This window comes from Procambarus clarkii, chromosome 67 (genome assembly GCF_040958095.1).
Source record: "Procambarus clarkii isolate CNS0578487 chromosome 67, FALCON_Pclarkii_2.0, whole genome shotgun sequence".
Classification (NCBI taxonomy): domain Eukaryota; kingdom Metazoa; phylum Arthropoda; class Malacostraca; order Decapoda; family Cambaridae; genus Procambarus; species Procambarus clarkii.
In genome coordinates, this window is record NC_091216.1 from 25,052,287 (window position 1) to 25,124,375 (window position 72,089).

The 72,089-nt window shown below is 43.8% G+C and overlaps 1 protein-coding gene across 1 annotated transcript; it reads right to left on the minus strand.

Moving 5' to 3' along the window:
• Window positions 1-7,947: 7,947 nt before the first annotated feature.
• LOC123767611 (retinoid-inducible serine carboxypeptidase) lies at window positions 7,948-59,886 on the minus strand. The gene is made up of 10 exons (XM_045757414.2): window positions 59,430-59,886; window positions 17,636-17,865; window positions 16,846-16,986; window positions 14,770-14,859; window positions 14,374-14,484; window positions 12,500-12,737; window positions 10,187-10,360; window positions 9,677-9,754; window positions 9,233-9,390; window positions 7,948-8,403 (listed from the first exon to the last, which is right to left on the minus strand). The coding sequence occupies exons 1-10, from the start codon at window positions 59,491-59,493 to the stop codon at window positions 8,341-8,343; spliced, it is 1,347 nt and encodes a 448-aa protein (XP_045613370.2). The 5' UTR covers window positions 59,494-59,886; the 3' UTR covers window positions 7,948-8,340.
• Between the last annotated feature and the right edge of the window lie 12,203 nt (window positions 59,887-72,089).

Below are 72,089 nucleotides of genomic sequence, written 5' to 3' on the forward strand. Positions count from 1 at the left end.
TTTCTAGGCCAAAATTGGGCTACTTTTTAGGCCAAAATTGGGCTACTTTCGCTACTTTTTAGCCAAAAATTGGGCCACTTTCACTACTTTTAGCCCAAAATTTAGCTACTTTCGCTACTTTTTAGCCCTAAATTTCGCTACCTTTGCTACTTTTTATCCCAAAATTTCGCTACTTTTGCTACTTTTATCCCAAAATTTCACTACTTTTGCTATTTTATCCCAAAATTTCGCTACTTTTTAGCCCAAAATTTCGCTACTTTTTAACCCAAAATTTCGCTACTTTCGCTACTTTTTAACCCAAAATTTCGCTACTTTCGCTAGCGGCGAAATTCGCACGATTTTTGGCCGCTAGCGGCGAAATTTTCATGATTTTTGGCCGCTAGCGGCGAAAATCACGCTATTTTTGGCCGGTAGCGGCGAAAATCGCGATTTTTGCTCGGCAGCTGCGAAAATCGCGCAGTTTTTGGCCGGTAGCGGCGAAAATTGCGCTATTTTTGCCCGCCAGCTGCAAAAATCGCATAGTTTCTAGCCGCTAGCGGCGAAAATCGCGCGATTTTTGCCCGCCAGCTGTGAAAATCGCACGGTTTTTGGCCGCTAGCGGCGACAATCACGCGGTTTTTGGCCGGTAGCGCCGAAAATCACGCGCTTTTTGCCCGCCAGCTGCGAAAATTGCATGGTTTTTGGCCGCTAGCGGCGAAAATCGCGCGGTTTTTGGCAGGTAGCGGCGAAATTCGCGCGATTTTTGCCCGCCAGCGTCAAAAATCGCATGGTTTCTGGCCGCTAGTGTCGAAAATAGTGCGGTTTTTGGCCGTTAGTGGCAAAAATCGCCCGATTTTTGGCCGCTAGCGGCGAAAATCGCACGGTTTTTGACCGCTAGCGGCGAAAATCGCGCTATTTTTGGCCGGTAGCGGCGAAAATCGCGATTTTTGCCCGCCAGCTGCAAAAATCGCATAGTTTTTGGCTGCTAGCGGCGAAAATCGCGCGTTTTTTTGGCCGCTAGCGGCGAAATTCGCACGATTTTTGGCCACTAGCGGGGACATTTGCACGATTTTTGGCCGCTAGCGGCGAAAATGGCCCCTTTTTTGACCGCTAGCGGCGAAAATCGGTCGATTTTTGGCAGATAGCGGCGAAATTTGCGCGATTTTTGCCCGCCAGCTGCAAAAATCGCATTGTTTCTGGCCGCTAGCGTCGAAAATAGCGCGGTTTTCGGCCGTCAGCGGCAAAAATCGCCCGATTTTTCGCCGCTAGTAGCGAAAATCGCACGGTTTTTGGCCGCTAGCGGCGAAAATCGCGGTAATTTTGGCCGGTAGCGGCGAAATCCGCGATTTTTGCCCGCCAACTGCGAAAATCGCATGGTTTTTGGCCACTAGCGGCGAAAATCGCGCGGTTTTTGGCCGGTAGCGGCGAAAATCGCGCTATTTTTGCCCGCCAGCTGCAAAAATCGCATAGTTTCTGGCCGCTAGCGGCGAAAATCGCGCGATTTTTGGCCGCTAGCGGCGAAATTCGCACGGTTTTTGGCCGGTAGCGGCGAAAATCGCGCTATTTTTGGCCGGTAGCGGCGAAAATCGCGATTTTTGCCCGCCAGTTGCGAAAATCGCATGGTTTTTGGCCGCTAGCGGCGAAAATCGCGCTATTTTTGCCCGCCAGCTGCAAAAATCGCATAGTATCTGGCCGCTAGCGGCGAAAATCGCGCGATTTTTGGCCGCTAGCGGCGAAATTCGCATGATTTTTGGCCGCTAGCGGCGAAATTTGCACGATTTTTGGCCGCTATCGGCGAAAATAGCCCCATTTTTGACCGCTAGCGGCGAAAATAGCCCCTTTTTTGGCCGCTAGCGGCGAAATTTTCACGATTTTTGGCCGCTAGCGGCGAAAATCGGTCGATTTTTGGCAGGTAGCGGAGAAATTTGCGCGATTTTTGCCCGCCAGCTGCAAAAATCGCATGGTTTCTGGCCGCTAGCGTCGAAAATAACGCGGTTTTCGGCCGTTAGCGGCGAAAATCGCGCTATTTTTGGTCGCTAGCGGCGAAATTTGCACGATTTTTGGCCGCTAGCGGCTTAAATCGCGCGATTTTTGGCCAGTAGCGGCTTAAATCGCGCGATTTTTGCCCGAAAGCTGTGAAAATCGCACGGTTTTTGGCCGCTAGCGGCGACAATCACGCGGTTTTTGGCCGGTAGTGGCGAAAATCACGCGATTTTTGCCCTTCCAGTTGCGAAAATCGCATGGTTTTTGGCCGCTAGCGGCGAAAATCGCGCGGTTTTTGGCAGGTAGCGGCGAAATTCGCGCGGTTTTTGGCCGCTAGCGGCGAAAAGGCGAGTATATGAACGAATGCACATGTACACTTTCAAATGAATTAAGATACCTTGAGATACACAATGACTTAGTTTAAATAGTTTAAACACATTATGGTACTGATTTTGACATGCTGATGTCTGGAAGGGAGAGGGGGTGTGGGGGGTTATTGTCTGAGGTGGAGGACCAGAGGAGGGGGTCAGTGGAAGGATGGTGGCTGGAGGGATGCCATTGTTCTAATGGTTATGAAAACAATTATTGATGGCAGGAATTCAGTGGGTGTGTACTTTACCTGCACCATCACCATACTGTGCCCTGCTACAACACCCCCCCCCCACTTCACCCATGCTGTGCGGGGCGTATTACACATTATGGGATAACCGACTGTCTGTCCATTCCTGTCTGCTCGTTATACTGCCCTTCCTTTTGAAAATTGTCTGCTTTATCGACTTCCTTAAAGACCACACGTTAGCCTCTTATCACGCCCTCTTACCACTCTCAGGGAGCCGGCTCTTCTATACAATAGTTTTTTTTTTTTTTTTTTTTTGAGATATATACAAGAGTTGTTACATTCTTGTACAGCCACTAGTACGCGTAGCGTTTCGGGCAAGTCCTTAATCCTATGGTCCCTGGAATACGATCCCCTGCCGCGAAGAATCGTTTTTTCATCCAAGTACACATTTTACTGTTGCGTTAAACAGAGGCTACAGTTAAGGAATTGCGCCCAGTAAATCCTCCCCGGCCAGGATACGAACCCATGACATAGCGCTCGCGGAACGCCAGGCGAGTGTCTTACCACTACACCACGGAGACTGCATAAAGTAAACTGAGTTACCACTCAGTCCCCAAGGTGAAAGAGTGTCCGGGCATATGACTTGTTACGTGTACTTATTTGCGATTCGTTTGGGCTGTCACGTGTGGTGATTAGTGTTGGGTAAGGCTAGGCCAGGTCAGGTCAGACTAGGCCAGGTCAGACTAGGCTAGGTAAGGTTAGGCCAGGTCAGGTCTGGTCAGGTCTGGCTAGGCCAGGTCAGGCCAGGCCAGGCAGGGTGAGAGAAGTAAAGCGGCAGGTACTTACGTTTCCGAGAAAGTAGCGGCGGTAGTATATTGTTGATTTAGATTCGACGACATCCTGAAGCTAGTAGGTGCATGGCGGTCTCATCGCTCTCGAACTTCTTGTTGTTGTAGGGGATACGAGGCACACCCAATATCCCCCTTACATTGATCACATCGCACACTAATATTTTTACTATTTCGGACACCAGATTTGTCTGTTTCGTATATGTATAATTGTTCAATATTAAAACCACAATAGAATGCTCTAAGTACTTTCGTATATTAATACATCTTCAGAAGGAATGGTTCGCTCTGAAGATGTATTAATATAAGAAAGTACTAAAGGAAATTCCTGTTTCAATTCTTCCTCCGTGGTCTGACACTCTTATTATATATTGTATATACTGAATTATATATACTATGCTTATATAATATATACTGAAATATTGTTACATTTAACGTATGAAACAAAGTATATATCTGTATTTTTAATAAAATATAAAACATTAATATTTATCAACGTATCTCTGTGAATTACATAATTTATCAGTATTGTACAGCCTGTGATCTCCACCTGGCTGGCCACTGATACCTAAGTAGCTTTCATGTGTCCGGACACCGGCGATAGGATTGTATTATTTAACTTTAAAGAGAGAGATATTTCTTGAAATGTTGTCACATTAACGTCTACATCTTCCTTCTGACATATAGATTTTAAGGTTTATTAGCATATATAGAAATAAATTACACAATTTATAGGCTGGTGTGAAGGGCTTCACACTCTTAGAGCAAGCCATCAAGAAACTGTACAGTATCAAATGCATATATCTTCGCTTTCACTTCAGTTATATTTATGACAAGTATTTAAAGTGTAGCTTATATTTCTGCCTTTCTGTTGACATAGAAAACTTTCGTTTATTACATTATCTAGATAAAATTAGCATTGATCTTCAAAAGGTTGTAGTTGTAACTTCCATTATAAACAACATTATTATTGCAAACAGTAGGAGTTTCAAAGTCTCATTTGTATGGATTCCTTCTCATATAGGTGTTGTCCAGCATGATGACACAAACAAGGCAGCTAAAACTGAATGTGATAAGCCTGAAGTTGAGTGGGATATGGGCATTCCAATCTCTTCTGTCAACGCCGCAATATTTTAGGAAATTAGGGAAGACAGAAGAGCAGTCACTGACACACAAAAGCCAGAAAGCAAGAGTATAAAGAGCTATGACATGTTTATGTGCCTCTGTAACCTTTTCCACTACCGCCCACAAGATGATATATGGGGTGCATAATTAATGAACTAAACTAAGTAAACATGTTTAGAATCGAGAATTATATGAACGGACAGCATAAAACTTCCACTAGTGTCACAATGACAGTGTGACATTGTAATTGCCAGAATTAGGCTAGGATATCGATATGTATCGCAGGTGGCTGCAGGTAATGAATAGCCCCCAATGGTAAATATTCCAATTGTAAACTATGTGAACAAGAGCTGGGACATACTCACCAACACTATATCTGTGATTGCCCTGTTATAAGTGACTTCAGACCAAATGGTATAAGGTACTTTGAACTCTGTAATTACTTCATACACTTAGGAATATTGGAAGATATTCATATGCTGTACCCGGATTTTGCTAACGGAGGCTAATAGATCAGCCTTATATTTTGTTCTCACCTGATTGTTACCTTGAGGTAGGCCCGTAAGTGGTAGTCCTCTTGAACCATTAACAGTATCAATAGATGATACTGGAGATCTGTGGAGGTGCGACTGGACCCTGCGTGACAGGAGATGTATCCCTTGTTTCTTGTGATTGATTGATGAGGATTAAGCCACCCAAAAGGTAGCACGGGCATGAATAGCCCGTAAGGGGTGTTCTTGTTAGTCACAGTTGATTTTTTTTATTGAGGCTGGTATTTTATCCCCTGATTCCATGTATAACTAACCATCCTGTGAGATGGGAATATTTAATGAACTTATAGCTAGTTTTTGATATACACTGTGTAATCTTTCATATAGAATAGGGTAGCAGCACATTACTGTGTATACCTAAGCTTGTTAATAATAACAAAAAAAAAAAGTTAGTTTCTATCGATAGGGAGAGCGATGGTTCAAAAATCCTTCTTTAAAATATAAATATCTTTCCTATCTCACTAAGATCTAATCTCTGTGATTAAAATGCAAAATTGATTTGTCACTGCCTTTTTGATAACGTATACAATCATAAGCTTATTTGTGAATCTCTATTAAACAGTAAATCAGAGAGCGTGTAAGGTTCCGTGTTCCATGTCCGAAGAAACAGGGAGATTTTACATAAATACAGTACATGATAGTTTAAGTAGCGAACGCATACCAACAAATAACGATTAGTATCTATAACAAAAATATTGTTCTATGGAGTTGATTTAACTTCCAACCATGTATTTTTAAATAATCTTTAACGTTTTCTGGCTAGTTATGTTTGATTTGATTAAAAATACGCATTCTACTTGTTAACATCATAAATTAAATTTGCGATAATTTGAGCAGAGAAGTTCGACGACTGGATCACTGTGTACAGAAGGTTGATATGCCAGCAAACACTTTCCAGAGAGCAATATATCTTTGATAAGTCGCTCCACGATATTGTTGTGTAACGGTTCTATTGTTACGTAAAGTATGGTGACAAATAAACACAGACACTAAGATACTATATATATATTTGGTCGAATATACAGAAGTACACAGGTGATACGTTGGTGTGAGTTGAGCGCACTGAGCGTTGGTACAGTATCTCGCAAGTGTCTGCTCTAGACCACACTTGAAAGTAGACTCTGGTTTATGTTTGCTATCCTGCTGCTTATATGCCCGGGCAACTCCTCACCGTATTGCCCGGGCAACGCCTCACCTCATTCATCTCCAAAGGTTGACAGGAATATTAACACTATATTTGGAGCGAGTATATTATTGGGATAATCTACTCGCTACAAGACGGACCCTTTGTCGGAAGGAAGGATAAGAATAGTTGTTAGATTTCAGGGAGGCAAGGGCAAGCTGGAAGCGACGAGGAAGGTGGTGATTTTTAGAAAACAAGCTGTCAAGAACTGCAGACACTAACAATGCTCTCTTCTGCCATGTGAGGGATTCAACTCATCCCATTGATTGATCTTCCTCCAAAATAATCTTTCCTGCCTCTACTCTACACAGACGCCGTCTTGTGGAATCGGCTCTAATACACAATGTACCCAACATGAACTCGAGTCCTGGCTTTGTTGCTGTGGACTCTTCCCTTTCACAGTATATACTCAAATGCTCTAATCTTTCTAACAAACGTGACCTAACATTAGCCTACCCCTTCCATTTATCTCTCTCTTTCCTCCCTTTTTCTGTTCATTGTCTTCTCCTACGCTCCCTTGCTATCCTCCTCTCATTCCTATCTCCTTCTCATTCGGTGGTTATAATAGGAGCTGCCTCGTATGGGCCAATAGACCCTCTGCAGCTCTTATTATTATTACTATCCCCCTCTAATACACCTTACTTTGCTCCTCAGCTCTCTCTTGCCTGTCTACTTCTTCATCACAATCGACTTGAGAATGGTCCAGGACGGACCGAAACGTCGTCGTCCCTTCACCTTCTAGTGTGTGGTCTGGTCAACATACTTTAGCCACGTTATTGTGACTCATCGCCTGCATAGTGTCACTAGGTTACCATTAACTCGTGTAGTTGTGGCCCTCTGCCTTGCTGCTTTGTCCTCCCTTGGTGTGACACCAGTTTGGATATCCAAAAATACCCTGTTGAATGATGCAAGTGTTGACATTTGTGACTGATATTTGGAACCTCGGACTGCCATGAGGATATTCAGTATATCTTCAAGACCCAGGGCTCTCCCATCCTCCAGATTGATTCCTTCACTTGTCCCACTCATGGTTGCCATGTTTGTTCTCTATTGTTCACATGATGGCAGGACCCTCCCATCTTCTGTCAAGTCATTCTTGCCGATGCTCCATTCAGGACTACATTCCCTCCATGCCTGTGCAATAGGTGTTTGGCCGTGGTTCTTGGAGCTGCGAGGTGACCCTGGGAGTTCTCACTGCATTAACTGCGGGGAGGCTGACCCTGCCTTTTCTGGCATGCTCATAAGTTTGAAGAGGCCATCCTCGCCTTGAAGCATCACGATTGTATTTCTTTTCCCTCGAGGCTCGGTGTTGGATCCTGCGTCTTGAATTTGTTTCTTTCTATACTTGTACTCGTGCATTTCATCACACTTCTTCACCACCCTTCCTTTCCTTCATTCTCCAATGATTTCAAACCCTTGGACCCCAATACCTCCTCCAGCTCCCCTTCTTCTGCAGCCACCAGTGTTCCTTTAGCATCTGTCAGTTCCACTCCATCCTATTTGCATAGTTAACTCCACTACTCTACTTCCTCCTCGTTCATCTGTGCTCTCCTTTTCACAGTCTTCTGTCCCTTCTCCCAATCGTCCTTGTGTTTCCCACTTTTGTTCTCCCTCAGACTATGGAAGCTATTGCATCATCACTGGCACTGTTGCTATACTACTGTATAGCAGCAATACAGTAGTATTAACAGCAATAATTTGGATATTACATACTAAGTGTTTTATTCACTTTTTATTATTACAGTAATTACATTATATAAATAATTGGCCACTAATATAGTTCATAAAGATTCATATGTAATAACTTCGGCATATTAGTATTTGTTGGGGGGGGGGTGGGGCATTGCTGATTTACAGTATACAAATTATATCACAGTAGCAAACATTAATATTTATGCTGTCCTAACATTCAATAGTCAATGCCATCCTGTAGCACCAATAATACTTCATGTATCCTCCCCATTGCTTGACTTTTCACACTATACTGTACCTATATATCTAAAATATACATTTTTTTTTGTTTTTTTCTTTTGTTTAACTAAAATCTTTCTAACATTAACTTTATTTAATACTTTGCCACTCTTCTGTTTCACATTTTATATTACCAGTATTTTACTTCACGCCTACAACCGCTTTCATCATCCTTAGAGCCACGTCGCTCGCATCAATAGGAATCTGCAAATTATACAAAATCTTGGTTTTTAAATGTCATCTTTTCATATCCTTATATTAATCACCATTTTCCAATTTGTGTATGGTCAGCAGGCACTCACGAAGATAAATACTATAGGGAAAACAAAAATTTTCCAAATGCCCAATAAATTCACAAGATACTGTAATAGTATACCACACCAGACACAATTTCGTAATATTTAACTAGTTCATATCAAAGGCAGTTCACTCAAGGTGGCTATCTTGATAATGGAAAACTACTATTTATTTATTTATTTATTCAATTACACTTAAAGCTCGACGTACCATAATTTAGCACAGACCAGGGCATGCTTTTTCACTCTTGGGATAATAAACCCAAGAGATTGCTTATCCACAAAAGGTATAAATATTAAGTCTGCTGCATAACTAGCTGGAAAAAAAAATCCTCGGGAGTAATGCAGCTACACGAACTGCCAACTGTTAACTCCTGTTGGCAGGCTGATGGGTTTAAAATCCCATCGCTCACTAAGCCTTACCCACTAGTTTCCTCTGGAATACAACCAACCAATTTTAACAACCACTTCTGGGTAAACAAAACATGTACAGGTATGTATTGGCACCTCATCAATCCTTCCCAGCCAGGATACAAACCTAGGAAAAGTACCTTGTGAACCACAGTGTGCATTACCACTGAGCCATCACTGACTTTGCAAAGCCATGACCTTTCTGTCTTTATTAAACCCATGAAAAAATAGTGACCTTTTGTTTATTTCAAGTTTAAATTATTCTGTTGCAAGAAAGACCTACTGAACTTGCTTGCACTGCATATACCGTGTGAAAATGATCTTACCATATGTCCTGCATTTAAAATCCAGTAAAAGGTGAAGTTCTTGAATGATTTTGTAAATGCAACAGTGCCACCACTCTCATCTTCCATGGGAATTCTAGCAGCATTCACCCACTGCTTGGTGCCTACCCAATGCAGATTTTCAACCCATTTCTGTACACCTGCAAAAGAATATTAAAAGAAGCATTTGCTTTCAAAATTGTGTATCAACTACTGTCCTATCTATTTACACCTCTCCCTCTCTCATTCATTAATATATTATAATAATAATTTACTGTGTCGGGGACAGGAAGCCAGAGTGTATTCACACACGTTTGCCTTTTATTTCTATTGCTGTTTCAAAATAATTTATATTATGCACCGTATGTATCGTTTTAGACCACCGTTGAAACCATGATTTATACCATTTGAACACCTTACTCTCACAAAATAATGAGAGATACTTACCTAAAATATTAACAATCAGGTCTAGCTGACCATTGTAGACGATGACCTTTATTGCCGATGTATTCAAAAGAAGCTCCACTGTTGAAAATAGAACATTTAGTGTATCATTACAAAGTTTACTTTAGTTATACATTACTGTATACACAACTATGATTATATAGCAAAAAGTTACCAAAAGTCTGCAATCCAGCAGTGCTTTCAATCATTACGCTTTACTTTTATTATTGTCTCTTTTGGGGTATTAAAGTTTTATAGACACAACATAATGGTACAGGCAAAAATACTAAGCCATTACAGATATATAATACTTGGAAGGGTTGAAGATAAGGTTTGGGGACAGGACAGAGGGAAGAAATGGTGCCGAACCACTTGACAGTTGGGATTGAATGCTGACCTGCAAGAAGCAATACCGTCCCTCTTCTGTCCATTCCAAGTACAGTACAGTACAATACAGTACTTGGTTTATTGACAAGTCAATTTTCAAGGATTTAAAAGTTACTATCAACTTACCATCTTTCACAGCTGAATTCATGAAGTCTGCAGCAAGGGCCCTGAACACGAGCTGGCTCTGTCCACCCCAAGTCACGTTGTGTGGGATAACCTTCAGTTTGTCACGTATAGGCCCATTCATTAATGCATCCAATACGGCAGAAAACTGACCCACATAGCGATGATAGAGGCATTCTGTTAAAAAAAAATCATATTAATATGTATATGCAGTATTCTGAGGCCTGTAATGGTCTATAAGATAAGGTCTCCTGACATGATTACTCCTAAATCTTTTACATTACTGTACTTTTTCTTTCAGTAATGTGGGATCTGACTGTTTTATATGGGGTTTCTGTCTTGATATTTTTGTTTTTCCCCCATAGCATTCCCCATAACTAGAACTTATCCTCATTATCCATGTTATTTTCATTTAAAGACTTTACTAACATCCGATTGGAAGTTTACTGCATCCTCTATATTGTCTATTCTCATGAAAATCTTAGTGTCAAATACAAAGGACAATACAGTACTGCAGATTGCATCCTTGTCTGTCTAATATGAGGATAAGGCAAAGTACCGAAGCAAGCACCGTACCCTAGGAAACTGAACTTTTCACGGTGGACGATTCAGATTTTACTTTGTTGTTGATTACACTCTGGGTTCTGTTCTTTAGCAAGTTAAAGATCCATCTTCCTACTTTGGCAGTAATTCCTGTATACACATAATGCAAATTATGTGTATACAGTATTACATCAGCATTCTGATTGTCTTCCATGGCATCTAAGGCCATGTCATAGTGGTCTAGCAACTGTCACACGAAGGAGCACCCTTCCCTGAACCATGTTGCCCAGGATTATGTAGACACTGCGATTCCGTGTGTTTTATGATCTTGCCATTTGGGACTCTTTCAAAGAATTTTATGATGTATGCTGTTAGAGCTATTCATCTAAAATTTTTTGCATCTGCTTTAACTACCTCCCATGTGAAGTGGCGTGATCTTCACTGTTTTAAGTATGTTAGGGATAACACCAGTATCTAGGCTCCGTCTCCAAAAGATATTTAGGGCCTGTAATAAGTTTTTTGTTTTTCAATTCTTGATGACTATAGAATTCAAGGAGTCTGGGCCTGGTGCAGAATGCATGGATATGCTGTGTATGGCTACTTCAAAGTCAAGTGGCGTTAGGAACATATCTGATATAGTTCGATGGTGGTATCACATTTATAAAAAATTTGTTTGCATCACTGATCTTCAATATGTTCAGGGGTTCACTGAACACAACTTTCATACTGTAACCTTAGTATGTCACTCATTTCTTTGTTGTCATCTGTGAAGGTTCCATTGCCCTTGCATAAGGGCCCAATGCAGGATATAATTTTTGTTCTAAAATTTGCATAGAGAAAACATATTTTGGATTCCTCTCCATTTCGCTTATGACGTTTTGCACACTCTGGCTCTCCTGGATTTTATATGAATCTTGCAAACTTTGCTCGATCATTTCTATTTCTCTACATTGCCTTCTTTCTTTATTTTTCTTGGGATCGAGCGAAGCATTTGACATGTTCTGCAATTTGTTTTCATCGCACATAGCGGCAACACCATTCTCGTTCCAGTTTTCATCTTTTTCTCTTTCTCCTTAGTTGTATGTGATTCGTACGTATTTCTAGTGCTACTGTGCCAACCTTACAAACAATTCCACTACTAGCTACTAATACGATGAAAATTACAAGAGGAATAGTTTACGCGACTTAGTTAGCTTGGAAATCCAACTAGCAAAATAAACAAAAAATCTCAATATCAAATTGATACACAGTACAGTTTTCGACTTTAAAACCGCATAGTCTTCATCATAAAATAATAAAAGCTAATGGTGTTAACTGATATTGTTAGTACAGTATGGTAATAAAATACAGTACTTTAAATGAACTACTGTAACAATTCTCCCAATTTAATCTCAACACTGATTAACACTACAGAATCAGTTATGTAAGCTCATCATTCATAATCTAGCTGTAGTTCACAATCCATTGTACCTTCATGTACTATATGGACAGAATATGAATATGCTATTGATAATTTTTTAACTATTAAAAGAATATAATTAAATATATTAATATAAAGTACTGTATAGAATTTATATACACAATATAAATACTGCACACGTACTTATTTTAAGATGACAAATGGTTAGTTGTAAGATTTACCCAAAATGCTGTGCATGATAAGCGACCTCATAGAAGAATACTAGCAATAATATGCCATCTACCAATATAATGTTAATTAAACCAGTGCATATTTTTCTTCAAAGCATAATAATAATTATGACACTATCTTACCATGAATTCTTGAAGCAATCTCATTTGAGGGAAGAACTGTAACAGCATTAGAAGAATTATCTTTATGAGCCTGCTTGAGAATGTTGTAGAAATTGACACCGTTTGTTACATTCTCGATCAAATCTTCTGCCTGACCCCAGAGTTCTGTGGCTTGACCCATCTTTCCAGCCTGAACAGCATCCGATACTTCCTTGGTCTTCTTACTGATCTTGGCCAAGCCTGCAGAGTCGATCAGTGACTGGAAGGAGCATTTTAAATCAATTCAATAAATGTTTTATCTTCAAAAATGTACATAAACCTTATTTCCGAGAGCCAAGAGAAATGTGTAACAAAACAGTTTGCCTAACCAATTTGCCTACATGAAGTAATAAACCATATAATCTCAGTTAATTACATGATTCGAGCGGGAAAAAACTATTCCAAGCAATATGGGAACCTTTGACAATCTACTGGCTTCCTATCTCTGTTGAGGCCACTAAAGACAATGGCACTCAGATCAATTTAGTTAAACCTCTGGGTAAATAATACGCTATTCTCAACAACATAGTAATATACGTTCAGCTGGATATATGACATCTCTGCTTTTCCTCAATTTTCACACTGGCCAAACAGCATCAGCAATCAATCTTTGAATCTTGCATTCAATCGGTTGTTTTTCTTAGCCAACCTCTAGCACTCCAATTTCGCTTGCGTGAAAAAACTGCCCGAAACACTATGCATGTTAATGGCTTTACAAAAATGTACAAATATCAATGCTATGTGCTCTCAAACACAATGTACTGTACCTTCTTCTATATAAATAAATAAATTGTGCTTAATTCAGTACCTGTATGTTCATTCTCACTTTCAGATCCCAACTAATGTGCACTGCATATTTTCTGGGATAATAATGCTTCCAACCACAAGAGTAAAAATGCCTTCTAACGAATCATTGGCTTTATATGCCAATACAGTAATAGTAAAGTGCAGTATGCATTGGGAACAATCCAGGAATTTTATGGCACTGGAACTAACAGATCATTATCATAAATTCCAAACAAAGCACTTATAAGGAACAAGTAACAAAATCAGTATATTAGATGTTGTTAAAAATAAATATGCTCAAATGTCTCGTCCTGACTTGGACAACAACTTGGACCCAATCTGCTGTGTGTTGCCTATACTAACTGCAAGAATGTTATAGTACTGGGGGGGATATGAATATTTAGGCAGGGATAGAAAGAAGTCATATGAAAGTGGCCCGTTTAGGTGTAAATGGAAATGGGGCTCTTTTGGTGGGTGGGTGCAAGTTTGACAGAGTGCAAGTTTGTGTGGTGATAGAGCCACCTGGAGAAACCTCTTCTGTGGCCACTACCTGATGATGAGGTTGTAAGGTGTCAGGGGTATGCTGCGGAAATCATAAAACTTCCCTATTATACATATATAGTGCAAATAGATACTATTGTACCACACTATGAAGTCAGGGATAACATTTTATAAATTATAATTATTAAAAGAAGTGCTATGCAAGGATAACTACATAGCAGGTGGAAGATATACGGAAGTCGGGGACAATTTATCAATAAATATGCAGTACTGTACTGAAGAATCAAATATTTCTGCTCTCTTTGTATGTAAGCCTGAAATGTTGGGGAAAAAATACAGACCGATAACATTCAGAGTTGTGTTGATACCACTCAATTGTGTATTAATTTTTCATCACCTTCAACTTATTTTCAATTATAAAAGTTTAAAAATTGTTTGTCAAGTGCTACAACTACAGTACTATACAAAATGAATCCCAGGCAGTAATCTTGAGGTTATCTTGAGTTTTCTCAAGTAACTCAGTAACTCTTTCTATCAACATGCCAGAGTTCCGCTGCCCATAAACATACCGTGGCATAGAGGTACGGTCCCCACGAGAGCACAGCATCAACAGGGGACACCCATGAATCTCCCAAAGCTACACCAGCCAACTGACATTTTATCTTCTTCTGTTGCACTGCCTGTAAAAAAAGAATGTAGCAAACATTTTATTCAACACTTGCTATTCATAGTTATTGTGTCCAATATTCATGGCAAAGTGACCCAATTCAACTTTCCATACCCAAAAGTTACATTCTGTAACTAGATTATAAGTACTGTGCTCTGGCTTCATTGCTTGTATTTAAGAAATGTGAGTACAAAGCATGCATGATGTGCTTTAAAGGTTAAAATAATTTAGGCAGCTAATAAATAATCTATTGCATTTAGTAACTATGTCTTGGAGATTCAAGTAGTACAGTACTCACCTTGTTGAGTGATTGTGCAAACTTCACTGCCATTTTTCCCCCATAGGATTCTGCAAAGATGTAGAGTGGGATATTCTCAAACTCTGGAACCTGTGAGGAAGAAATTTACAAATAAGAATACAGTATAAGAATCCATAAGAACATAGCCTCGGCTGTATTCATAATTAAAATTCTAACATTTATCTCACAAAAACTGATCAAAATAAAAAATTTAACCCAGTTCCATGGCAAAATACTATAGTAACTTCTAGCTGCCTTATTATGTTACAAAATGTTCATATGAAACTATTAAAGATCATATAAAAAAAGCTGTACTTTACAATTTATATATACAGTATTACACGGTTATTTATATTCAGTAGTTACTGTCCATGTGTGCCATACAACTTTCAAATTTGGTAGAATTTTGCATAGCTGCAATATCGTCCTGAGCTGAGCCAACTATATATTTCTACAAAAGTCAATGCATTTAATTTTGTATTATGCATTTAATTTTGACTATGTAGCAAGGGGTATTGCAGCACAACAGTCTACATCCTCAGCTCACAACTTAAGGGAACAGGGTTCAGTCCCTGTTACAGGCAGGACAGAAATGGTTATACACATTTCCTCTCACCTGAAACCTCTATTCCCCTAGCTATTTAAATAAGTATCTGGGAGTTACAGAACTGTTGTGGGCTGCATCTTGGGGAAGGTCACTAGTTGACTGAAGGGGGGCCTCGATAAACCTAACACCATGCTTCTTGTCCCCCAACAACAAGAATTATCTGCTTGTTAGTCTTCAGCTTTATCTTGCCCTTCTTAGGCTACAATTAGATTATATATATTTCAGCTTTGGAATTGACTTACTGAATGTACACAGTTCTCTGATGTGGGTGTTCAAGATTACTATTATAAAATAATTATGGTAACAGTAAAAAATTACTGTTACCATAATTATTTTGATAATACTTTTAAGAAATCTTTATTTTTATTTTAATTTGCTACTTCAACATTTTCTGCTGACAGCACACATACACACACCAAAGAGCCAGAGCTCAACCCCAGCAAGCACAATAAGGTGAGTACACACACACACACCTCTCATTCCCCTCATTGTTTGCTGATGATGCAAAAATTATGAGGAGGATTAAGACGGAGGAAGACAGTATGAGACTACATGATGACCTAGACAGACTGCATGAATGGTCCAACAAATGGCTACTAAAGTTCAACCCAAGTAAATGTAAGGTAATGAAACTAGGCAGTGGAAACAGGAGGCCAGACACAGGATACAGAATGGGAGATGAAGTCCTTCATGAAACGGACAGAGAGAAAGATCTAGGAGTTGATATCTCACCAACCCTGTCTCCTGAAGCCCGCATCAAAATAACATCGGCGGCATATGCGAGACTGGCTAACATCAGAACTGCCTTCAGGAACCTATGTAAGGAATCATTCAGGACCTTGTATACCACATATGTAAGACCAATCCTGGAGTATGCGGCCCCAGCATGGAGCCCGTACCTTGTCAAGCACAAGGTGAAGCTTGAAAAAGTTTAGATATGCCACTAGACTAGTCCCAGAACTAAGAGGCATGAGTTACGAAGAAAGGTTGTGAGAAATGCACCTTACGACATTGGAAGACAGAAGAGTGAGGGGAAACATGATCACTACCTACAAAATTCTGAGAGGAATTGACAGGGTAGATAAACTATTCAACACTGGTGGTACGCGAACAAGGGGACACAAGTGGAAACTGAGTACCCAAATGAGCCACAGGGACGTTAGAAAGAACTTTTTCAGTGTCAGAGTAGTTAACAGATGGAATGCATTAGGCAGTGATGTGGTGGAGGCTGACTCCATACACAATTTCAAATGTAGATATGATAGAGCCCAGTAGGCTCAGGAATCTGTACATCAGTTGATTTGACAGTTGAGAGGCGTGATTAGAGGCGAATACAATCCTTGACAGATGAACCCCATACAGTATATATATATTTATGACAAACACCAAAATTCATTTTCTACCCCTAATCATGGCCTTTGGCCATTATTAATGGCCACATGCAGACATGGGTCACATCTCACACTCACTTTTATGAAAAATCCTTTCATAAAGGACACAAGGTCATCAGCAATAACAGTGTTGTTGGTGGCCAGAAGCTTCGGGTCTTCAACATAGCTGTAGCCTGTTCCTACTGGATTATCAACGAAGAGTACGTTCACCTGCTCCGTCTGAAAAAAAGGGAGTACTTTAGGAAATATTTATTTCTAAACCTGCATCAAACAAAGGAGGTTTGATGCTGATAACATCCAAGGACAAAACCAATGATGATCTTTTTCAAGACACTAGTCCTCTCTCTAGGGTGGAATATTGTTGCACACTAACAGCCTCATTACCAAAGTCACCAAACAGGAGGCCTGGTCAGAGACCGGGCCATGGGGACGTTGATCTTGATACAACCATAACTTAGACTACTACTACTGCAGTGGAATTGATTAGCTGAAAACGTTTTTTTCGGATTTGTCGGATTCTTTCATTAGTCCAAACTATGGAGTTGAGTTTAGGTGCAGATAATCATTCTGGCAAGAGGCTAAGCAATGGGAACTTCAACAATTAATTGTCTTGTCATTCAGCGCTTTCCAACGGTGTTTAAGAAACGACGCATGTCACTTGAGCTCAAAACCAAATGCGTGAAAAGTAGTTAGACAGGTATACAAAAAAATCAAATAGTTGGGGAAGGGGGGGAGGGGGGAAGGCTATTGTATATTTGTGAGTACATTCCATCTCTCCATACATATATATATAAACTTAACACATGGCAAAATTGCACCCGAAATCATCTTGTACAGCTGAAATATTAACCACTGTCGGTATACATACCCAAGCATTGGTCCTATTTTGCTGAGACGCGTCCTGTGGGCCTATCTCGAGGAAATTGCCAATACCCGTAGAAGAGGCACCTGGGCCACCCTGAAGCCACAGAACCAGTGGCCGAAGCTTGTAGTCGACATCAGCGGTGGTGTAGTACAGCCAGAAGAACATGTGCGCCTTGTCGCGCACTCTCACATATCCCCAGGTTTCCTTGCCCCGCTTGATTCTTTGTGAGAACCCTGAAACAAGATAACTTTGTTAGACACGTTTAACTCAGAATTCTGATTTGTAAGACCAATCAATAATGGAGGGGGGGGGGGGGGGGAAGAGACCTTTGACAAGCCACCGTCTTTTTGCCCCCCCCCCCATTAAGGCTACTGCCCAGTAAGCACAGTATGACGTTGGTTCGTCGTTGAATCAACGGTAAAGGTAAATAGGTAGCCTCGTGTTGGGTAACTGTTGTGGGTTACATTCTTGGCAGCATCAATGGTTGGCCTCGTTAAACCAACGAGATTACAACAATGAGATAATATATATGGCTAAATAGGGCTGTATTCACCTATTTGTGCTTGCGGGGCTTGAGCTCTGGCTCTTTCGCTCCGCCTCTCAACTGTCAATCAACTGATTTTTTTTACACACCCCCTCCCCTCAGGAAGCATCCCGTAACAGCTGTCTAACTCCCAGGTACCTATTTACTGATAGGTGAATAGCAGCATCAGGGTAAAAAAACTGTCGTGGCGACATACAGCTGGCAGGGAGTTAGCGCTAGATCCTGCAAACTCACTTAGGTAAGAATATCTAGGTGAGTACATTCCATCCCTCCATCTCTCTCTCTCCCCTTGAGTGGAAGGGAGAGCAAGGCCTGTAACTTAGCCCACACACTAATGTAAATACGGTCGGACCCAGCGACCAATCTTTATACCCAAAGGAATTTTCCGTTAAAGCTGAGATAGTTGTTAGAGGCAATAAGCGTGCACAGTAGGACATCTTTCCACAAGATCTTACTGCCACCTAGATTATCCGGGAGCACTAATTAACGTGCCAATCTTGCATACCATACCATATATACCTTCTACTTTGATGACCAATCCACACACTAGAAAATGAAGGGACGACGACGTTTCGGTCTGCCCAGGACCATTCTCAAGATCAATCGACTTGAAATTGGTCCAGGACGGACCGAAACGTCGTCGTCCCTTCATTTTCTAGTGTGTGGATTGGTCAACATACTTCAGCCACGTTATTGTGACTCATCGCCTGCATACCTTCTACTTTCCTATTATATTCTCTATCCAGATAGAAGTTTGTGAAGGCAAATGCAGCACCCTTATTTTCTACCATAACTTAGTCGTGGACCAATACGTCTTCCGCTATGTCTTTCAATTGTATCCCAGAAAACCGGTCAGGTGACGTTCAATATGTGATGAATTACCTAGAAGTATGTCCTGATTAACGAAATCCAGTACAAGGTCCTGAGGTTAGATTCCCGGGAAGAACGAGCCGTTTAGGCACGCTTCCATACACCTAATGTGTGTGTACACCTTGCAGTAAATACGTACCTGGGAGTAAGTCAACTATTTTGTGTTACATCTCAAGATCACACTTTCTCCTGCAGGTCTCCACGCATACTTCTCTATCAATTATATTCTTCTCAGCAAAGATTGGCTTGTAGAGCATTAGTGCCTTTATTTTCCAGAAGTCATCATGCCTACAGACCAAGCACTCTGCTTTGCATTCTTCTCCACAACTTAGAAAACACGGTAATTTCGTCTTTAGTTCTGCAGAACATTACCGAGTTTACACTTTCGTTTAGGCAGTGTGTCTAAGGGTAGTAAAACAACATTTCAAACAAAAGAGCTCTCGAAGAAACCCTACAGAGCACAGTAAGGGGGGTTCGGAAAATACACTAGAATTTTCAGCGATGCGCACACTCTGTATCGCTGTGTAATGTAGTTTTAACACTTGACACTAACATCCAGTGTAGTTTTGACTATATGTGGGGCACCATTCCTAACACTATACTAGTTTGGAAGGGCACACTAACACAATTTATATATAGATACCGTCTACACCATTATTTGTTAGTACCAACCATAAAAAGAAGCCAAAGCAAAAACTTAGAAAATAACAGAAATGAAATTTAAGGATATTGACAAAGGAATATGATAATATAAACGCCTTGAAGGAGAAGAGAGCCGAAGACGAGAGAAAAAACAGGAAAACTGAAGGCGGGAGAGTAAACAAAATGACTTAAAAGGTTGTGAAAGTGGAACCAGGAGAGACGTACAAGGAGAGGGTGAAAATAAAATAAAGGTTAACCAATAGGTGAACATATGGTGATTATGATATACTGATTGATCCCATAAATTAGAAACTTATGGAGAGGTTAAAAAAAACTTAATTTACATTCTGTCAAAACGGTGAAGAGTAAGGAGCGACATGATAGAAGTATAGAAAAGATAAGAGATATTACGTACTCAATATACACAAAATAGAACACCAAACAACAGATACAAACTGGACAGATTCGAAAGACCTGCGTAAGAATTATTTAGGAAACAGAGGAATAAACTATCTAGAAAGATAATACACTAGAGGCTGTTTCAGTACAGGTAGCAAGAGGGACAAGAAGGCAAATATTTGGGGGGACGAAGTATTTCCTCTGTTCGAGTAGCCTAGCAAGTTAGGCGCCGTTCGAGTAGCCTAGCAAGTTAGGCGCCGTTCGAGTAGCCTAGCAAGTAAGGCGCCGTTCGAGTAGCCTAGCAAGTAAGGCGCCGTTCGAGTAGCCTAGCAAGTAAGGCGCCGTTCGAGTAGCCTAGCAAGTAAGGCGCCGTTCGAGTAGCCTAGCAAGTAAGGCGCCGCAGACTATTTACCATTTCAAATGTGGGCATGCCACTCCCAGAGTTGGGAGTCAGTACTAAAGCTTTAAGATGGAGATGAAAATCAAAGTTAAGAACACAGAAGTTAACTAAAAATGCACGGGAGCCTGTTAACTCTCACTTTAGGCACTTATCTTTGTGACGTGATAACGATAACAAAGGTGTTATGATCTAGAACGCATTAAAACGCACTTTAGACGTCGAGCCAACCAATTATTTTGTTTGGGGTTTGCACTCGCATGAGTGCACATGAATGTGAACTTGTGTAAGCGATTGTATGTTGGTAAAATACACACAAAGGGATGAGGTAGCTCAAGCTATTCTCACCCCGTTCAGTACATCGTGTTAATACATACATAGACACACATCACAAACAATAAACATATTACCAAACATTCTGAGATAAACATATACATTTCCTAATGTGCGCATTAGTTCCTATCTATCTTCGCTTATTGGAACTCTGGCTTACTATTTCTGGTTAGTACTTCATTCATCATTACAAATGAAGTACTTACACATTTCTTGAGCGCCACTGGTGGTGTTATCTCCGAATTCTGCTATTTTATCAGATTCAATTATATAATGATTATGGGAATAATTCTGTGTTACGGGCTATTCATGCCCGTGCCACCTCTTGAGTGGCTTAATCTTCATCAATCAGCTCCGCTGACAGTTTACAGGGGCTTACAGTCCACGTCAGCAGGTGCTGTAAACTCCCAAAGGTTCTACTTGTAGCTGAGTCTAAGCCTAGCAGTGGTAATATCTAGAAGTCTGCTAACCTTATTGGATGACCCATAGACGTGTGGTTCTTCCTGCATAAAAGAATGATGATAGATGGAGGAATTGGTGTGAATTTCACTTTGCCTCAAGTCTACAAGATTTTGTTGCTGTCCGCGGAATATTACTACTCTCAGGCTGCTCAAAGGCAGTCCAAGATGATGGGTAATCAACTTCCTCGTTACAAGCAAATGTTTTTGCTAACTCATCAGTTCTATCATGCATTCGGAGGCCTGTAAGATGCCAGTTAAATATGAGTGCGTGCGTGCGTGCGCGCGGTCGGCTGGAGCGTGTCCGTGCCTCTGAATACATGTCGAGTTTGCCTCCACCACTTAATCCAAGGATTTATGCCACTGGAGTACTGTACTTTTCTAATTAATCCCAGGCTCACCAGCCGTATTTAAATACCCCCCGACTTGCGTGTCTCTTTTTAATGTCATTGCATTACATGTCATTGCGTATCTGGTTACTGAGTATTATATATGTTGAGAGCATGTCTCTACCTAGTTAACTTATTACACAGGTGGGTTCAGGAGTAGACGCCTTCTGACTGCCTTCCCTTCCCATAAGAAGCGTATCTACAAGTCTTTTTCCTGAACACGTCCCTCCAATCGGTTTTACTCCCAGGTCCCCAATTACTGCTGGGTGAACAGCGGCGAGGAATTTAGAACTGGCGCCCAGTCAATCCTCCCTGGCCAGGAGTCGAACTCTCACCAATTTGTTCGCCGGGAGAGTGGTTACCCCTACGCCACCGTGGACTGTTGGGGGCCGCGTGTGTGCGTACTCGGATTCTTTATTTGGGCGAGTACATCAATCAACTGGTGCGTGTGTACACAAGTTGACGCGTTTGTAGGTGCGCACGAGGGAATGCGTCCATACCTAACCCACTACCACCATGCACACGGCACTATAAAAGAATGCGCGCGCACCAATACCCCACTCCTGTGTCAGGTAAGTTACGGGCTCACCATAGCCCGTGCTACTTGGAACTTGTTCCGAGTAGCTGAATCTATAACAACAACCATCCAATACCCCTGCCACCCGCACCCCCCCCCCCCAACCCCCCACACAAACAGAAGCCACTAACCTCCCTCCCCCCCCCCATTCAATCCCTTCACCCCCCTTCCTACACAACTTCATTTCCCTGTTATCTACCCCCCCACCCCCACCCCGACCCCCACACTACACCGCACCACGTGGTACCCAAGAGATAAGAGGTTCGCGTGGCGTAAAAACAACTTTCTCCACTCTTTCAGAGCACTGACAACAACGCTTATCAAATCCCCCCTAGTTTTTATGATGCGTATCAGAGGAAGTTACCCAAGTGTTGTTGAACTGCCGCCTCTTATCTCTGAAAGCAGGAGCCACCAAGACGTACCACTAAGATTTGACTAATGTGTTAATCTCCCAATAAAATATAAATGGTACACACACAAGCCCCCAGGAACGTAACCAATGATATACGCACACAGTATATCATTGTATATCACAGTACTCCATACACAGTTTCAAATGTAGACATGATAGAGCCCAGTAGGCTCAGGAACCTATACACTAGTTGATTGACAGTTGAGAGGCGGGACCAAAGAGCCAGAGTTCAACCCCTCGCAAGCACAACTAGGTGAGTACAGTTCCTTGGTGTAGAGGTTTAATGTCAACATCCGCGTCGTAAATAACGACCTAGGTTCGAACCCTGGACATCGTTTGGGGCCTGACAGCTGAGTGGACAGCGCTTCGGATTCGTAGTCCTGAGGTACCGGGTTCGATCCCCGGTGGAGGCGGAAACAAATAGGCATAGTTTCATTCATCCTGATAGTCCCTGTTCACCTAGCAGTAAATAGGTACCTGAGAGACAGTTGCTACGGGCTGCTTCCTGGGGATGTGTAACAAAAAGGAGGCCTGGTCGAGGACCGGGCCGCGAGGACGCTAAGCCCCGAATCATCTCAAGATAACCGTTACTTCACTGTCTGCCCCCCCCCCCCCCGCAGCAGGTCACTGGTCACTCTGCTGTAACACCACAACCAGATAGCACGTCATGTAACTCTCACAGCCTAGTAACCACGTCATGTAACTCTCACAGCCTAGTAACCGTAACCTATTTCAGTAGCTTAAACCCTACATCCCAACATTTAAAAAAGATTTACAAACCTCTATTGACTCCTGCACAAAACTATCAGGGCAAAGACAGCCTTAACAGTTAAAAAAATACACTAATATCCACCTCAGTCTTCAAAAAAGAAGGCGAAGTGCAGCGGAAATTATTGACCAAATCACATTGATCTCCGCCACACGCGGGGTCACGGGGAGAAGTGATGCCCGAAGTGATTGATTGATTGATGAAGATTAAGCCACCCAAAAGGTGGCACGGGCATGAATAGCCCGTAAGTAGTGGCCCTTTTGAACCATTACCAGTATCAATAGATGATACTGGAGATCTGTGGAGGCGCGACTGCACCCTGCGTGACAGGAGATGTCTCCCGTCCAATGCCCGAAGTGCTGCTGCTGCTGCTGTTTTAGAGTCAGCTTCTTAGAACAAAAGTTCCAAAGTAGCACGGGCTACGGTGAGCCCGTAGTGGACTTACCAGGCACAGGAGCGGGTCTGTAACTCGCCCCCGCACCCCGAAGTGCTCTTACAGCAAGAGTTTTAAGGTTCGTGTCCCCTCCCCCCCCACACACACACACAAACGCTGTAAAGCATAAATATTTTACGTCCAAGCACTCAACCTTTTCTTTATGTGAGAGCCGAGCACCACAGCATGAGAGGTTGAGGGCAGCGACCTTTCAACCTATATATCATTAATTCTATATTATATATATTATAATAATAATAATAAACACACCCACCCAGAGTTCTTACATTCTTGTACAGCCACTAGCACGCATGGCGTTTCGGACAAGTCCTTAATCCTAATTTTCATACACACACGCACACACACATCCCCAGGAAGCAGCCCGTAGCAGCTGTCTAACTCTCAGGTACCTATTTACTGCTAGGTAAACATGGGGGATCAGGGTAAAAGAAACTCTGCCCATTTGTTTCCGCCTCCGCCGGGGATCGAACCCGGAACCTTGGGATTACGAACCCCGAGCGCTGTCCAGTCAGCCGCCAGGCCACCAAATTATTGCTTTTTATGTACTTGTGAAGAGGGAGAGACACGTTAGTGTGTGTCATTAAATAATTAAATACCTATTTCACTACTAATGCAAGAGGCATCAGGTGAAGGGAAAACGTGCCTAGTCTGTTGTTGTTTTAGATTCAGCTACTGCGAACAAAAAGTTGCAAGTAGCACGGTCTATGGCGAACCCGTCGTGGACTTAAAAACCTGGCACAGGAGCGGGGCTGTAACTGTGTGCTCAGGCGTTCCTGTCCTGCCAGGGAAGTGAGCCTCGGCTGGCAGCAGAGACCAGAGAGCACTGCGCATTGTACCGTGAACTTCGCTCTTGTAATGAATGGCCTGAAACTTGTTTTGCGAGTGCAAGTGTTGGAGCGTGATAACGGGCCCCACGCTCACGGCCCCCGAGGGCCATTCACACACTGATATAATCTCATGGCCACTTGAATTCCACTTGTCTCGGTAAACACACATCAATGAAACTTACATGTTTCTTCCTTAAACATCATAGTCTTCTCCGGCGCTCGGTGAACGACTAGGGGTCATCTTATCTTGAGGTTATCTTGAGATGATTTCGGGGCTTTAGTGTCCCCGCGGCCCGGTCCTCGACCAGGCCTCCACCCCCAGGAAGCAGCCCGTGACAGCTGACTAACTCCCAGGTACCTATTTACTGCTAGGTAACAGGGGTATTCAGTGTGAAAGAAACTTTGCCCATTTTGTTTCTGCCTCGTGCGGGAATCGAACCCGCGCCACAGAATTACGAGTCCTGCGCGCTATCCACCAGGCTACGAGGCCCCCTGGACCTCGCCTGTGGTGGTATTAACATGTCAGTTTTTGTAGAAGTGATTATTGTTGTTATAGATTCACCTACACGGAACAAGTTCCAAGTAGCACGGGCTACGATGAGCCCGTAACTTACCTGGCACAGGAGAGGGGCAAATAGCACGGGCTATGGTGAGCCCGTAGTGGGCTTACCTGGCACAGGAGCGGTGCCGTCTGGTGAGTGTGTGTGTAGAAGTGATTTCAGAGTGCGTTAAGCAGGACCCAGCTAGGTGCTGTGACCTTGAGGGTACCGGTACAGACATGGGTCAAGTTCCCACTATTGTGCGGCGCTGAACTTTTCAAGGCGGAGTTGGCTTCGCTAGTAGTGACACAGAGTTGATTTTATTGTTGGCAGCTTTGGCAGGGTCTCAATCCACTCTGACTGGTCGGTAGAGCGACGGGCCGGGGCCGTTGCTGGGTCGGCGATCCGTCACCAATGGTCTAAGTTGATAGACACCGTTCCTTCGCCCTGTCCTCGTATCCCAGCTCAGTGTTCTCGTATTCGTATAAATCAACTTTTGACATTTAAATATCTACACAAATCAGCATTTGACTCAGCATCTGGTAAAATGAGTTCTTAAGCTACGGCAACGCGCTTTGTTCACATCCAGCTAATGTAAACACACTTTAAATCACCGCAATCAAAACACTTTACCTAACCTTCCCTATGTCTATCAGCAGTAGTAGGCATCCATCAGTCTCAGGAGACTATGGAGTTGCGCTCTGGTTATCGGTCTGGAGTGGCCTCTCCAGGGCGCAAAGCCAGTGTAGGTTGATACGGAGGAGAAGCTGTTACCCATGCAGCAGGTCCTCCCTCTCCACGGCGCCAAAAGTCTCCGATGGAAAGGCAAACGCCAATATGATTGGTTCCAGCGCCGTCGCAGGAACGGGTCAGAACGAGGTTGAAGGCACCAACGAACTGCCCCCAGGGGCTCCAGTTCCGGAGTTGACCTCGAAGTTGGTAAAAAAAAGGCACAGGGACTCCAAACCCGGAGACCGCCGTGATCGGGGCCGGAGAACCACCACCCCAGCAAGAGCAAGAACGACCCCAGCCTCCTGAAGCAGAGCCTGGGGGGCCGCACGAGCCCCAGGAGGTGGACGGCCCGGTCACGCACCTACGGGTTCCTGACAGAGATCGTCACGGCCCTCTGTCACCCGAGGCCCGCTTCCTTCACGACCCAGCAGAAGAGTAATAATTATTAGTTACAACAATGTTGACCAGACCACACACTAGAAAGTGAAGGGACGACGACGTTTCGGTCCGTCTTGGACCATTCTCAAGCCGATTGTGAGAATGGTCCAGGACGGACCGAAACGTCGTCGTCCCTTCACCTTTTAGTGTGTGGTCTGGTCAACATACTTTAGCCACGTTATTGTGACTCATCGCCTGCAAATTACAACAATTATAATTACTATAACTATCAATAAACCTATAATATATAATATTAAATTATAAATATGATTTGTTTTATTATAGACAAGAAAGAAGACCACATACTGTGTCGTCTACTATACAAGCCAAATATGACTCGGAAAAGCCTACCCGAGAGAGAGAGAGAGAAGATTAAGCCACCCAAAAGGTGGCTTGGGCATGAATAACCCGTAAGTGGTGGCCCTTTTGAGCCTTTACCAGTATCAATAGATGATACTGGAGATCTGTGGAGGTGCGACTGCACCCTGCGTGACGGGGGATGTCTCCTGTGAAAAAAAAAAAGCCTACCCGAGTCAGTACTGAATTTATAGCTTGGGGCTGCAAGGTGAATAGTGAGTGTGACGCAGTTAGGCAAGCAAGAGCCCTCTACCCTAAACATGCTCAAATAACGTTGAATGAACGCAATCAACGTTACTCAAGCTTGTTTTGCCCACTGGTAAGCTTGACAAGGCACCAGAGAAAGACTTTAAAACACATGATAAGCTCACTAATATCAAATAAATCGCTAATTACATGTTGTTTATTTAGTCAACTTGCCCCCTCGATTATCCGAATCCACGGAGGGATCAAACACTGTCTAGTCCGATTAAGTGGACGGATAACAGAGACCAGATAAGTGGGTCAGGGTACACGAAAACATTCGGCTTATCTAGGTTTGGATTAGAGATAAACGCAAACGCATTCATATCAACACCGCGCACTTCGCCAGACAGATGGGACGTCGGCGGCGTGTGCGCAGACTACGGCTCTGATCGCCGTGTTACTGGGATACAAGGCTACGGAGAAGTGCGCAATTTGGCTAGCGGTCTGGGGACTGGGGACAGCGCTAGTTGGATAGATCCCTTTGGGACGCAGCGCTAATTGGATAGATCCCTTTGGGACGCAGCGCTAATTGGATAGATCCCTTTGGGGCGCAGCGCTAATTAGATAGATCCCTTTGGGGCGCAGCGCTATTTGGATAGATCCCTTTGGGGCGCAGCGCTAATTAGATAGATCCCTTTGGGGCGCAGCGCTAATTGGATAGATCCCTTTGGGGCGCAGCGCTAATTAGATAGATCCCTTTGGGGCGCAGCGCTAATTGGATAGATTCCTTTGGGGCGCAGCGCTAATTGGATAGATCCCTTTGGGGCGCAGCGCTAATTGGATAGATCCCTTTGGGGCGCAGCGCTAATTGGATAGATCCCTTTGGGGCGCAGCGCTAATTGGATAGATCCCTTTGGGGCGCAGCGCTAATTGGATAGATCCCTTTGGGGCGCAGCGCTAATTGGATAGATTCCTTTGGGACGCAGCGCTAATTGGATAGATCCCTTTGATGTGTTGGGCTAGTACGATAGAGGCTTCGAACTAGCACACAATTGAAAAAAAACATTGTTTCAAGTATACTAAGGTGTTTTTTTTATAATTTGTTTATTATGCACCCCATACCCATCTTGTGGGCGGTAGTGGACAGGGTTACAGAGGCACACAATGGGCTCAGGAACTGAACCCCACAATTCATGTAGCTAATCCGAGTTACAATCTTGATGAGTTAGTTACAAAATTCAATGCACATCGTCACATTTTTAGACTGAATACATGTATCTGTATACTGTCGTCTCTCTAGACTGACGACAGTCTGAATACAACAGGACCATACAGAGGCACCTCAAGGTTAAGGTATTTGAATCTATTTACGTAGTCAAGCTGCGGGCTATCAGACATTTGCATCTTGCGAACAGCTTCTCCCTGCTTGGGTTATCTTGAGATGATTCGGGGTTTAGCGTCCCCGCGGCCCGGTCCTCGACCAGGGCCTCCTTTTTGTTACACATCCCCAGGAAGCAGCCCATAGCAGATGTCTAACTCTCAGGTACCTATTTACTGCTAGGTAACAGGGGCATCGGGGTGAAAGAAACTATGCCTATTTGTTTCCGCCTCCACCGGGGATCGAACCCTGCTGAGATGACTACACCAAGGTCCTGATATGGGGCTAATACAGAGCTAAGAGTGGTCTGCGTGTTAGCATACCCAATGGTGTGTATCATTATATTATTTGATGATATAATGTATCATTATAACAGCATAGCTAATGATGTGGACGTTGCGTTTGCTCGGTACAGAGTTTAACAGCGTGTTTATTAAGATATTAAATAAAGTAGGGCTGAAGACACCTCCCTGTGGGGTGCCTAGCTCTAAGTCTCTTGTTACACTCCTATGCCCCCTGGAACAATACAGAAGTCTTCCTGTTGGATAAGTAACCCCTGATCCATCAGAGAAGCCGACCACCAACATTCAGTCTCGCAAGCTCCCTCAAGATAACATGTCGGTTTGCAGTATCTAAAGGGTGGAATCCATACTATTGGATCCTATGCTAATGGATCCCCCCCCCCCCAGAGGATTTTATGCCCGGGGTGGAACAGAGACGGTCGGCCGTGTTTCACCCGCATACCTCTGTTCACCAAGTAATAAATAGGTACCCCTGCCGGTCAGCCGAGCGGACAGCACACTGGACTTGTGATCCTGTGGTCCCTGGTTCGATCCCAGGCGCCGGCGAGAAACAATGGGCAGAGTTTCTTTCACCCTATGTCCCTGCTACCTAGCAGTAAAATAGGTACCTGGGTGTTAGTCAGCTGTCACGGGCTGCTTCCTGGGGGTGGAGGCCTGGTCGAGGACCGGGCCGCGGGGACACTAAAGCCCCGAAATCGTCTCAAGATAACCTCAAGATAAGATAACCCCAGGAGTTAGGCAACCGTTGCATCCTGCGGAAAGGTCAGTAGTTGATCTCTGGGACGTCATGAAACCTAAGTACAAGCTTCCTGTCTCCCCAACAATGGGAATTAAGGGCATATGGGCCTCCCTCGGCAACCCACCCCTCCCCCCCCCCTCGACATAAACAGTAAGTGATAGCCACTGAGATTAGTTGACCACCACCACCACGTGTCGACATCCTCCATACCACAACAGTTGCGGCAAACGCTGCACATTCCTTGTCATCACACTGACGAGGCAGTTTACAGTAATATCATGCATAGGAAATATACCTGAGGCGACTATTAATTGACAGCTCTAGGCATTAAAGCTGAATCAACCAATCAAATAAAACAATGTAAGTCAAGAACTAACGAACCTTTTTTTTTTAGTCAGAAAAAATGTAGTGTATTCAGCCTTCTTTATCTTGTCATATTTTGGTAACTTTCTCAAAAGAACTTAAGAACTGTCAAGTTTACTGTGAATGATGATAACGTGTCTTCAGGTTCTGCATTATTCTCGTGTAAAACTACTTCCTCCGCCACTATACAAGGAAGGTCGAGACTACTCTGTACATAGTTGACTATCCTGGATAGTCAGTCCCAAGGTGTCTGGTCCAGCCTCAATCACCACGTGTATGAGTGATAAAAATAAGATAAGGTTTGAATTGTATGGGGGAAACGCCTACTAACAGACAGACCACGTGTATGAGTGATAAAAATATGATAAGGTTTGAATTGTATGGGGGAAACGCCTACTAACAGACAGCCCGACTCCCCGTCTGTCTGTGTCTCCCAGACAGCCAGACTGACTCCTAGTCTGCCCGCCCGACCGTGTGAGCGCCCAGCAGACGCCTCGCTAAAAATAAAATATGAGTTACTCTCTGAATGCCACAGACGTCGTTTAAAAAACAAATCACTTACACGCCTGTCATGTCAGGGAAAACAAAATCTCATGCCAGAGATGGAAACATTAAGAACCAACCTATACGGATATCCCACCCCCCTCTTCCCCCATGCTTAGCTTATTATTTGCCAATACAAAATACAACACCCCATTTGACGAGTCAATTGCACTACCACTAGAATGACTATCTATGGAGACGGGAGACATCTCCCGTCAATTAATTAAGTGGAATTAAGTGGATTAAGACGGGAGACATCTCCCGTCCACGAGGCTAACCATAGCCCGTGCTTCTTGCCCCGCTCCTGTGCCAGGTAAGTTACGGGCTCGCCATAGCCCGTGCTACTTGGAACTTGTTCCGAGTAGCTGAATCTATAACAACAACAGACTATCTATGGGCGACAGACGTCACCGTCACATCCACGACAGGCGTCGGGTGCTGCAGACTCCGGCTCCTCCTCCAATATAATAGCATTATCAGGAGAAAATGCTAACCCAGTTTGACTATAAAACATGGCAGGGATACGAGGACAGGATAAATGCTGAGGATATCAGGAGTATGGGAAGGTTAGGTGCCCCTCCCACTTGAACCCTCGGAAATTGAACGCCGACCTGCAAGAAGCCGGCTGGCCCAGATTCACGAAGCAGTTACACAAGTACTTACGACCAATCCAAAGTGGTTGAACAGCTCCCGCTTCAAGATAACGACCAAGTGCTACTTGTAACCACTTCCTGAGCCACAGAGGACGTACGCCACGCGTGCTGTCCTCACAACTTCCTGAGCCACAGAGGACGTACGCCACGCGTGCTGTCCTCACAACTTCCTGAGCCACAGAGGACGTACGCCACGCGTGCTGTCCTCACAACTTCCTGAGCCACAGAGGACGTACGCCACGCGTGCTGTCCTCACAACTTCCTGAGCCACAGAGGACGTACGCCACGCGTGCTGTCCTCACAACTTCCTGAGCCACAGAGGACGTACGCCACGCGTGCTGTCCTCACAACTTCCTGAGCCACAGAGGACGTACGCCACGCGTGCTGTCCTCACAACTTCCTGAGCCACAGAGGACGTACGCCACGCGTGCTGTCCTCACAACTTCCTGAGCCACAGAGGACGTACGCCACGCGTGCTGTCCTCACAACTTCCTGAGCCACAGAGGACGTACGCCACGCGTGCTGTCCTCACAACTTCCTGAGCCACAGAGGACGTACGCCACGCGTGCTGTCCTCACAACTTCCTGAGCCACAGAGGACGTACGCCACGCGTGCTGTCCTCACAACTTCCTGAGCCACAGAGGACGTACGCCACGCGTGCTGTCCTCACAACTTCCTGAGCCACAGAGGACGTACGCCACGCGTGCTGTCCTCACAACTTCCTGAGCCACAGAGGACGTACGCCACGCGTGCTGTCCTCACAACTTCCTGAGCCACAGAGGACGTACGCCACGCGTGCTGTCCTCACAACTTCCCGTCACTGGTACACACTTTCTTAACAAATTCCACTCCACAGTAATTTGATTACACCTCGACCCACGAGCATAAAAATTGATCGGCCTGGGCCAAGGGAGCCGGTCGGCCGAGCGGACAGTACACTGGACTTGTGATCCTGTAGTCCCGGGTTAGATCCCGGGCGCCGGCGAGAAACAATGGGCAGAGTTTCTTTCACCCTATGCCCCGGTTACCTAGCAGTAAAATAGGTACCTGGGTGTTAGTCAGCTGTCACGGGCTGCTTCCTGGGGGTGGAGGCCTGGTCGAGGACCGGGCCGCGGGGACACTAAAGCCCCGAAATCATCTCAAGATAACCTCAAGATAACCACCAAAAAAAAATCTACCAATACTCACTTTTGAAAATGTGGTCTTATTAAAACCTCCGCTCCCACCTGCAAACGTTGAACACATTTTCACACCAGCCCGTGTGCTCGTGCCTGTGACGATTGATTGATTGATGAAGATTAAGCCACCCAAAATGTGGCACGGGCATGAATAGCCCGTAAGTGGTAGCCCTTTGGAGCCATTTCCAGTATCATTAGCTGATACTGGAGATCTGTGGAAGTGCGACTGCACCCTACGGAGAGGTCGTGACCTCTGGTGCCTGTGACACCGCTGGGATTATTAAATTTTCACTCTCCTGGAGACAGGGGCGCCAGGCTTGGCACTAAAAGAGGTGACTGAAATCATCCCTCAAGAGCAGATTGATTGATGAAGATTAAGCCACCCAGGAAGGTGGCACGGGCATGAATAGCCCGTAAAGAGCTCCCCGGGAGACATGTAAAATACTTGAACCTTCTTCAACTTACAGGCTTCACCTCGCCTCAGGTCTGTCTTCAAGGTTTGCAACGAGACTAGTGTCAGAATTAAGTGGATTAAGCTATCACTTGGGGTTATCTTGAGATGATTTAGGGGCTTAGCGTCCCCGGGGCCCGGTCCTCGACCCGTCCACTACCTCAGGGACCTAAAGATATAATCCAGGGTGGATATGATCAGTACATACAAAATACTGGAGGGAATAGGCCGATTCGGATTCACGAAGCAGTTACGCAGGTACTTGTGAACCTGTAGAGCTTTTCTCAGTCTCTGGCGGCTTTGTTTACATTTATTAAAACAGCTGATGAGCTCCAAAGCACCAGGACGTTGTTTTTTGGGCATTAATAACATTTGTTTGAGAAGTTTTGATGCTCGTAAACCGTTTAATAATTGTAAACAAAGCGGTCAAAGATTGAGAAAAGCTGTACAGGGGGCCAGATTCACGAAGCAGTTACGCAAGTACTTACGAACGTGTACATCTTTCCTCAATCTTTGACGGCTTTGGTTACATTTATTAAACAGTTTACAAGCATGAAAACTTGCCAATCAACTGTTGTTGTTGTTATAAACAGCCTCCTGGTGCTTCGGAGCTCATTAACTGTTCAATAATTGTAAACAAAGCCGCCAAAGATTAACAAAAGCTGTACAGGTTCGTAAGTGCTTGCGTAACTCCTTGATGAATCCGGCGCCAGGTGGGCCAAGACAGTCTCTTCAAAGAAAATGGGTCAAGAGGGCATAGGTGAAAACTGGAAACGCAAACGAGTCAGGAAATGTACAGAAATACTCCTTTTCCTGCGCCCGGATGGCCAACAAATGGGATGTCCAGAAGGAAGTGCACTCCCCCCCCCCCCCCTCTCTCTCTCTCTCTCTCTCTCTCTCTCTCTCTCTCTCTCTCTCTCTCTCAACAGCAGCTCGACCTCACTCTCCCCGATGCTAACGTTAGGCGTCGTTTAACGTTAAACTAACGTTTTCTACTCATAATGCAAAACAAAAATCTAATTCCAAATCCTAAACCTGTTCTTCAAAAGAATGCGTGTACAAAGAACACAAGAGTAATGTACAAATACACAAACTAATGACGCCACTGTTACGCGAAGCGTTTCAGGCAAACCTTAAAATAATTTGAAAAAAAAAGGTACATCCAGGTACAAAAAAAAAAAATATTATTATTTTCTACCACAGACGTGGCCAGACATTTTACAATGCTAACCAGCATATAATACATTTTCTTCTGTCCTCCATAGACAGGGTGAGAGATTTATCAAACATACAGTTCAGGGATTTATTGAACAATCAACCACAGAAGGGGATTGTATAGTGCCTTTAAAATGCTAGGCTAAGCTACATACGTAAAATACATAAGATACACAAATTTATGTATGCATATTGAGTGTAACCATTGTCCCCTTTACACAAGTTGTACCTAATAGCCAGAACCCACTACTTGGCCTACTTTGCAAGGCCCGAGTTGCCTAATAACCCGAGTTTTCCTGAGGAGATATATATGTTCACTTGAGACAGTTAAGCAAGTCCCAGCTGTGTCTGGGTACAAGTGACAGGATGAACAACCCAGCGGGTTTTCTTCCTATTGGGGAGTGTTGTACATGCTGCTATGGCGGTGTGTCCACTCACAAGATGAGTGGCGCTGCCCAATACTGTCACTATGGCGGTGTGTCCACTCACAAGATGAGTGGCGCTGCCCAATACTGTCACTATGGCGGTGTGTCCACTCACAAGATGAGTGGCGCTGCCCAATACTGTCACTATGGCGGTGTGTCCACTCACAAGATGAGTGGCGCTGCCCAATACTGTCACTATGGCGGTGTGTCCACTCACAAGATGAGTGGCGCTGCCCAATACTGTCACTATGGCGGTGTGTCCACTCACAAGATGAGTGGCGCTGCCCAATACTGTCACTATGGCGGTGTGTCCACTCACAAGATGAGTGGCGCTGCCCAATACTGTCACTATGGCGGTGTGTCCACTCACAAGATGAGTGGCGCTGCCCAATACTGTCACTATGGCGGTGTGTCCACTCACAAGATGAGTGGCGCTGCCCAATACTGTCACTATGGCGGTGTGTCCACTCACAAGATGAGTGGCGCTGCCCAATACTGTCACTATGGCGGTGTGTCCACTCACAAGATGAGTGGCGCTGCCCAATACTGTCACTATGGCGGTGTGTCCACTCACAAGATGAGTGGCGCTGCCCAATACTGTCACTATGGCGGTGTGTCCACTCACAGGATGAGTGGCGCTGCCCAATACTGTCACTATGGCGGTGTGTCCACTCACAGGATGAGTGGCGCTGCCCAATACTGTCACTATGGCGGTGTGTCCACTCACAGGATGAGTGGCGCTGCCCAATACTGTCACTATGGCGGTGTGTCCACTCACAGGATGAGTGGCGCTGCCCAATACTGTCACTATGGCGGTGTGTCCACTCACAGGATGAGTGGCGCTGCCCAATACTGTCACTATGGCGGTGTGTCCACTCACAGGATGAGTGACGCTGCCCAATACTGTCACTATGGCGGTGTGTCCACTCACAGGATGAGTGGCGCTGCCCAATACTGTCACTATGGCGGTGTGTCCACTCACAGGATGAGTGACGCTGCCCAATACTGTCACTATGGCGGTGTGTCCACTCACAGGATGAGTGGCGCTGCCCAATACTGTCACTATGGCGGTGTGTTCACTCACAAGATGAGTGGCGCTGCCCAATACTGTCACTATGGCGGTGTGTCCACTCACAAGATGAGTGGCGCTGCCCAATACTGTCACTATGGCGGTGTGTCCACTCACAAGATGAGTGGCGCTGCCCAATACTGTCACTATGGCGGTGTGTCCACTCACAAGATGAGTGGCGCTGCCCAATACTGTCACTATGGCGGTGTGTCCACTCACAAGATGAGTGGCGCTGCCCAATAAACTCGCCCCTCGGGGAAAAATTAAAAAAAAAATTAAATATATATATTTGTCTAAAAAATATATATATATATATATATATATAAATTTTATGAAATGATAAAGCTTTCCATTACATTATATATGATTTTATTTTTGTTCTAATTTGAGTTCAAACGTAGAAATACGACCGAACCTAAAATGTCACTAATTCATGTTCTTAATATAATATTATTATTTCAAACCAATTGGAAGCAATTTTTTTTAAGACAGCGTAAATCCCTCTGCCTATTAGGCACATTGCATACTAGGCCGAGTAGTGCGTTCTGGCTAATAGGTAATTATATCTAACCTATAACTACCTATAAAATATATCTGGCTATTATAATATTATATATATATATAATTATACTTTATCCCTATCATACTTGGTGGTTGATGAGTATGCTTGCGTCACAGCCTTGGTAACCCCAGAAGTTGATTGGCCTTAAGCCCAGCACATCGCTATACACACACACACACACACACACACACACACACACACACACACACACACACACACACACACACACAGTGGCGAGTACCCCTCTTATCGGTGTATCAGTTTACTTTAGTCCTGGGTAATGTTCAGGACTAAGGTATACTCGCTGGTTGGTCAGGAAACAATGCAAAACAATTGCTGTAAGTGTAAACCAATCATAGCTCTACAGTGGTTTACATCAGAGGGTGTGTGTGTGTGAGTGTGAGAGAGTGAGTGAGTGTGTGTGTGTGTGTACTCACCTAGTTGTGTTTGCGGGGGTTGAGCTCTGGCTCTTTGGTCCCGCCTCTCAACCGTCAATCAACAGGTGAGTATGTGTGTGTGTGTGTGTGTGTGTGTGTGTGTGTGTGTGTGTGTGTGTGTGTGTGTGTGTGTGTGTGTGTGTGCGCGCGTGCGAGTGAATAAGTGATCCAGTGTGCGTGCGTGCGCGCGCGTGAGTGAGCGAGTGTGTAGCCTCTCCATGGTAATCCAAATGCTCATTAGTATGAAGGTGTCGATTCTATCACATGGGCGGCGCGGTCCACGAGGAGCGTTCGTGCGAGTTAGTCACCTGCTGGGTGGCTCGCGTTACAGGAAGCTGTTGTGGTTCGCGCTTCTCTTTCACCCCCACATAAATACTGACGTAACGGATCTAATGACAAAATAATGCAACACAAGATATCATTTGATAGCTCAAAAGTTTGGCGTATTTCTACAAGCTGGGCACAGGTTGTAACGCCTTATTTATAACGTATTTCTACAAGCTGAAGCATTACGGGATATTCGTGCCCGTGCCACCGGGAGCAGGGCGCATGCGCTACGGAGCTCCGAGTGACCAATCAGGTGGGAGACACCCTAGCGTCATCATCCTCCCAGCCACAACAGCTTCCTGTAACATGAGTGGTCCAGCATGTGACTATGTTACACGAACGCTCCCCCCCCCTAGTGTACCTCAACCCCATGATCGATTCGAAACCTCCATACTAATGAGCATTTGGATTACTAGAAAATGTACAACACATCAATATACCTTGTCATACTCCCCGACGAGACCAGTTTACGGGGCTATTCATGCCCGTGCCGCCTTTACTCTTCATCAATCAACCAATCAGGAGACCAGTGTCACCCACGTAGACCTGAACACATCTCTAATCCTGTCCATGGAGGACAGAGGAAAATGTATATATGCTGATTAGCATTGTAAATGTGTGGCCACGTCTGTGGTAGAAAATAATAATAAAAAAAAAATAAACGTAGACCCATATGTGCAAGATATTGAGAAAGGAGTGTTGGGCGCACCCTTTGAAACCAACTAATTGTAAACAATTGTAAATTGTTTACAATTATAAACAATCATGTTTACACTCACGATTGTCACTCCGTAAAAAAAAATGCAACAGTATTCCTTCACCGGAAGCTCTCAAACACGAAACGAAACTGCCCGAAACGCTTTGCGTAATAGTGGCTTTAGGCATTGTATGTACTAGCTCTATCTATAAATCCATCAACTTTTGTATCTTACCTTGTATGTATGTACCTTACCTGAATAAACATTTATTTATTTTATTTATTTAATACGCCTAAACAATCCACCTAACGTATTGAGGCCGTTGCTCAGTAAAGTCAACATTACGGTGGATGAATTTATACTAATATGTCGCATTATTTTGGAACGGATTGGTTACATTCCGTCAAAACGTATACGATATAATACCACAAAATTCGGCATGATTCGACTCCGTGAAAGCTTTTCCAAGATAATATGCCTCGAGGACATACACTATCACTTGTAGGGTGTCGAGTGTCGGTTCTTAAGGTACAACTCTTTATTCAAAAAACGCGTGCAATAAAATCACATACGCCATGTTATACGTCAAGGTAACGAATGGTGTGTTGTTGGGCTGAAGGTCTATCAACCTCTGGAGGATAAGTAGTTACCACAGTAGTTTCTTTAGCCCCGAACACAGTCCAGGACTATCTAGAGATGATTCCAGGCCTTAGCGTCCCCGCGGCCCGGTCCTCGACGAGGCCTTCTTTTTGTTACACACCCCCAGGAAGCAGCCCGTAGCAGCTGTCTAACTCCCAGGTACCTATTTACTGCTATGACTAACGTAAATTCCGTGTATATACCCCGAGAAGTGGGGGGGGGGGGGTGGGGGGAGGGATACACTTGTTGATGCATACAAATATATTCCATTATTTATCATTTCTACATTACTGTCGCGCCTCGGCTCTCCAATACACTAGGGGTAGAGTAACAAAAATTAGCACAAGGATTTGGTGTGGAGGCGAGAGGGCACATCTCGGGCCGTCCCTGAGGCTCCCGACCCGACACTAGGCTACCAGAAAAAACATTGGATCATTTGCATCTCCATTACCCACATTGGCCCCCAAGTGGCCGCAGCGTGTTTACATTCCCCTTGTGTGTGGACAGCCACTACTGGTTGCTTGCCTCCACCCACCAAGTAATGTCAACCACCACACCTTGACCCCCCACCACCACCACCAGCTTCACTACACCCACAATGTTGTTGTTTTTATAGATTCAGCTACTCTTAACAAGTTCCAAGTAGCACGGGCTACGGTGAGCCCGTAGTGGACTCGCTTGGCACAGGAGCGGACACACCCACAACCGCCACCTTTCTTATATCCCATGTGTGAGCACCGCCGCCCCTCCTCCCCCCAACTTGCTCGCACACCTTTCGCTTAAAAGTGGCAGCGCATGAATTAAATAATTTGTCTTGTACGGAACAGGAAACGCGTGCGCATGTTACAAACACACACCTCATATGTCAGATCAATGCTAGAGTATGCGGCTCCAGCTCCATCTAGTCAAACACAAAACGAAGTTAGAAAAAGTCCAGATGTATGCCACCAGGCTAGTCCCCGAGCTAAGAGATATGAGCTACGAGGAAGCTTTCGAGGAAGCTAGCCCGAGCTTTTTCAGTGTTAGAAGTTAAATGGAATGCACTAGGAAGTGATGTGGTGGAGGCAGACTCCATACACAGTTTCATATGTAGATATGATAGAACCCAATAGCCTCAGGAACCTGTATACCTGTTGATTGACAGTTGAGAGGTGGGACCAGAGAGCCGAAGCTCAACCCCCGCAAGCACACTAGGTGAAGTACACACACTTCAACTAGGTGTGGAGTGTGTACTTTCTCGTGAAGGTCTCCTCACCAAACTCCAACGACAGCGCTGCCATGCCAACCCGAAGCAAGTTTCAAGAAAAAAACAGAAAACCCAAAATTGCGAGAAAACTAAGAACATGGACACAACCACCTGCAGCTGAAGAAAGAAGCCTGAAGACCCAAGACTGAGGCGTCCCCCAAATAGCACCTACACACCATGCTACTCTCCAACTCACCTCAAGCCCTGGCACACACCTATGAAGCGCACCCAAGCCGCCTCCCGCTGCCCAAAGACATGTATAACAAAACCAAGAACGAGGACAAACACACTACGCCAACCCATGGTGGATAGGCCACCGAACTTTTTATCCGTCTCGTTCCACATTTTAAGTATAATTGTTCAAGTTCCAATTCACATTTCAAGTTCCAAGTATTTCAACTCATCCTTCTTCATTCCCTCAAATTCTCCAAGCCCTTTGGACATCGAAGATGCCACCACAGCAGAGTGGCCAATATAAGTCATCTCCAGTAATCCCCATAAACCCGAGTTTACTGAGGACGCGAAACCCTTCACGATTCCACTGGCTCCCTTTACAGGAGGCCTGGGAAGCCCTGCGCTTGTATAGGTAATCTCACAAGGGGCCTTCACGAAGGAAGACTTCTTTTAAACAGCTCCCGATTAAGGACACTTTAGGGCATGCACCCGAGTCGCTCAGCGTCAAGATAATTGAAAAAGACAACTGCTCCAGAATCAGACTTAGAATCGGCAGAAGGCACAACTAAAAAAAATAATAGCTGCGTATTGACCAGACCACACACTAGAATGTGAAGGGACGACGACGTTTCGGTCCGTCCTGGACCCATTCTCAATCGACTTGAGAATGGTCCAGGACGGACCGAAACGTCGTCGTCCCTTCACATTCTAGTGTGTGGTCTGGTCAACATACTTTAGCCATGTTATTGTGACTCATCGCCTGCATAATAACTTCGTTTATTCGGAGGAAAACCATAAAGATCAGCTGATATCAAAATATTATAGAAACAAGGCACACAGTCCGCCTAATCCTCCCGTACATTAATGAAATAAATTAGCACGAATAAAACATTCACTTCATTCGCGCAGATTTAACTATATTAAAAGCCTATCGTAAATTGCCTTAACTTTTACTCAGTTACTCCTACATTTACAACTTCAAGATGCTTAATGTGCTGCAATAAAATTACTCTGCTTCTCTAGTATGCAAATTCATGTAAATGATCCTAGGCTATTTAAAATCACCATCAACAGCTTAGTTCAAAACAGTTGCCAATAAACTGTAAATTATAATTACCAAGATGGCCAAAACACCAAAGTTAAAGTACCTGGACATCTGTACAAAACCAAAATAGAATTTGTAGCCGAGGATAATAAGTACAAAGTGTTTAATACAAAACTCCCTAAACGCAAAGTGTTATAACACCATATGATAATGTGTAGACCCTTCATGACGGCCGCTGGGTTGAAACGTCTTGACAATATGTGATTTGTTTCAAGTACCACCCATACATATATAATGTAATCACTTACCCGTATCAAACACGCTATGGTGACTAAACGTTGATTACATAAACTTTTGTACTCTAAGAACAGTCATACACCTTTAAAAATTACACTACATTAAATTCATACACTTTATACATACACTACACACCTGTGTGTAGTGTAAGTCATACACCTCTCTCTCTTGCTCAGTCCGTCATAATCAACCAAGAACAAACGCTACTTAATCCAGCCATCAAACGCCCTGTTCTTAAATGAAAAACACCAAATAACGTACCAACTTCACTGGTACAGTATCTCACAGGTTCCTAGGTTCGATTCCCACACCTCCCTAAATGCATCACCCACGTTGAGCATAGAAATAATCGTCAACAAAACATAAAAACCTAGCCTAACCTAACGCCTACGTACACAACTACAAACTATTTATTTGCAAAAATGTAAAGAACACCATTGCTATTCACTCTCACAAACCCAATGTACTTTTTTATATAAGTATAAATAAATAAATAAAAACATTAAACAACCGAGACAAGCAGCACTTTTGGTACGATTATTAAACGTTATTTTAGGGAGCGGAATATTGAAAGTTGTTTTTAACGAAGTTAAATTCGCGAATGAGGCTTTGTAACTGGTCAAGTCTACTTTTCCACGCGTCATCCCAAATCCTTATCCTGATCCCTTCCCAGTGCTATATAGTCATAATGACTTGGCCCTTCTCCAAGTTTCAGCCCCGCTCCTGTGCTAGGTAAGTCCATCACGGGCTCACCATAGCCCGTGCTACTTGGAACTTTTAGTTCCCAGTAGCTGAATCTTAAACAACAACAACGGCCCTTCTCCTGAAAGGTCCCTTCCCTGGTCAAGTCAAAAGTCATAGGGCGTTCTGGCAACGCTACTCACGCGACTATTGGTCACTGGTTACCCGTTGGGATCAAATCTGCGACTACGTAAGCCTTTGTATCTCAATGGACCCTTGGATAATTTTTGACGGTACAGATTGCCAAATAATTTTGTAACATTACGGATGAATCATTGCTGTATAACGAACCCAAGTTTTTGAGACCTATTCTTGTATTATATTATAAAGGCAATTCATAATACTAAAAAAATATAGTTTACTATATTTACTAAATACATTATATATATATATATATATATATATATATATATATATATATATATATATATATATATATATATATATATATATATATATATATATATATATATATATATTAGGTATGGTGCCATGTTCAGTGTATACAGGCCAAAGGAAACTGTAAAAATGAACTTTGGAGAGTTAATTTTTCAACTTCCATCTCAAGACAATAAAAATGTAAGGAAAATATAAAATATTCGCGCTAGAATTAATGATTCAGAATCATTAAAAGTCGACTTAGTGTGCGCGCATTTCTCTTACCCTGTTTATGTTATACAGACGAAAATGTTTGATGGGTTGCACTGGCAAAGCACTACAATCGCCTTCTGTGGTTGAATGTTCAATAATTCTCAACACTTCATGTTGTCTAACATGAAGTGTACTAACTCTTAACTCTGCCCATGGAGCACGGAAGTAAATGTATTTGTACCTGGATTGTACCTGGATGGTGTTTTGGGAGTTGTTCTACTCCCCAAGTCCGGCCCGGGGCCAGGCTCTAGTTGTGAGAGCTTGGTCCAACAGGCTGTTGCTTGCTTGTTGCTTGGAGCAGCCCGCAGGCTCACATATCCACCACAACCCGGTTGATCCGGCACTTTTTGACATGCTGGTTACCATTGTAAATGGTAACATGTAAGAGTAAGTGGGGAAAGTAAGTGTGCCCAGCCCGTGAAGTGATCCTAGAAACCTACAATAGTAATTCTCTAGATCACTGAACATCGACCTCTCGTCAGTTTCGCGTTGGACCTTAAGGCCTATGAAACTCTTGGGGGAGAGGGGATATTATTTAGACCAACACCGTTGCTTACTGACGAACAACAAGTATACTTTAGTTCTAAACACAGACCATAACCAAGCTGTGTACATATATACCGAGAAGCGGGGTACACTCCAGTGTACATATATCCTTGACCTTTCACTGAAACCTTCTCCCAGTAAGACACTTCCTATTGATGACCGTGAAAAGCTTGACGAGAGGTTGAGTGAGTATGTTCAGGGCGTTGGTAAACAAACAGCACGGAACTCTTAGCGAGCACCAACATGACACATTCTCTCACCAGATAATAGACCGAGTGCTAATTATAGCGCAGCCCCTCCCCCCCTCCTTGTCCCCAACCCCCCCTCCCTCCCCCCTCTCTTTCTCTCCCCCCCCCCCCCCCTCTCTCTCTCTCTCTCTCTCTCTCTCTCTCTCTCTCTCTCTCTCTCTCTCTCTCTCTCTCTCTCTCACTCACTCACTCACTGGACCCCCTTTCTCTCACTGGCTTTTCTTGCCTCCCCCCCTCTCGCACCCTCCCTAATACATTATATACCTGCAAAGCATTTTGAAAATCTACACAGTAATGAAAATATATGATTCACAGCGAGTACGCAGAACCTGTGCCAATCCAATAAGCAGCAGCACATCTGTGCCAGGTGAGTACGATGGGATCACCATAGCCCGTGCTGCTTGGAACTTTTTGTTAAGTGAGTAGCTGAATCTTAAAAACAACAATAACAACTGTGGAAGCCTCAGTCTGTCTATCTCTCTCTTTCAATGAGAGAGAATGGCCACTGCTAGGCTTAGGCTCGGCTACAAGTACCTCTGGGAGTTTGACACATCTGCTGGCGTAGATTTTACTACTTCATTAATGATGATGTGCTGCCAGGAATCATAGCGAAGTATCGAAAATTTCCTCACTGTAAGTAATGCATGTACATGACTGTTAAAGCTGCCGCCCAGTTAGGTGAGTGTGGAGCAAGACTAGTAACTGTGTGACTCACCGTAGATGTAAAGTGCCTTGTATAGTGACTGTTGTGAGCCTCTTGTTGAATCACTTGTGATATGAAAAGATTACTGATATGTATATGTACTTGTATATATATATACAATCATTTACACATGTGTATGTAATATTAACAATTGTGTAACTAGCTCCGAAAGATTGTCACTTGCTTGGCTAAACGAACTCTGGGGTTCAGTTCCTGAACCCATTATGTACCTCTGTAACCCTTTCCACCACCGCCCACGGGATGGGTATGGGGTGCATAATAAAGAAAGAAATTGACTGAATCATGCGTGATTCATTACTGACGTAACATCGCTGCCAGAGGCTTAAACCCGAAGGCGACACCCTAAGAATGCTATTTTTTCTCTCTCCTCCGTATGTACATACATACATACATAGAGCGCACGTGTGATCTGATTAATCATCTATAACCCATCCCTTGGGCGGTGGTGGACCCCATACCCATCCCTTGGGCGGTGGTGGACCCTCATGCCCATCCCTTGGGCGGTGGTTGACCCCCATACCCATCCCGTGGGCGGTGGTGGACCCCATACCCATCCCTTGGGCGGTGGTGGACCCTCATACCCATCCCTTGGGCGGTGGTTGACCCCCATACCCATCCCGTGGGCGGTGGTGGACCCCATACCCATCCCGTGGGCGGTGGTGGACCCCATACCCATCCCGTGGGCGGTGATAAGGGTTACAGAGGGACATAATGGCTTCAGAAACTGAAACACAGTTCATTTACCTAGAAACAAGTAGCAATCTTGCGATGTTGTTATATTAGCAATGGTCTTCATATCACAAGTGATTCAAGAAGTGGCCCACAACAGTTAACTGTATACAAGTCAGTTTACAGCTGCAGGAAGTGGGTTACTAATCCTGCTCCCCCCCCACCACACACACATCCCAACTATGTGACAGCTTTACAGTCTTGCTTTACAGTCTTCAGCAAGCAAACTTTGGCTACCTGGCCAGGATTTATGGTGGTACATACTTTTTTAATGAAGTACCAGTACTTACACATGTCTTGAACACCATTGATAGTTTTCTTTGAATTGTGCAATTTTTTGTTTCATATTCGATTCCATAGTGACGCAATGTGAATATTTCTACTGACAGTGTACATTTAGTAAAGTCCACGAGCCAGATTCACGAAGCAGTTACGCAAGCACTTACGAACGTGTACATCTTTCCTCAATCTTTGACGGTTTTGGTTACGTTTATTAAACAGTTTACAAGCATGAAAACTTGCCAATCAACTGTTGTTATTGTTATAAACAGCCTCCTGGTGCTTCGGAGCTCATTAACCGTTTAATAATTGTAAACAACGCCACCAAAGATTGAGAAAAGATGTACAGGTTCGTAAGTGCTTGCGTAACTGCTTCGTGAACCTGGCCCCACATCAGCAGGTGGTACATACTCCTATAGGTACTTGTAGCCGTGCCCAAGCCTAGCAGTGGTAACATCTAGAAGTCTGTTAACCTTATTGGACGATCCATAGATGTGCGGGTCTTCCTACATAATAGAATGATGGAGTAACTGGTGTGAATTTCACTTTGCTTCATATGTACTAGATTTTGTTGCCGTTTCCGGTATAACCTAACAGCTGAGTGGACAACGCTTCGTATTCGTAATCCTGAGGTTCCGGGTTCGATGCCCGGTGGAGGCGGAAACAAATAGGCAAAGTTTCTTTCACCCTGATGCCCTTGTTCACCTAGCAGTATACAGGTACCTGGGAGTTAGCTGCTACAGGCTGCTTCCTGGGAGGAGGGGGTGTAGAAAGAAAAAAAAAAGCCTGGTCGAGGACCGGGCCGAGGGGGACGCTAAGCCCCGAAATCATCTCAAGATAACCTCAAGGTATTGCTTCCCTCAGACTTCTCAAAGGCAATCCAAGATGAATTTTGTCAAGCATTCGAAGACTAATATGGAAAGGAATCCACAGGAAACAGACTGACTCCATCACTGTTGATTTCGTCATATCCGCGTCTAGCTTCAGACACAACAAGCCCGTCACAGTTATGCCTGGAGTGTGTCGAGTGCACTCATGGATGACAGTCACTCATGGATGACAGTCACTCAAGGATGACAGTCACTCATGGATGACAGTCACTCATGGATGACAGTCACTCATGGATGACAGTCACTCATGGATGACAGTCACTCATGGATGACAGTCACTCAAGGATGATAGATACATATACACGCTTGAGTGCGAGAATTATGGTGAACAATTATGTATAAAGGGTGGAGGCCCAGTTATCTATACGAGATCCCCACTCAGGTCAACCTGTTCTTTTTATAGCACGTCGCATTTTAACGTATACTTCACCTAAGGCCAAAAACTGGTGTACAAGACAATGGAAGCGGCTCGCAAAATTGACATAATACCCATTTTCTGCTGATGGGTCCTCTGGTAGGTTAGGTTAGGGCACTTTAATGCGACAGTTTCTTGACGGTGGGAACGCTGGCGAGAAAGGGCTGCAGTAGGAGCCATCCATCTCCCTCAGTCACAGCAATTACACTTCCAACTGCAGACAGTTAAGCAAGTCCCAGCTGTGTCTGGGTACAAGTGACAGGATGAACAACCCAGCGGGTTTTCTTCCTATTGGGGAGTGTTGTACATGCTGCTATGGCGGTGTCCACTCACAAGATGAGTGGCGCTGCCCAATAAACTCGCCCCTCGGGGAAAAATTTAAAAAATTTAAATCTGCACCACAGGACTGGTGGAAGGCGTCATCAATGTAAATAAGTTGGGAGCGCACGAGAGCTTTGTCAAGAGCATCAATTTTGATTAAGACTTTGTTTCTTATCGAGACATGTGTCAGCTTTAATCAGCTTCTTGGGGAGAAAGGGGTGATTATATGATGTGCAGGAGAGATTTAACTGTTAATAACGTAATCATCTCCGTTGAGGTTTGATAAAGACCTTTTGTGCCCTCTGTAATCCTTTTTTGCGCTACCGCTCACAGGATGAGTATGGAGTGCATCATAAACTAGCCGCCTTCGGCGGCAACAATCAACCACTTGAACGGTCGGGGATTGAACGCCGACCTGCATGAAGGGAAACCTTCGCTCTACCGTCCACCCCAAGCGATTGGGGGATACTGACTTCGTAAGGGGTTATGTCCATTTTACAGGAGAGTGCCGTTATAATAGTCTTTTGACAGAGATAGATCATGTACATGGAGTACAGTTGCAGTTTTTGGTAACCCATTAGCGAAAATACTGACCCCTCAATAAAGAAGGTTTGGACCCGCCAAACACACACCGAGACTACGACGTTGGTAAAACGTTCGAACAAGTTTTAACACATAACCAGTTATTACAACCAATATAGCAAGTTGTAACAACGTTCTAATACGTCAAACACGTTAAGCCAAGATGTAACAACTTTATTACTAGCTGTAACAAGCGGAAAAGAAACAGTTTCGGTTTGTGTTTCCAGGGAAGGGCGTCAGTGCAGGGGTTGGGATAGGCTAATTTTAGCATCTTGATACCAATTACAGCAATGAATTCAATGATCCAATCACTTACACACGGGTATTCATTTCCTTCCTGACACGCATGTGCGAGTTATTCTAAATAACCAGAGACGTTTGGGCACTTTTTTATTTTCCATACCCCCCAACTATTGTGGGTTGTGCCCTGGAAAATGCAGTCCCCTTCACAGCTAGAGGGTGAGGGAACCTTCAGACTGTCTACCCTGGTCGAGGACCGGGCCGCGGGGACGCTAAGCCCCGAAAACACCTCAAGATCCCCCCCCCGACAGCAGGAAACCATGTAGGTGAGTGGTGCTGAGGGAGGTAAGGGCAGAGGACAAGATCCTCGACACCACGCTGGCCTCCAAGTCAGACGAGGCCGCCACCTACCATACCCTCCACTTCTCTTCCGCCTTCCTTACACCCGACATGGTAGTCGGAAGCTTGCTTCAGTACACCTTCTCTACACAATAAATATTTCCAGGTGAAAAAAAGGAAGTCTCTTCCAAAGCAAAGAGAATGAGTGATGTGGGAGTCAACACTAGCGCCACCGACCTCTGGGGGCAAGCAGGTCTGAGCTGCCATCACCGGCATTTAATGTATTTTCTTATTGACAATAACAATTATTCTCTACGAAATCGATAGCTGTGACAGGAAAGCACAACAATGGTAAATAATTACCACTTCGTCAAAAGGTACCAAGCATAAAACTATTTCAATCGCAAATGAACGACAAAATTCAATATTAAATTCTCATATTTATTGTATAATTCACACGACGAGGCTACGCTATTTGTTAAGTTTCCACTTTCTATATTTAAGTTTCATAGAACGGTTGTATTTAATAAAAATAACTAATTGTCTCACAAGATTATAAAGTAGGCCGCAATCTAATTCTTTCACTTCCAACAAATCCTCTTCAAAATGTGAATCATTAGCCTAAACATTTTGTATGGTACACCCCCCAAATACATATTACAGTGCAAATGTTGCAAAAACTGCTGTAAAACATAGTCAACCATTGACTGGTAGCCTTACATCGTCCCCGGCACGGCAAGGATGAAAGCCTTGCCAAAAATCACCAAGACAACACTTTAAGGTCAACAAAACTTGACAAACAAGGTAAGGTTTTTACGAGTGTTGACAAGTCAGGTTTAAAATAGCTTCTCCCCCCAACACAAATAATGACATGCATCCCCTGCCCCCCACCCACCTCCATGTGGTCAGTAGCCCCCTGTTTATTGGGATACCTTCCCACCCGCCTTCATAGAAAATACCTCTACTGATAGAAATGCAGTGAACAAGTAACAGCTAAACTAACTGATTTCTCTCTTACAGTACCAAAACAACTACCCGTACTCTGAGATATGGAGCAAAATGGAGACTGCTGCTTTTACTTGAAGTGACTTACTATTATTTCGACTTGGTTTGAATTTGTTTTTCTTTAATGTTATTCTTTTTGTACTCGTCGTTTGCATACTATGCCATGATAGCTTTTCGTTCAGCAGGCAAACTAGCTGCTCCTCGTGATGTCCTGGACAATGACAAACAAATCTTTGACTGCCAGGAAAAGAATGTAGTTAATCAACTTGTATTAGTCTCTGGCGTGCCTCCCTCACCACACATTTGGACTACTGAATCCAAGCCTGGAGACCATCATGGGAAAGACGTGTCTACTTTGGTGAAAGTTTACCGGTGATAAAACTCATCCCAAAACTCAAGTCCACTCTCAAACCCGGAAATGTTGAGGACCACAATACTTAACCCTGTGAAGCACACATGATAGCCCTGATGTCATCGAAACTAAAAAACACTGAACAAGTTGAAGGATACTAATCCAGACCACTTCTTTACATGGTTAGATGTAACACACACACACGCGCAGGGCTGTGGAGTTGTTTTTTTGAGATACAATATATACAAGAGTTGTTACATTCTTGTACAGCCACTAGTACGCGTAGCGTTTCGGGCAGGTCCCTGGAATACGATCCCCGCCGCGAAGAATCGTTGTTACAACCAAGTACACATTTTACTGTTGAGTTAAACAGAGGCTACAGTTGAAGATTTGCGCCCAGTAAATCCTCCCCGGCTAGGATACGAACCCATGACAAAGCGCTCGCGGAACGCCAGGCGAGTGTCTTACCACTACACCATGGAGACTAAGAGTTGTTAACTCTTCTTGGATTACCAGAGTCGGAGGCTATTTGAGAGTTACCGGAGTCGGTAAAAATGTAACGACTCTCGACTCCCAATAAATTTAAATTGTAATATGCCTAATATTCAGAGGTTATTAGGGATGTAGCTGGGACTTTAAATATTCCACGGGAATATTATCGCTATCTTCCAGTCAATAATATATCCAAATCTGCCTGATGCTAGCCATAAAGTCTAGGTATAGTTTTTATTTGCTGCCGCTTATTTCTAAGATTTCCAAGTGACTATTTTTTACTTTGAATTTCACAATGTAGCAGCAATGGGGAAAATATACACGAGGCTTTTTAGTAAAATAATTAAGGTACACACAGTCTTTACAAATACACACACAGCCATAAGTATAGGGCCCCACTTGGACTGGACGGTACAGCAACGGTCTCGCTTCATACACGTCGACGTTCAATCCCCGACCGTCCAAGTATTTGGGCAGCATTCCCGTCCTATCCCAAAATCCCTAATCCGACTCTTTACAAGTGCTATATAGTACTAATGGCTTGGCGCTTTACCCTGATAGTTCTAATCCAATTCCAATCCCCCCCCTCCTACTCTAGTAGACCTCCTCAATCAACAATAATGTTAAAACATATTTAAAACATATCCGTAAGTCATTTACAATTACACTAGAGCTTGTTACACTCGTTACTCAACAATAATGTCTCCGGATATTCAATGAACTCCCCCGAATGAACTGGAAACCGGAATCAACGATTGACTCATTAAAATCTACGAACAAGGGTGACTAGTCCAATCCTACCATCCAGGTCAAACACGAATATCCAAACCGATAAACAACCTCACCATATGCTCAAAACTAATGTACTTAACCAGCTAATCCGAAATCCAATTCACACCGCAGGATTTACAACAAATCCATGGTGGTCGGAGCCCCAAACTACAATCTCACTCGCCTCGTCATCCTCCGGTTAATCAAAGGCTAATTATTAATTGAATTAATTCAAGAATTAAACCTGCAACTAATTCTCATCAGTAAAATAAACAGTATACAGACAAGTCTGATTTCTCCTCGGATATCAGATTATAATGGATTCTTAAGACAATAATGTGCAACAGTACACCACTAAGCCACAAAATACTAAAGTAACCCACCCACTTAAAGATGAACCGGCTCTTCTAGGCTTGGTCGCGGAATTGTTGCAAAAAAAAAAAAAAAATATACCGAAAACGGGCAAGATTAGCCCTTAGTTTTTGTCCATTTGACCAGATTACCGGGCAAATGACTAACCATCCTGTGTGATGGGGATTTTTAGCATCACCTAGTTATCTTTTTTTGACACACTGTACTCCACTTCATATAGTCTAGGGTAGCTGCACTAATGCAGATGTACCTCATATCTTAATAATAAAAAAAAAGCGGGCAAATGCTTAAGTTGAACTATACCTAGGGTACCCAACCTCTATTGTTAAAACTATTCCTGTGGGCAAAAGAGTGGCGTTGAATCAATGGGGGGACGACGTTCATTCCACGTTGCTCTAGGATACTGTGCCCAGTGGGATGAGGTTTCAAACATTCAGGTTTGATAGCGAAATTACATTCCCAGAGGCTTGAAAGGACTGGTATAGAGAAAACATGGATTATTTATATTTTAGATCTGATACCTATGCTGCACAAGGGCAGCACAAAACGTCCACCACCAGACAATGCTACTTGTGGTTGCCAGGATCAGGTATAGTTACCGCTCCCTGTGGCAGGTGGCTACAGGCGACAAGTCCCAACCCCCAAGCGCTCAAGAGAGTAAACTCGATAAATTTCAAGACGATAAACAAATTTTATTTTGTAGGTGGAAATTGACAACAAGGACGCCTTCCTTACGGGTAGTAGTTAAATGAAACGAGTTCGAGGAAGAGGAAGTAGATGCCAACAATGACTGAACATGACACAGCACACGAAGTTGGAGATATTGCACCATGTGACATAGAATGGCTCTTTGTCCTATGGCTCATCCACTCCTACTCTGCCCCTCTCTGGAGGGTATCCAGGAGCTAAAGTTTATCCAAACACTGCTAGGCAAGTACTAAGTGAACACGTCTACACAATTGGTCACATTATCAGCACACACAACAACAGCCGATAGCATAAGCAAACTAGATCATGAAACAATTAGATAATTCCCCTGACCACAAGATTTTCCTTCTCTATTTTCGATCATAAATTTTTTCTAGACAAATACTATTATTTTACAGCAATGCATGGCGGGACGAGGTACCGAGTACCGTCCACAAAATAAGGACCGACACTTGAGCTTATCCTTAAGGTAATAAACCTTAGGTTGATGTTAGATGTTTATATGTGATAAGGAATTCTTCGATGTCCAGCTTATTATAGACGACAGCTACCGCCAATAATCCTCAGATTTATCTCTGTAAGGCAAAATGAGGCTTATCTAATCATACCAACATATAGACAAGACAACAATATCCTAATTCTCATTATTCGAGCTGTTACTGATGCCCTCAAAGCTTCCTAGTAAAGTACCAGGCTCGACATCGGCATTTATGTTAATTTATATGTAATTCTCTATTAATACCATATAACTTACTTCGTATACGAATCTATTTTAAGTAAAACCTTCACTCTCGCTTGCCAGCCGGCCTGGACACCACCAGGAGGTGCTAATAAAGGTCTTGAAGGATGAATGGTTGAAGCAAGTGGTTGCTGTGAAGGCCGCGAGGGAGCCAATGGGTGACAACGATCATCTGTATTGCACCAGCTTCATCCACCTGATGACCACGGGAACAGCTCCTTACTGACAATTACAAATTCATTCTCAAAGGAATTGATAGGGTATATAAAGACTAACTTAAGGGGCAGAGGCATTAGGTGACACAGGTCGAAATTAAGTGCCCAAATGAGCTATAGACATTCGATTCTTTTTTAGTGTCAGTAGTTGACAAATGGAATGCATTAGGCAGTGATATGGTGGAGGCTGACTCCATACACAGTTTTAAATACAGTATAGATATGATAAGAGCCCAGTAGGCTCAGGAACCTGTACACCAGTTGATTGATAGTTGAGAGACGGGACCAAAGAGCCAGAGCTCAACCCCCACAAGCACAACTTGGTGGAATACAATCTAGATGCACGGTGTAATGTGTAGTGGGTTTATCGCGAGGCTTCGGCACTAGAAGCCTAACAAGTGAATCTCTTAACGTGCTCTGCAGGCAGAACATATTTGCACAAAACTTTTACAATAACGACTTAAACGACTTAAGTGAGAAAATGCAAATATCAACTGCAAGAACTAATTAGCGGAAACGAACACGACGCGTCAATCAAGTATGAACAAAAATCCAGGCCAGGGATTTGGGGATTTTTATGGGGGGGGGGGCCGGGGAAGGTAGACTGAGCAAAGTATGTGAAGTAACCGCAGCAGGACGATGAGTAAAGGGGGTTGCGTCCTCCCAGTGGAGGGGGGGGGGGGATGCAGCATCCTCCCAGTGGGGGAGGGGGGATGCAGCATCCTCCCAGTGGGGAAGGGGGGATGCAGCATCCTCCCAGTGGGGGAGGGGGGATGCAGCATCCTCCCAGTGGGGGAGGGGGGGATGCAGCATCCTCCCAGTGGGGGAGGGGGGGATGCAGCAGCCTCCCAGTGGGGGAGGGGGGGATGCAGCATCCTCCCAGTGGGGGAGGGGGGATGCAGCATCCTCCCAGTGGGGGAGGGGGGATGCAGCAGCCTCCCAGTGGGGGAGGGGGGGATGCAGCATCCTCCCAGTGGGGGAGGGGGGGATGCAGCAGCCTCCCAGTGGGGGAGGGGGGGATGCAGCATCCTCCCAGTGGGGGAGGTGGGGATGCAGCATCCTCCCAGTGGGGGAGGTGGGGATGCAGCATCCTCCCAGTGGGGGGAGGGGGGATGCAGCATCCTCCCAGTGGGGGGAGGGGGGGATGCAGCATCCTCCCAGTGGGGGGAGGGGGGGATGCAGCATCCTCCCAGTGGGGGAGGGGGGGATGCAGCATCCTCCCAGTGGGGGAGGGGGGGATGCAGCATCCTCCCAGTGGGGGAGGGGGGGATGCAGCATCCTCCCAGTGGGGGAGGGGGGGATGCAGCAGCCTCCCAGTGGGGGAGGGGGGATGCAGCATCCTCCCAGTGGGGGAGGGGGGATGCAGCATCCTCCCAGTGGGGGAGGGGGGATGCAGCAGCCTCCCAGTGGGGGAGGGGGGATGCAGCAGCCTCCCAGTGGGGGGAGGGGGGGATGCAGCATCCTCCCAGTGGGGGAGGGGGGGATGCAGCATCCTCCCAGTGGGGGAGGGGGGATGCAGCATCCTCCCAGTGGGGGAGGTGGGGATGCAGCATCCTCCCAGTGGGGGAGGGGGGGATGCAGCATCCTCCCAGTGGGGGAGGGGGGGATGCAGCATCCTCCCAGTGGGGGAGGGGGGGATGCAGCATCCTCCCAGTGGGGGAGGGGGGGATGCAGCATCCTCCCAGTGGGGGAGGGGGGGATGCAGCATCCTCCCAGTGGGGGAGGGGGGGATGCAGCATCCTCCCAGTGGGGGAGGGGGGGATGCAGCATCCTCCCAGTGGGGGAGGGGGGGATGCAGCATCCTCCCAGTGGGGGAGGGGGGGATGCAGCATCCTCCCAGTGGGGGAGGGGGGGATGCAGCATCCTCCCAGTGGGGGAGGGGGGGATGCAGCATCCTCCCAGTGGGGGAGGAGGGGATGCAGCATCCTCCCAGTGGGGGAGGGGGGATGCAGCATCCTCCCAGAGGAGGAGGGGGGATGCATCATCCTCCCAGTGGGGGAGGGGGGGATGCAGCATCCTCCCAGTGGGGGAGGGGGGGATGCAGCATCCTCCCAGTGGGGGAGGAGGGGATGCAGCAACCTCCCAGTGGGGGAGGGGGGATGCAGCATCCTCCCAGTGGGGGAGGGGGGATGCAGCATCCTCAAATATGTCCTCTTCAACATGCAGTGTGGCCAGTAATTGCCAACAGAACCAGAACGCCTATAACAAAATTACAATGTTAACTTAAGGAAAAACAGTGTTACATGACTAGATACACAATTGCACAAGCTGGACAATCAGTTCGACAATGGGTTTGGCTCTGGCGAGTCGTAGAGCATGTTCAATTCCTTAAAGTGTGCCCACTTGTGTTAGCGAGTTACTAATGATCAAGTGTGTACACTGGGGTCAAGAGATGGCGATGCGGTTTGACTAACCATTCCTTGTCATTTACCAAGACTCCCCGACCGTCAAAGTGGTTGGCCACCATTCCATCCCCCTCCGTACCATCTTAAATCCTTGTCCTTTCCATGTGCTATGAAGTCTTAATTGCTTGGCGCTTTCTCCCTTTACGAAGAGGGGGCTGGATAATACGCCAACTTCCATACCAACGAATGAATGGATATTATGCCTTTAGATTTGGGAATCTATTATGTTTTAAAGTTAAAATATATAGCAGCTATTCGAGCTCTAGTTCTTATTCAATGTTTAAATTACTTCGACTACTATCTTATGCCTCCCACGCGACACTTTACCTACCTCCGAAAGAATTAAATATCAGTATAGTTTTCCAGAATAAATACTTTCTGCAGTAAGGATAAAAACTGCTCGGCTGCACATATTACCAAATAAATACATTTATGGCAGAACACTTGTGCAACCAACAACTGTGCATCTCTTCCGTATGATGTATTGCCAGTTTCAGCGTCCGTGGCCGTGTCAAGGTTGAATATGTAAACCAAATTTTACCCACAACCACCACTTCCCAACACTATGGGCTTCTTCAATAGGCATGCCTTACAAGATCCAGTAGTTAAGCATCCTAATAAAATAATTGTCGGAACGAAGGTGGATGTATTCTAGAGCCACTTTGGTCTGGCACTTCTTGAAAGAATCTGGCTGTGGTGGGCATGTGGGTATGCAGGCCGCTCCAAGCAACATTCTGTTGGACCAAGTTATCCCAAGTCGAGCCTGAGGCGAGAATTGGCCACGCTAATTATATTTTAACTTACTGCAAATTACAAATATTGTACATGCTTTCCATACGAAACTAAACATTTAAAAATACTAACCTAAACACCCGTCGTATTTGTCGTACTTAAGTCACAGCAAATTTTGCTCTAAGAAAAAAAGTAACTGCATTATCTTTGCCAGTTTACCACATTCAGTGAGGGACTTCAATGCTATTACAGATGAATACTGTAATATTTTCAACACAAGCTTAATATGTTGCCATGATTAAGGCTTTATGCCAAACTTGCTAGCCGCTGAAAAATTTCACATCTACACACAGTATCAGGATTCTTGTTTCTATACCCTCAATACCAAACCCTTTTGAATCCACAATCTTAAATGTAACATTCAGGCATTTTATGTAAATCTTACTTTTCCAATATATCAAGCCAGTGTGGTAAAAATGTTTTATCTAAACCGACAGACCTTTCATAGGCCTATAACAGTAAAACAAGCACATTGGGATTTTGACCACGAAATCAACCTGTTTTAATCTACATTTAGACATTAGTGCAACAAAAGAGATCCGAATTACATTCAAGCAAATAAAGGAAGAAAAAAAATAACACTAAATTTATTAGTTTAATACAAGAGCACCTGTATATACATTGTTTTACTGCAGTATACTGCAGCCAATTCACGTAAAAAACTATAGCTAAACATCCTTGAAACATTGCAAGGCTTGTCACTTAATTCTGTGAAGCCTGTGCACACATCTTTTACTCAAGCTAAATCTACAGCACCTTACCTTTAGCTAAACTTAAGGTACAATATAAACTTCAAAATATTAAATGCCTATAGGAACAAAACTAAACTATATACACAGGCAATTGTCAATACCAGATGTTTAATTTAAGGACTAATAAGGCATGTGTAGGGCTGCAGTGTAAAACTGCTACAAGATATGTCAAAAACAGCCAATTTACAGGCTATTAAAATTAAGTGTTTTGGCCACTTTTGGGAAACATGGAAATTAATATTCTTCACCCTACCAGGAACATCTTACATAATGCAGGCTCCTAACAATGCCCACCAGTCTGTACTTTCACATCTTTTAGTGCAATTAAAATAGCAGCGAGCACCAACAATGTACAGTTTCCCAAATCATTGGTCTCTAGAACTGTCAAGATAATTTTATCACAACCTGTAATCCACGTGCCATAAACTTTATCTACAATAGTGGAAATCGAAACTACTAGAGGAACAATTACCTTCGTAACCACATTAAAACCTAACAATAAATAGCTACTATGAATTGTTAAACTGATTAATGTATTTATAAAAAAATAAATTCTAGATTGAGCAACATTTATGTTATGATCTAAATGTATATGGGGGATGGTCTGAAATGGTTTAAGTGCAAATGCAGTCTGGGAAACTTAAAACTAACACCTTAGTTTATTATATAACATTATGTTATCAGATTCTGAGTAAATGCATGACAATGAAATGTTTGCGATTACATATGAAGGTCCAAATGTTGACGTAAAGTTACATTACGTTAGAACACCTTTTATTACTAGATATTAAGTTTTTAATACTAGGGAGGTCACCATGAAGATTTACAATTCGTTAGCTAGCACGAGCACTCACACCAGGGTGAAAATTTAGCGTGAAGCACTTACAGAAGCAGACGGTTTACACCATATCTTTCGGCAATGTAATTTAACTGTCTAATAGTACACCTTCGTGATTACCTCCTTATTAGCCTCATCGATCACATGAGAATAGCCTCATTAAAGCACAACTTACCACTGCATACGTCCAGAAGAAATTAGGGTTACTATTTAAAGAGACATCTATACCAATGTATCTTTAATACAGTACAAAATTCCAATAAATATTAAATACAAATGTGTGAAGTAGATTGGAAGTTTCATGACTATCTTAAGATAATGAAACAGTGAATTTAAAGAGAATCAAAACTCAAGACTAACCAATGCAAAAGCCTGGACGATCTGTAGTCTCCAAATTTTTATTTTACCTGCGAGGTATTTTAATTTTTCAGATTGAAAGTCATGCCATCTTTGATTGCCATCAGTCAGCAACGGCCTTGTCACTAACTAAATACACGTACAGCACTTCATGCACTTTACAAATGAACATTTATTCTAGCTTCCTGCCCGAGGACAGTCTACTGAAAACGAGAGATCAACGAGCTCCCTCGCCCAAAGCCACACCACCACCTGCAGCGACATAATGCTGTGGCTCTTAAGATATCACACACAAACACTCGCATTCCTCCCTCGGCCGCCGACAGCTGGTGCACCACCAGTTCTGCTTTATACTGATGTTTAGCAGCGACGACGTCGGCGACGATGACGGCGAAGAGTCCGACACGCTGTATTCCTTCTTGCGGTTGGCCGAGGCCCACGTTGACGGTATAGACCATCGGGCTGTGGATAGCGCTGCAGCTACGCTGGTGGCTCTGGGTGGCTCTGGTCGTTGCATCGTCACTAGCTTCTTATTGCACTGAGGAATGAAAATGCAAGTTGCATGGAGTGTCTTACTAATTTGGCAAAAGTTTATATTCACAAGTCAAAATTATAGTTATGCCAAGACGCCAACACGTTATAATTGACAACCACCACCACCAATTGGTTCAAACTTTTTCAGAGTCCACAGTAGCACTTTTTACATTTGTAAAGCTGAAACACAACACTTTTAAAGCTGAACATATTTACAATACACTAAGAATTCACAGACCGGGAAAGGGGGGGGGGGCTACAGACTACGAACCTTGACAGCGTAAAAAGAATGTTGAAAATGCCCAAGTCGGGATAACTATGTAGCATTTTATTGGACAAGATCTTCGCAAAATTACGCAGAAGTTACGTAGCGAGTGTAGATGTAGACCACCCGCCGAGAGGAATGTGAAGTACGCGGCTTGAAGGAGACTTTTTGGCAATAGGTTACAGGGTACGATGCCTGGGAGGCCACGTGGCTGCCAGCTGCACAGCCGAGGCAAATATCTTGCAGTTATGTTAGAGATACCTCTATGGGAGTTAGAGGAATAACCAAACTACGGTAAAGCGTAGAATATGGATTCGGTAAACCGAAAGGGAAAGGATCCGGTAACCGGGTCTGTACCAAAACTTGGAACATTGTAGAATTACATTACTATAGCTAAAGTGCTAGAATGAATGAAACTATTACCATAATTAAACTAACGCATGGCCAAAATTTCCCTACCCAAATCACCGAAATCTATGCTTTAAAATTATCTAGAGATGCCATACCTTTCCTGGTATTTTCATTTACACAACCTTACAGCTATGTTTAGATCCCAATTTATATAATGTACTAAACTATTTCATTGTTAAAACAGTGGCCATGTTTGGAATCTATTCAGCTACTGCAAATACGACTAAAATGGCTACTTGAGGCTTTCATTATCTTAGCAAAATTAAAATGTTTCCAAATACAGTAAAAGTTCAGTGCCTTTATGATTTTAGCACCCCATTCTCTGTACGAGCTTTTCTGAAACCACGATAGGAACCAAGTGCACATTGATAAGGTCAGTTACATCCCTGTATTAAACCAATATTACCATAATTTTATATTGATATAGTCAAAGTACTTATTTAAGCTCGCTACACATACGTAATAAACTATAAAAAAACACTAATGAGGTAGTATAAACTTCATTTGCGTCTACCACTTCGCCCATGTTCAGATTGAAACTAGTACAAATTTCATATAATTTTATAAATTTAGTAAATAATGGCTTATACCGTATAGGATCCCCCCCCCCCCTGTCCTCCCAGTTAAGAAGGTTACAACTAGTGATGCCACACGGAAAATTGTCTTATAAGGGGAATCCCAAGACTACCAGGAACAATCACCATACCGTTAGGCTCACGTGTGTAAGGCGTTAACACGAGCTCTGCGTAATAGCCTGTTAACTACGATTATACGCCGTCTTAATTAAGAAGCCCAATAATATCTAAGAGTCGATATACACACAAACGCACATAGCTAAGTAAACAAACAGGAAGAAAACGATGTCCCCCCCTCAAAAGGCGCCATACATACACAGCTCAACAAGCCCGTCAAGGACAGACCACGCAACAAAACCCTCCACAAACACAAAATTACCAACCTAACGCACAAACACCAAAGCCCGACACCTCTAAACTACGCCAAAGCCACTAGAGCACCTACCGTCAGCGGTGCCAAGCGTTGTCACTATCAATACCGAGACGAGGAAGAGAATTGTGGGGTTCATGCTGCCTCACTCACTGATGTAAACACACTAGGGAGCGCCGGCCGCGCCACCCGGCCCATCCACGCGCACCTCCCCCGGCGGTAACCACGCACCCTTATCAAAAACCCATTATTTTGCCCTAATTTACCATTACAAAATGGCTAGTTTGTGTGGCGATTCGCGAGGATATAGCTGTGGCGCTTGTACGTAAAAGTCTTTCGACGATACAATACGCAAGTTCGGAATAATCGGGTTAAATTGTATCGTAATGTTTCGTGCCGATCATTGCCGAGTAGGGAGGAGGTGTAGTCACGTGGTCGGCGCCGTCTGGCTCCCACAACAGCACTTAAACGTTCTTCAAAACAACAGCTTGGAACAGCTAAACTGTTGTACACACGAGACAAGTGTTATTCAATGGAGAGAAGAGCCACGGCAGCTGTTTACAGCCAACGAGTAGGACACTTTGTGGCGTCACTCAAATTCCATGTATACAAAAAGTTCTTGACACCGCAAGGTGGTGCAACGCCTTCGGGGCAAGATAGTAGTCAAGACCCGCATTACGAACAATGCACAGCAATAAGGACGTTAACAATAAAGGAACAAGGAGAAAATTATACCGATAAGAACACTATTTGACAACAGGAAATATATATCACGTAAAATATAACATACACAAACACATGTCTTAAATTAATTAATATTTCAAAATAATCAAATACCTAGCCAAATAAAATTCAGTTATAAATAAAACTAGCAAATAAATCAGAGACAACTACATACCACTAGTGATGATAATGTACACAGCTTGGTGGCTGGTGGTCTTCGAACACAAGGTAGACCCGTGCTTGTGATATCAAATTCAGTCATAAATATCTTGTCTTCAAACACGCGAGGATGTAGAGAGGAAACACCCGCTCTGGTGGCTAGGCTGTGAATGGAGAATGACAGACATTTAATCTTTTATACTTTTCTCTCGGGGTGAGACGTATATGCTTCGATTCGGTGATCGATTCGTAAGTTAATTTCCCACGACGTAGTGCTATAGAATCCCTTCAAAATACAGTATTATTGCCAAGCCCACTGAGTGTAATTACAACACGACCTATCAACAATGTGTAATCATATATACATGGAAATCATCAGCTTTATTTGTTAAAAGTAAATGGAAATATAAAGTCAAGCAAGCACTGCATGCCTACTGGTGGACCAGACGCCATTAACCCCCCCCCCCCCCCCACCAAGGCCCCACCAAACCAACCCCCCTAATCTCTCCCTGGTTACCCACACCAACCATCAACTCCCTGTCCCCCACCACCTATTCCTTAACCACCCACTACATCCACTTTCCAATATAATTTGGAGAACACTCAATAAGACCTACTGTTAAACTATCCCAAATTTGAAGGCTTAGATTGTTTTCTTCTAAATTACGACCATTTAACGTGTCCTTTTCCTTAATTTTGACCGTTAATTGTAGTTTTCTATTTTATATTTTACCAGTTTTCTATCTTCAATTCTGCAGTCTGAGCAATAGTTTTAATTAGTTGTGTATCGAATTGATTGGAGTCCTCTCCAGTTGAGGATTGGAATAGAGTAGGCTGGGCCACAGGCCTCAGGCCTACGTGAGATATGTCATGTTGTCTGCTTCATTGCTGGTGGCCCACAACCCCCCCACCCCCTCTAAACACACCCACACATAGGCCTATCCCCCCATGTCTCCACAAAATTACATAAAAACGTGTTCCGTAAATATGCAACCCTATTTCCAAACCGATAATTATCCAGGGGCCAGATTCACGAAGCAGTTACACAAGCACTTAAGAACCTGTACGTCTTTTTTTTAATCTTTGGCGGCTTTGTTTACAATTATTAAACAGTTAATGAGCTCCGAAGCACCAGAAGACTGTTTATAACAACAATAACAGTTGATTAGGAGGCTTTTCAGGTTTGTAATGTTTAATAAATATAACCAAAGCCGTCAAAGATTGAAGAAAGATGTGCATGTTCGTAAGTACTTGCGTAACTGCTTCGTGAATCTGTCCCCAGGTCTTTTCTGATTTTGAACTTATCTGACTTGTATCCGCTGTGTCGAGTTCTATGATGTGTTGACATATTTACCACCATATTTATAGCCCTCTGTTATAACCTTTCATCCAGTCGAAACTCATATTTCTCCCTTTCTCTTCGCCTTACTAAAACAAAATATTCACTTTTTTAATATCTATTAAACAAAATATTATTGTTTTAATATCTGTTCAGTACTAATGCCTAAGATTAACTTTGTTTTAAATTTTTGTACAGTTTCTAAAGATTTATTTTTGCCATATTTTAAACAGTTATACATCTCAAGATTTCCATTAATCATAACAAGATATTTATCGCATTCAAATTCGCATATTTCAACATTGTCCAGCTGATATCTGATATCTCAGCTATAATTTCCTTGGGGATGAACTTTGGCACCTTTCTTAAGAAGACAGCTTTGGAGAAACTTTACTTCCATTTTATTGACGGGAGACATCTCCCGTCACGCAGGGTGCAGTCGCACCTCCACAGATCTCCCGTATCATCTATTGATACTGGTAATGGCTCAAATGGGCCACCACTTACGGGTTATTCATGCCCGTGCCACCTTTTGGGTGGCTTAATCTTCATCAATCAATCCATTTTATTGCGAGCCGAAGGACAAGAGTTACAGCACAGGAGCTCAGCACCGCTCCTATGCCAAGTAAGTCCACTACGGGCTCGCCATAGCCCGTGCTACTTGGAACTTGTTCCGAGTAGCTGAATCTATAACAACAACAACAACAACGACAAGAGACATATGATAGCAGTCAACAAGTGATTCAAGGTCATTTACAAGAGGAAGATAAACAAAGCCGAAACGCAGTGCGTGTTAGTGGCTTTGCAAGAATATAAGAACATCAATGTTATTGAATCACTTGTGATATAGAAAGATTATCGATATGTATATGTATTTGTGTAAATGATTGTATATCTATATGTACATGTATATGTAATATAAATAATTGTGTAACTAACTTCACAAGATTGTCACTTACTTAGCTAAATGAACTATGGAGTTCCTGAACCCATTATATGTGCCTTTGTAACCCTTTTCACCGCCGCCCACGGGATGTGTATAGAGTGCATAATAAAAAAGAAACTGAAAATAAGGCTCTCACAACCCATGAACCTTCTTGAATATAAATAAATAAATAAATATTGTATCAAACCAGGTCAGAAGGAATAAATGAAATAAATCGTAGAAATTCTGATTTTAAAGGAATACAGACAAAATTGGTTTGGTAATTACGAGTGGTATAAATTACCAATTAGCATTATTGCGGTTAGAACTTGGTAAGTTTTTTAAAATAGGATAGGTACACGAGTGGAAATGCTTGAATCACTGCCAGTAGGCAGTGATTCACTGTTACCTGTTACCTAGCAGTAAAATAGGTACCTGGGTGTTAGTCAGCTGTCACGGGCTGCTTCCTGGGGGTGGAGGCCTGGTCGAGAACCGGGCCGCGGGGACACTAAAAAAGCCCCGAAATCATCTCAAGATAGGCATCAGTGATGCAGTCTGACCCATGTTCTTATATTCTTATGTTTCAGTTTGAATTAATTTTATTAAATTTAATCTCATTGAAAAAGTAGACTCATTTTACAATATACTGAATAAAAGATCACTGGCGACAGAAAAGTTAATTGCACACAAAATACGACGATGAAAGAAATATATATTAGCAAAGCAGAGAGCTGATAGGGGAAGCATTGGAGAAAGTAGGGCAGAGGAGACGAGTCCTGAATTGGTAGTTACGAGGCTGTATGGAGAACTACGAAAGCTAATAATAATTACAATTACAATAATTATACAAATAACATTTATTATAATAATGCGTATGACTTGACAGGCGTATATGCGTAAGACTGACAATCACAAATTCACAAAAACTGGACCAAGTTTGTATAACGATTTGGAAAGTGTGTTATTCTATATGGTCGTCTAGCCAAGTCAAGCCATCAAACCTTCCAGAGACAATTTAATTTTAATTCAATATCAAATTTAATAATAAAAATCACGAAAACATTCCAGATTTCTTTAATAATGCATTTTTTATTCTTCAAAATAACTCACGGGCTTTCCTAAATTTAAATATCGCGGAAGAAGTCCCTGTTGGGTGCCTAGAGGAATCAAGTCCAGTCTCTGTGAGCTGCCCCTGGGGAAACAAAGTCCAATTCGAGGCGAGTCAGTTGACGCGACTCCTGGCGCCTATAGGCTGTCGATCAGCCATTATCTGGGTGGCACCTTGAGGCCCAAAGCAAGGACCAACACAAGAGACCAACCCTACCACAATCACTCCAGATCTCCACCGTTTATTTACATATCAAGGAAAATATTTGTCTGCTGTGGGTTGGTTACAATGACCCCTGGCAGGTGTGGCGCGGCCTCGGCCCAGAACAGCAGGAGCAGAAGGTACTCTACAACACGCAACAGCAAGAGAAGGTACTCAACAAGTGACAACAGCAGCAAAAAGTACTCAACAACACAGAACAGCAGAAGCAGAAGGTACTCTACAACAGCGGTAGAAAGTACTCTACAACAGCAGTAGAAGGTACTCTACAACAGCAGTAGAAGGTACTCTACATTAGCGGTAGAAGGTACTCTACAGCACAAATGGCTAAAGCCTCCTGCTGCACTCCGAAATCGTCCTCTAAATACACAAACCGTCTTCCATCTATGTACGAAAGTATATGTATCGTCTGTTTGTGATGTAAATAAATTAATTTTTCATTTATACATCTGACAACCAACTGACGTGATGAATATTTTATTCTTCTTTTGTCTCAAATGCCAAATAATTTTAATATGTGTTGTGGGGTTTGTGCAGTGTTAGGCTAGTAGATAAGTGTGAGGTAAGGTGTTTTGGCTATGTTGACCCAGGAAGGGTTTGGAATACAGGTTGGAAATGAATAGAGCTCCCAATGAAGGAAGTTGTTAGTGAATTGAAGGCAGTTTGTGAACGAAGCTGTTAGCGAATATAAACCAGCTTCTAATGTTCTTTTCAGCTTCAGCCGTTGTTATCAAATTCAGTAGTTTATCCGTTATTGAGGTCAGGTTGATAGGAGGAGGGTCACATAAGTGAAGTCATAGACCCATCCAGGTCTTATGTAAACAATTACTAAACCGGCCTCCCTCCACGTGTGTGTCTCTCTCTCTCTCTTAACACCTGATTGTTATCATTCCTTAAATATACCGGGGGTCATGTAGCACAACAAAGTTCCAAGTTGTGTTTTTATGTGGTTCCTTCATAATATTCCTGCTACATAGTCCTTTTTTATATAAACACTTTGAAAATATTCCGCCAGAGCTCGGGGATATGAGAATATTGGTAGATAGCCTAGTCTCTGGTGACTGAACTCATACAGAAATGATTTATCTTGGAGGCTCTGTAAATATTGAGACACACAGAGGTCGACAGCCGCTCTTGGTGGGTCCTGGATACCCCCTAAGTAACACGTTACCTCGAGTAACTTGTTACTGGTCTATAGTTGCCCCTGTTATGTTAATTTCTTCTCTCGTACGACCTGGTACTTTCTTCTCTCGTACGACTTGTTACTTTCTTCTTATATGGTCTGTTACTTTCCTTGTGTTTTTTCTTTAGAGTTTACACGCTCCCACGTATTCCACTTTAACCTTCATTAAAGTTACTTACATTTTTGTGGTTGACAATTTTGTCAGCATTGTCACCTCTGTAAGACAGACGAGAATGTATTTCTCGACTGAATGTAAAATCTATGTATTTACGTATGTAGGTTAGCTTAGCATTTTAAAAGTACCGAATCACCTTCTGTGGTTGATTGTTCAATAAATCCCTGAACTATATGTTTAACAGATCTCTAACCCTGTCCATGGAGGACAGAAGAAAATGTATATATGCTGGTTAGCATTGTAAATGTGTGGCCACGTCTGTGGTAGAAAATAATAATAATAATAAAAAAAAAAGGTACAAAAAGTACTATTTTAACAGGAGAATGGGTTAATGCTCTGGCTCACCGTATCCCCCCCCTCTCACCTATCCGCAGAGGGCCGAACCGTCCCCCCTCCACCTCATCCCCGTCCCCTGGGATTGGGTCAAAACAACCCAGCGTGAACGAATAGTCTAACCCGTTCTCAAAGTCCATTCTATCCGGCGGTCGACCCCAAAGACGCATTCATCATTTTTAACATGCTGTTCATTCAAAACAGGAATTTTTTCAAATATAAATGAATATTATTATATATTAGCATTTTGTGCATATTTAGGCACTGGTTAGGTTAGGGGTTTAGGTTCTGTTGGCGATTATTTGTATTTGTAGTACGTGGGTGAAGCATTTACAGCGTTGTGGTTCAAACAAAATTCGTCAGTGAAGCACTTGTTCTGGAAGTGTTCGAACGTGATCGATTGGGAGTCGTGTGTCAACCAGCCCGTCCTCCAAACAAAGATCCAAAAGTGATTCCATGCACCCGCCAAACCCCCTGTTTATGAATGAAAAGCGGTTTACACACGACTCACAACTGCTGACGTTCGAACATATCCGGAACAAGTGCTTCACTGACGAATTTTGTTCGAATCACAACGCTATAAATGCTTCACCAACGTACTACAAATACAAATAATCGCCAACAGAACCTAAACACCTAACCTAACCTAACCTATGCCTATATATGCACAATATGCTAATATATTATAATATTAATTTATACTTGAGAAAATTCCCGTTTTGAATGAACAGTATGTTAAAATTTATGAATGCGTCTGTGGGGTCGACCGCTGGATGTAATGGACTTGAGTCGAGGACGGGTTGGTGTCAACCGTTTTTCATTCATAAACAGGGGGGGTTGGCGGGTGCATGGAATAGACCTTGGCCCTTTGCTTATGAGGACGGGCTGGATAGTAAATAGAATAGGATCTTACGGGCTATTCATGCCCGTGCCATCTCTTAGGTGGCTTAATCTTTATCAATCATCAATCAATCGGAATAGGCAAAAGGGGCCTCGTAGCCTGGTGGATAGCGCGCAGGACTCGTAATTCTGTGGCGCGGGTTCGATTCCCGCACGAGGCAGAAACAAATGGGCAGAGTTTCTTTCACCCTGAATGCCCCTGTTACCTAGCAGTAAATAGGTACCTGGGAGTTAGTCAGCTGTCACGGGCTGCTTCCTGGGGGTGGAGGCCTGGTCGAGGACCGGGCCGCGGGGACACTAAAGCCTCGAAATCATCTCAAGATAACCTCAAGATAGGATCGAACCGCTGTTACAGGCTTCGCCCGGCTGTTTTAACTGAACGAGTCTCACCGTAACTGTATACTGAACGACCCTCACCGTAAATGCTTGTTAAACCCTGCCCAGTACCCCACAGAGCTGATACAAGCTCTCTGAAATTGTCTGGGGGGGGGGGGTGGAAAGTCACAACTCTATGGAATGTCAACATCATGTTTCACACAGGACTACAATTTTATCAACAGCCTGCCAGATCCAAGCCACTCTCATAAGGCCTCGAGTAGCAGGCGCACACACGTGCGCCTAGACCGTCTGGCAGTCTTGGAAGGTGCAGTGTACCCAACCACCTCTGTGTGTGGTGTTTGTCATAGCTCTCCCAGGGTTGGTAAATATGACTTTCCTCTCCCTCAAGCTCTCGTGTTTACAGTTTACAATGTGTTTACTTGCGTTGCGACTGTGTTGTTTACGGTGAGTCCTACTGACCTCTCCTCTCGTATTCACCTAGTTGTGCTTGCGGGGGTTGAGCTCTGCTCTATCGGCCCGCCTCTCAACTGTCAATTAATCAACTGCTACGAACTACTAACACACACACATACACGTGTGTAATTACCTAAGTGTAATTACCTAAGTGTAGTTACAGGATGAGAGCTACGATCGTGGTGTCCCGTCTTCCCAGCACTCTTTGTCATATAACGCTTTGTGTGTGTGTGTGTTTACTATTTGTGTCTGCAGAATCGAGCTATTAGCTCTTGGACCCCGCCTGTCTAACCAATTTATTTTTCCTCTATTATATCTAGTACATATATTTGTCACTAATACACGGACGCATATCCCCAGGAAGCAGTTCGTAGCCGTCCATAGAATCACCCAAATCTACCCAAATTTACCTAAATCCTTCTAGCATTACGTAAGTAATGAAGAATTATGGTATATTTACTCACTATATTTTTTTTTTCTTTTTTTTTGAGATATATACAAGAGTTGTTACATTCTTGTACAGCCACTAGTACGCGTAGCGTTTCGGGCAAGTCCTTAATCCTATGGTCCCTGGAATACAATCCCCTCCGCGAAGAATCGTTGTTACAACCAAGTACACATTTTACTGTTGCGTTAAACAGAGACTACAGTTAAGGAATTGCGCCCAGTAAATCCTCCCCGGCCCGGATACGAACCCATGACATTGCGCTCGCGGAACGCCAGGCGAGTGTCTTACCACTACACCACGGACACATAATGTTGGTGCTGAAGGCAGAACATGATCAAACCTACTTTTACTCTGAAATAATATAATTTCATAACGAAATTAGAAGTAAATATGCAGCAGGTGACACCATAGGAAGTCGACGGTCCAAGCGACAATGTTGTGGATCGACTTATCCAAGATATATGGTCGCCTGGAGAGTGTTTGCTGCCATATCAGCCCACAACGATTGCCTAAAAAAATTCCCGGGCACTTGATTTACTGCTAGGTGAACAGAGGTATCAGGTGAAAGAAAACGTGCCGCACAAACGTGTCTGCTCGGGGGATCGAACCCCCGGGATGTTTGGTTGTAAGCCGATGGCATATATAAGATCTGCCTGGCGAGATAGGATGCTTATGGCGAGAGGGAGGGAATTATCAGGGGGAAAGCGCCAAGCCATTACGACTATATAGCACTGGGAAGGGGTCAGGATAAGGATTTGGGATGGGACGGGGGAAAGGAATGGTGCCTAACCACTTGGACGGTCGGGGGATTGAACGCCGACCTGCATGAAGCGAGACCGTCGCGCTTATGGCGGGAATTGTGTTATCAACGTGATTGGCCCGGCCAGAGATGGTGAAATATTAAGAGGAGGCACTGAATGGTTCGAGTGGTTACTAGTGTTCACTCATAACACATGCAAGGTAATGGCGGATAGGAGAAGGAGGAGGAGGCCGGTACTATCGTCCCACCTCTGAAAGGGGGTGTGGGGGGGGAGGGGGGAGGGGAAGCAGCCAACAGATCCGGATTATATGGGACTGAGATTCCCCCAGATAGTGATCTGGGGGAGAGGGAGATAGAGAGGGTACAGATACCGCACCAAATCTCTTTATCTCTCTCTCTCACAAGACACACACACACCTTAGCGATATGCGCATTGTATGCAAATATGGAGCTCCTCATATCTAACTGGTGTACCATCACCAGGGAGCTTTCTTTTCACCTCTTTTTCTTTCTTTTCCAACCGTCTTTTTCAGCACCTCAAAAAAGGGCGGCAGGACTAGGCTCCCCTGCCTCCTATGTCGCAATAATTCACTTAAAGGGTCCGTCTAATTACCACAAGCTACACAGGCTTCACAAAGCTTCCTGGCAATACGTTAGTAATGAATAAATATGATATGTTAGGTTAGGCTGACCTAACCTAACCTAACCTAACCTATCCTAACCTAACCTAACCTAACCTAACTTAACCAAACCTAACCTAACCGAAGCTTGGATCGTCGACTTGATTTGGCGTCACCAGCTTTTTATTTTCGTCTAATTTCTTCATAAAAAGATACTTTTTCAGATTAAAATTATGTTTTTTCGTGTTGTACATTCATCACCAACATTATAATGAGTAAATATATCATATTTATTCATTACTAACGTATTGCCAGGAAGCTTTGTGAAGCTTGTGTAGCTTGCGGTAATTAGACGGACCGCACTTAAGTCGATAAACGTGAACTTGATTCAGGAATTTCAATCCGGAGTCTTTCAAGACTCTGTGCCCTACGTATGTAAGACTAATATTATAATATGCGGCGTTAGCATAAAGCTCTCACCTTCTTAGGCATGTACGAAAGCTCTGAGAATAGATGTGAGTGCGAGTAATTAGAGTGCAAGCCACTCGAGTGCAAGTTACAGGAGTTACAAAAAGTATCACAAGTAACACTGAATTTACAAAATCATCACACAATTTACAGAATCATCATATAAAATGAACAAGTCGGGCCCAAGAACTAGAGCCCGCTAGTAAACACACACACACACCCACCTCACTGTAGGGAGAGCCGGCCAGAACCACTCAGGGGCCCCAAACGCGCGATAACCACCTCACTCTCCCAACTACGTGATAGCAAGTCCAGGATAGCGTTACTCATTGGTCACCTGCACCTGGGAATAAAAAGCCAAACACGCGTGATATACATGTTGTTTTAATAGTCAGCTACCGGAACAAAATTTCCATGTAGCACGGGCTATGGTGAGCCCGTAATATATATATATATATATATATATATATATATATATATATATATATATATATATATCATACTATCTATCATATATTATCTATCATACTTCTGACATAGCGATTATGTAGTGTACTGGCGGTCAGGTGTACAAAGGGTAGTGGGATTGGGGCAGGTTGCCACTCAAAAGCACTCTTGTGTGCTTGTACTCGTGTGTGTGTGTGTGTGTGTGTGTGTGTGTGTGTGTGTGTGTGTGTGTGTGTGTGTGTGTGTGTGTGTGTGTGTGTGTGTGTGTGTGTGTGTGTGAGGTAGTGCTCACTTAACCAGCCCTGGCGTCACCCACTCGTTATCTTAAGTAGAGAGCGCAGGGAGTTACTGTACCTCGTCCTGCACTGTCTGATAACCCGGAAGTCCTTACTAGGCTACTGCTTGTCACTCTCTGTCTGGTACTGTCTGTCATTCCCTCTGTCTAGTACTGTCTGTCACTCCCTCTGTCTAGTACTGTCTGTCACTCCCTCTGTCTAGTACTGTCTGTCACTCCCTCTAACGAACACTGCCTGTCACTCCCTATATCTGTCTAGTACTGTCTGTCATTCCCTCTAACGAACACTGCCTGTCACTCCCCGTAATCGTTTGAGACTGCCCGTCAATCTAACACCGTTTTTTGTTACTAATAACACTGTAAAATAAACACGTCAATAGATACAATGACAGACAATATCACTATGTTATTATCTATCATTTGGCGACCCTAAATAACAACAACAATTTCTAAACAGCATAAATAATAACACAAATAATTACTACGACAATTAAAGAACAAGATACAATACAGCATTCAGCTTCGTGGCCCAACTGAAGACAGCATACACCAGATTGGTTGGTTCTGTGAGCCCCGACAGAGAATACAAGAACCTGCCGACCATTCTGGCGTCAGCCTCGCATATTTGTACTCTGAAAACTCCGCTAAGAGCTCGGGGGCATCAAATATATATATATATGACAAAAACTCAAACAAAAAATTCAAGGTTGTTGAGGCTGGTGTAGCGTGAAGCCTCTTGAAGAAACTTTGGTCTCTTGGTCTATCTCTTTGTCTCTCCAAAGCCAACTATATTTGCTCCAGTCATCCTATATCAACTCAAGCGAGCGTCAGAGTCAGATATCCCAAAACTCATTGATCATGGATGTACAAGCACGTACATGTATGCATAAACTTATGTGTACACACTCAGGGGTGGGGGTAGAGAGAGAGCTTGGAGGGGGGAGAGTGGGGGTGGGGTTGAGAGATGCAGTTTAAGGCAGAGCAAATATTGGGAGGAGTTATCTGAGACGAGGTGGGCTAGGCTACTCTCACTCTCTATATAACCTCACTTAACTTCTCCCTCTTTGCAGTCTAGTTGTCGTAATTTTGATCTTAAAGTTATCTCCCTATGATAACTTTATAGTTTAGTTCTCGTTTGTGATCTTAGTTCGATTTCTGTTTGGTATATTTGACTTTGATCAAATTTAATTTCAGTAAACCAAAATTGGAATTTCAAGGAAAGCAGTTCACCTGACCTCACATCTAAGCAGGATTTATCAGCCTCATGTTGCAAAGTGGTTGGGTTGGACGGTAGAGCGACGTTCTTGCTTTATGCAGGTCGACGTTCAATTTTCGACCGTCCGAGTGATTGAGCACCATTCCTTTCCCCCGTCCCATCCCAAATCATTATCCTGATCACTTCCAGGTACCAAGTACTAAGTACGCGGCTCCTACTCTTGAAGATCATGTGAACTGTGTACTTACTCCATCTTCAGGTATAAGGAGGATAAGGTATCCTGGAGGAAGGAGATCTGTGGGTGTGAACATTCTTGGACCTGGTGGTGTTGACCCGCCCACTGGGGCACAATATTCAGTGCTGCCTGGCGCTATTTCTACGTCAAATCAACGTTAATTCAACGGTTAATGGCGTTTACTCGGCGTTGCTGTTGGATACTGTGCCCGCGGGGGAGGTTATATATCTATCTAGGGAGAAGTAATGTCCTGACAAAGCAACCGGAAAAAGACTCTTGCAGATGCCAGCTACACTTCCAGTGGCGCATGAGCTCACGAGGCTACATAACCTGAACGTAATCTGGGGGTGAAATTGTAATAACTAAAGGGTGCTTTTCTGGCCAGCAGTC

What these genes read in the sequence shown, in the direction of transcription:
- LOC123767611 (XM_045757414.2), bottom strand. Translation starts at nt 59,493, where the DNA reads ATGAACCCCACAATTCTCTTCCTCGTCTCGGTATTGATAGTGACAACG. An exon ending in AAAATAGGACCAATGCTTGG is followed by an intron (nt 16,987 to 17,635) that starts GTATGTATACCG and finishes CCTTTTTTTCAG; the next exon opens with ACGGAGCAGGTGAACGTACT. An exon ending in GAATTCAGCTGTGAAAGATG is followed by an intron (nt 9,755 to 10,186) that starts GTAAGTTGATAG and finishes TATTTTCAACAG; the next exon opens with TGGAGCTTCTTTTGAATACA.